The sequence below is a fragment of the Drosophila willistoni genome, assembly GCF_018902025.1.
Source record: "Drosophila willistoni isolate 14030-0811.24 chromosome 2R unlocalized genomic scaffold, UCI_dwil_1.1 Seg200, whole genome shotgun sequence".
Taxonomy (NCBI): Eukaryota; Metazoa; Arthropoda; class Insecta; order Diptera; family Drosophilidae; genus Drosophila; species Drosophila willistoni.
Genome location: NW_025814051.1, coordinates 3,672,536 through 3,744,624, shown reverse-complemented (window position 1 = coordinate 3,744,624; position 72,089 = coordinate 3,672,536). Strand labels below are relative to the sequence as shown.

General features: G+C 34.2%; 3 protein-coding genes, 1 long non-coding RNA gene and 2 other non-coding genes across 8 annotated transcripts; 2 read left to right on the top strand and 4 right to left on the bottom strand.

The window, feature by feature from the left end:
* Window positions 1–17,784: 17,784 nt before the first annotated feature.
* On the bottom strand, window positions 17,785–17,857 carry Trnav-aac. The gene has a single exon. It is a non-coding gene; the product is annotated as a tRNA-Val (tRNA).
* Window positions 17,858–18,274: 417 nt separating this feature from the next.
* Window positions 18,275–20,363, bottom strand: LOC111518517 (signal transducer and transcription activator-like). Of its 2 annotated transcripts, XM_047010960.1 has the most exons (5): window positions 20,310–20,363; window positions 19,426–19,868; window positions 18,928–19,362; window positions 18,584–18,868; window positions 18,275–18,527 (listed from the first exon to the last, which is right to left on the bottom strand). In XM_047010960.1, the coding sequence occupies exons 2-5, from the start codon at window positions 19,838–19,840 to the stop codon at window positions 18,337–18,339; spliced, it is 1,326 nt and encodes a 441-aa protein (XP_046866916.1). In that variant the 5' UTR covers window positions 19,841–19,868; window positions 20,310–20,363; the 3' UTR covers window positions 18,275–18,336. The 2 variants fall into 2 exon arrangements, with proteins under 2 accessions (XP_046866916.1, XP_023031242.1); XM_023175474.2 differs by lacking the exon at window positions 20,310–20,363 and having other exon boundaries at window positions 19,426–19,873.
* Window positions 20,364–21,112: 749 nt separating this feature from the next.
* Window positions 21,113–21,185, top strand: Trnav-aac. Its single transcript has one exon. It is a non-coding gene; the product is annotated as a tRNA-Val (tRNA).
* Window positions 21,186–36,242: 15,057 nt separating this feature from the next.
* LOC111518523 (GTP-binding nuclear protein Ran-like) lies at window positions 36,243–44,294 on the bottom strand. The gene is made up of 2 exons (XM_023175494.2): window positions 44,151–44,294; window positions 36,243–37,106 (listed from the first exon to the last, which is right to left on the bottom strand). The coding sequence occupies exons 1-2, from the start codon at window positions 44,173–44,175 to the stop codon at window positions 36,400–36,402; spliced, it is 732 nt and encodes a 243-aa protein (XP_023031262.1). The 5' UTR covers window positions 44,176–44,294; the 3' UTR covers window positions 36,243–36,399.
* Window positions 44,295–44,476: 182 nt separating this feature from the next.
* Window positions 44,477–52,927, top strand: LOC124460410. The gene is made up of 3 exons (XR_006954324.1): window positions 44,477–44,546; window positions 52,393–52,463; window positions 52,535–52,927. It is a non-coding gene; the product is annotated as an uncharacterized LOC124460410 (long non-coding RNA).
* A 13,035-nt stretch (window positions 52,928–65,962) lies between these two features.
* On the bottom strand, window positions 65,963–67,006 carry LOC6641604 (protein phosphatase inhibitor 2). 2 transcript variants are annotated; one of them, XM_002064445.3, is made up of 2 exons: window positions 66,957–67,006; window positions 65,963–66,890 (listed from the first exon to the last, which is right to left on the bottom strand). In XM_002064445.3, exon 2 carries the CDS (start codon window positions 66,872–66,874, stop codon window positions 66,041–66,043), a length of 834 nt encoding a protein of 277 aa, XP_002064481.1. In that variant the 5' UTR covers window positions 66,875–66,890; window positions 66,957–67,006; the 3' UTR covers window positions 65,963–66,040. The 2 variants fall into 2 exon arrangements, with proteins under 2 accessions (XP_002064481.1, XP_046866915.1); XM_047010959.1 differs by having other exon boundaries at window positions 66,967–66,985.
* Window positions 67,007–72,089: the final 5,083 nt, after the last annotated feature.

Here is a 72,089-nt window from a genome sequence, read left to right as displayed (position 1 = left end):
TGTTCTTCTTTAACTTTTAATATACTTAGATTATATAGGCATTTTGTATTTAGATTTTGTAATCTGATAGTCAAGGTCATAGCAAAAAACAACCTCACAAAGAAAGAGCTAAGGACCTAGATGGTCCTGCCATTGCTATGTCATCTTGATGCCAGAAAGGAAGTAAGGCTAAGTAAGGCATACCCCGTAAACTGTTGTTGTTATAGGCTGTAAAATATTTATTCCTCTTCATCATTTCTATATTTATCAAATCTATAAATATAAAAATGTTGTGTGAGTACCAACAATCGCTATGCATTCAGAAACTACTGAACCGATTGATTTTTGAATTCTAAATATATTCAATAAGAAGCCACTAGACAATTTTAGTTTCAAAAATTCGGCTTCTTTTTTTACACATAATTCAAAATATTATGTATCGTTTACTCAAATGGGCTTATTTTTAGGTGTTTCTTAATCTGAATGATAAGCACTTAATTGTGTATAATTTTCTATACTAGTTTGTTCCGCTTTTGAGATGGCTTTTGACCCACGGTTTAGTTTCCCTACAACGGCATCTAAATATTGCCACCGGCACGCGCTCTCTGTCTTCGTTTTCTGCTGCTGCTTTCTTTTGTATCTTTTGTATTTAATCTAATGATGTATCTCAGGTGTTTGTTTGTGAAATTTATCGTGAAAATTTCTGCGTATTCTTTGGCTTAAGGCATTTTTAGCTGGGATTTATATGAGGCTATTAGTTTGTTTCAAGAAAATAAAATGAGTGAAAAAAAAGAAAATAAAGGAACAAAACAAAATAAAATAAAAATGGCTGATGTAGATTTTTGGTATCCATTGTTTGTATTGGTTATAATTAGCCGACTGTCGCGTAGGGAAACCAATTTACCAATAATCCACTCACACAAATACACACACACACACATACACCACACTCACACCAACAAAATATTCACACCTAATTACTGCAGATATACCGAGCAACACCTAATGCAGAAAATTACAGAATGAATATTCATATTTGAGTTGGTGCAACGGGGGAATAAACGCAATTATTCAGGCCCGGATTAAAAGATATGTATCCTGCAGCAAAATGATAGCAAGGATGACAGAATGATGTAAATTGAGCATGACATTTTAAGTGGGAATAATTGAGCAATATTAAATGCCCGATTGGCATCGTCGAGGTAGTTGAAACATCATGTAAATTAGGTCCACCCTGCTGGACATCAAACGTTTCACGTTAGTTGGTGTGTGTTGATGGTTCTGAAAAGATGAAATTAATACACAAGTCGGTTCTGAATGAAAACATTTTTAAATACTATATGTGAAAGAGATAGCCAGCGTTTTAGCAAAGTCTAATAAAGGAAGACCATAAGTAATAAAGAGAGATGATCAGAAACAAGAGGGAGAGAGGACCATCAAAAAGGGAGAGATAGTCGGAAAGATGAATGTGTGATCTAATTAACTTAAAAATATTAAATCGATTTTCCCAAATTTCTGTTGGAAGTGTACTTTGGAGAAGGTCAAATTTATTTACTATTCTAACTACATCGAAACACTAGGCGAGATCTATATAAAATGCTTTTAGCATGCCATATAAGCCGTCAGTCTTGGACGGCAAATATTTTTAAGTCCGCTCCTGATAATCATCATTATCATTACCATTATGATCGAAATAAAATCCATGTATGTAGTTGTTGCCGCAGCTCATTGCAAATGAAAGCCGGTAGTTTTTCATTATTTTGCATTTGCATTTGAGTTTGGGTTTTAGCTTGGGTTTTGGATTTTTCGTTGTTAGTGTTGGCTCAAATACAAATCTGCATGGAGCATCCTCATTTCTTTTTTTGGCTGTTTTCCTTTTCGTTTTTTTTTTTTGATAGAAGGTTTATGCTCCAGTTTGTTGGTTGGTTGTTTGTTTGTTCGTTTGGTGAAGCTCCACTCAGTCAGCACCTGGCTGGATGCCTTTAGCATAGCTTTTGCGCTTAACAATGAAATTTGCGCATAACCACATGCAAATTGCCAACCCACAACATTGCATACATACACACACATACACATTGGGAAATGTGCAAATAATAATCTACGCGTTTGCCAACAAAAAAGGGACCGAGAGACATGTAGAAAGAGATGTCAAAACGTAAATTGCTGCAACAACCGCACAAAAACAACATAACAAACAGTTGAAAATAAACATGGATCAGTGAAAAAAAAAAAAACAATATTTGTGAAACAAAACGATTATAGCAATACCCTTTAATCCATTATAATTATTGATTTCATTCGACAATTGGGCACATCATTTCTTCGTTGAAAACGCGGCGCTTACAACGAGTCGAGTATTTCTTCTAGTCCTAATTTTGAAAATTTTTTAGTTAGTTACTTCTTTAAATGAAGAAAAGATATAGATACCTTAAAGTTTCTTTCATTTAAAGAAACCCTACGAATTTCAAGGAAATTTATATTATATTATCTATTCAAAGGAGAAGGTACTACAAATTTATAATGATATTTATTGTTTAGCAAAATTAATTAAGCCTTGGAACTATTTATTAAGTCAGCGTGAGTGTAATATTGCTGGAAGGATGTATGAAAAAATTTAAGGGATTTGAAAAAAAAATGGGCGTTGAGAATTTTTCAAAGTTGATTGCTAAATATTGTAATACATGTCTGTACTTTTCAATTGTCGCACAAGAACTGATTTATTGAGTTTTCTTATTGCTATCTTATTCTAGATAATTCTCATAAATGTAGAAACCCGAGATAACTTTAGTACTGCGAGGATCCACTGTGGGACTTATGTTAATATGACTAGGTGATGTCTACAATATTTTGAACAAGGCGCCCGTTTACTACAATAATAAATAATTTTTCCATATACTTCGTAAAGAGGTTTATAATTTAAGATAGCCAGAGCAACTATGTTCAAATAATTTGAAAATGTGATTGAAATTGTTGCATACAAAGTAAATAGGTTATTGCATTCCTGTCGAAGTCAATGTTGTTGTAGGGATAATATAAGACGAGATATTACCAAATAAACTGGTTCTGTTCTAGTCCTATTATAAAAACTTTTGGTGCCTGAAAATTCATTGTGAAAAGATTTGTTCTATAATTGATGTATTTGTATATGTATAGATTAAATTAATTTTTTTTTAACACTTAAAAATTAAATCTTTTAAGTTTAAAAAGTATTTTTGGAGAAGTTTACTGGACTAAACGAAGTTTTTAATTGTAGTTTTTATTATAGCTGAAATTTGCATATATAAATGGACATACAATGATAATCTGGCTTTCAGTTAAAAAAAAAATCAATCAAGAAATGACAGAAAACAAAAATCATTTACAATAAAAGTAGCCTTAGAATAGATCGAAAAGGTAATTAAGATTAAATAAAGAGTCTATTTTAAATTTATGCAAATTTAAGACGACTCAATAGTTAAGTCAAATTATTGATTAATTTCTTTATTAAGTCTATACAAACATTTTTTTTTGGTAGAGTGTATAAGTGGACAAGATAAAAAAATGGTTATAGTTGGTCAAACATAAATTGCCATGACAAACGCTTTGGGATGGGTCAAACAGTTGAGGTTGAGGTTGAGTGGGAGGCAATTTGGATGAGGTGCGAGTGATGGGTGTTTGTTTTGGGTCACTTTTAGGTGGGGGAACATATTGAAACATATTACATTGCAACGAGACAGGGAATGTGTTTTGCTGGGAGTTTTTGTTGGTTCCGGTTGGCTATTAATCGATAAACTTTATTATAATTTGTTATGTGTTTTTCGACCGACATGGTCGGTCATACACATACATATGTATGTATGTACATACATATATATGTATATAAAGCATACGCCATGTTGTCGGCTTTTGGCTAGCCTGTTTTTTCATTGTCTGTGCCTGTTTGCTGTTGGCCAGTTTTGGGTTTTGGGTCAAAAAATGTCAATGCATTTATGCATAATATTTCATAAAAACTTTTGTTTTATCAGTTAATTAGAATTTTCGGAGGGACATCAAAGTCTTGTGTCTTTTTTTCTGTTTGGGGCATTTAAGTTTTGTACGGCAAATAAAGGCAAAATTATTGAAATTTTTTTGTTCCTGTATCCGTTTCGATTTAACTTTCGCTGGAAACTGCAACGACCAAAAAAACGGATAATATTGCAAAACAAACTTTCGAGCTGGACACATGCAAACATGGCTTGTACTTGTTGTTGTTGCTTCCACTTTTTCTTTACCCCGCTCCCTCTCACGTACGCAGAAGATCATAAATTTAAAAAATGTAATATCCCTCTTACGGAAATGACAATTTATTGGTGGTTTTTACTATTCGCAATTTATTTTAACTCCGCAAGGAAATGCATTGCGGATGTAACGCCCAAACCGTAGCGAGAAGTTCCCAGAGAGTGAGCAGGCGACAGACGAGCAGACGAATGAACAAACAAACGAACGAAGCAATGAACAAACAAACAAACCAACAACCAACATGAGCGGTCCAGTGTAAATATAAAAATAAAATAAATATAAATATCGGCTACTGCAAAGTGGCCAACGGTCAGTAACAGTGCCAGCTAAAAGAGTAACAACCAATGTGGCTAAATGGTTCGATTTGTCGATATCCATCAATAAATTGGTTTTCAAAAAACTAACTGTATACAGTACATAAAATGACTACAATTTGCTTAAATGTTGTCAAAGAATACTGAAACTTACACACTTTGGTGGTCAACTTTTTGTTAGTCATATTTTTGTTGATAAATTAAAAGATTTTTTTTTTTGGATCGATTAAGAAAGATTTTTAAGTTCTTAGACAGTTGAGGAAGATCCTAAACAAAAATAGTCCTTATTCCTACACTCCTTTGGAAAGGAAGATAAAAAAACTTTATCTTTAAAATTTTTTGTATCTTTTATCCTTTCTAATTTCTGATATCTAAATTTAGTCGAAATGAAACTAGTCTCCGTTTGATATGTATGTATTCATAAAAGATTATTAAAATATTTTTGGCTTATTATGTAGTATGACTAGTGGAACTCAATGTAGTTTTTTTTTCGATTTTAAGGAACCACAAACTTAACACTGTCCGAAATCATTAATGTGATCTTGGCGTTATAGAGCGATGACTAAAAAATTATGTAAAAAAGTATATAACGGATTAGAGATGACGTCCAAGAAGCCGGATTATTTTTTGGAGGTCCACAGTCGTGTCATCCGTAATTATGACTCTCTAGGTATTTAAAAAATCATTCTTATTTTTTTATTAGCTTAAAGTTTATTTTACATTTAAAAATTATATTGTTTGAAATTGTATTAAAGTAATTACTTCGGTTTATTGAAAGTGTTGCTAAGAGTGTCATAATCGCAGCTAAATTTAGTTAAGCCTTAGATACTGTTGCTATTCAAGAGAATATACCTAGTTTTACCCTTTGGAACAGCTATTTCCTTCTCATATATCTATGTGAGGCCAAGCCCAGCTGAGTTCCCTGTTTGGGGCCAGACTTTGAGATTGAAAATCCGTTAAGTCATCGCCACTGCTAACCGCTGTGGCCATTGCCGTGTATCGTTTTTCCCTCTCCTTTTTTGTTCATCCTTTTTGTTTTTTTTTTTTTGCTTTGGTACGTTTTCTCGTTTTGTTTTACTCTGTGCGCCTGTCAATGTGCTTGTTTGTATTGTTGCTTTGGACGCTCGTTGCCGCTTGGCCGCTGTTGTGTTTGGGTTGCCTCGCCAAATCCTATGACAAATAAACGCTTCTCCTGCAATTTGTACTTGCAGTCGGAGCTTTGCTTTTAATTTAAGCCCGCTGCAAAGCTCTTTGCGATACTTTAGGGAACAGTGACAAGGGACACAGGCCAAAATAGAGATACGAAGAGATTTCCAGTGTTTTTGTCAACTTTTTTTGGTCAGTGTCTGGTGTCTGGAGCGGCCTGCAATTGTGGCCACATAACAGAAGTCGATGACAGGTGAAGATTTTAATGAGTAATTGATTGGAGTTTTTTCTCCCACTATATTTATATACAAATGTTTAGTAGACATAATGATAGATTTAAAAATTTGGAAAAAGAAACCAATTGAAATATGTGACTACTAAAAAAGACTTTCTTTATACTTATAACTTGGTATATCAAAAATCTGATAAGTAATCTAGAAAATAAATATCATAATAGAAATTTATCTAACAATAAGATTTACGATCTCTTTTTTAATAGATAAATCCCAAGTTGAAGTTGAATTATAAAGTTTAATATAGAAATTTCCTGTTATATAATTAATTTATGATCTAATCAACAATGTTACATTTAAAGTTCATAAACCGACTTACTTACATAGTATACAATGTTATTAACCATATTAACAAATATTTTATAATAATATTTTTGTCATAAATTTATTAATTTTAAATTTTCTGCAGTAATTAAATTTTCTAATTATAAATTCCATATATTTAATGATGGTTTCTTTGCTTTTTCAAATGAATTTTAATTCACAATCTTATTTTAAGTTTCCGTTTTTGTTTTATTTTTGCTCAATAATTATTTAAAGTTTTAATAATAATTTAAATTCATAATTTCTGTAATGATAAAATTGAAGCATTACTTGAATTTAACAAATGCGAACGAAAAAGTCTTGCTTAAAAGCATTCCGGGTTCGCTTTACAATAAAAAATACTTTTAGTTAGTTGAAGTTATTATTGGTTACATATCGTTCACCATAATGTTAAAATAAGTCTTTCCCTTTTTTTCCGTATACTATTACACACACACACACATAGAAGTTACATATGCATATAGATAGTTATCCATCATTCGATTCCATATTTACTTAACTAAATTGCATTTTCCAATTGACTTGCAATTTTCCTTGATGGCAAAGAACATTTTATCAAACTGAAGAGGGAACGGAAAAGCGAATGCTGTGCCAATGCGATTAATTAGAAGATGAACTAATTGAATTAGAATAACTTAAATTAGGTAAACACACAGACTTACAGGGAGACAGACACACAGTCAGACAGTTTGACTGTGTGTGTGTGTGTGTTGTAAAGTGGATGAAGAAGGAATGCTAATGTTATTGACAAATGCTAATAAAAGCAAAAGTAAACCCAAAAAACAAATAGATGGAAATATATTTTGAAAAATCCAATTTAGAATGGCAAAATGCTTAGACGCAGTGGGAATTAATTAAGTGCATTAAAACTTATTGAACTGTAGCACCAAAAAAGGGAGGGGGAAAAGCAAGTGGTGAGGCAACCAGAGGAGAAGAAGTAGCTGAAAAGAGAGATGCTCTTGCCAGTTGGATGCAAATTATTTAACTAGCACATGGAGGACTCTGCATCTTCTCTTTTCTGGTCCCCGGTCCCAGGACCCTGAATGCCTGGTGACTGGTCTCGTTCTACGAGTACAGTATTGCGTTCGCTTGGTTAAATGCAGTCAAATGCTAAATGCCGCCACAGAGGCAGCCAGTAAGGACGCAGCATACGGACCAAAGGATGCCATGCCAACTGACACACACACACACACACACAGACACACTCTCTTGTACACTCTCATTCACGTATTTCGCGAACGTGCATGGCCAACAGGGGACCATGGATACAGAGAGTCTTTGGAACGCGTGATGGAAAAGTTGCTGCTGGCGCGCGTGATTCCAATCGAGTTATTACAGAAATTAATCATGTTGAACATGCATGGGAATTGCATATATGTACATACACATATGCATACCACATACACATTCATATGTATGTATATATAGATTCATATACATACATATATGCACATCAGCATTTGCGTAGCATATGTATGCATGTGAGTGTGTCTGTATGCATAAAAAATGACCAACATGAACAACCTGAACCCGAAACCAAACTTGATGCCACAGACCAAAAAACAGCAGGAGCACCGCAATACAGAGTAGCCGCCATCAGGAGGAGGCACCAATACCATTACCATCACGAGAAGGAGGGGCATAACGACCAGAGATTATCATTGTAAGCATTCTTTGAGTGAGTGATTAAAATGCGTACATGCAATATGCACAATAACTTTTTCAACTAGAATTTTGTTGAAAAATTATCATACCTAAGAGCTACTAACAAGCTGCAACTAAACGAGGGTTAATCTGAGCAAATGCCAAAAAAAGGTAACCAGTCATGTATGTATGTACATATATGTATATATGTTTAGTCTACCAAATGGTAACACTTTTGCGTTTTGAGGAATACATAAAGACAATTCTTAGCTTCGACCTTATCGAAAGAGTTTTTTATTAGTAGTTAGTAAGATGTCTTTATGAATTGGGATAAAGTTAAAGTCGAACGTTTTTGAACTAATGATTTTAGATATTACATTAATACTTGGCATCAAAAGATGTTTATCTCTTTCATTATCAACAGCCAAAAAGTTCTATTAATCAAAGAGTTTGCTAAAGACTTCTCTATTATACTTATTTAAAACTAAAACAGTTAAAATACTGATATTGGAATAATGAATTCGATCAAAATCGGGTATAGTAGTAGTATAGTATAGTAGTAGTATAATGCTGTAAGTGCCTTCCTTACTAAGTCTTTCTTTCTTTATTATTATTTATATTAAAAAAATTCGGATTAAGTGTTTGACTTAACAGTATTTATCTATTTATATAGTCTCTTATATTTAAAAGTCAAAAAAAAGGTCAGAGTGAAAATTTGTAGCTTAATATTCAAAGAGAATTAATTTCCGTTCCACTTGCCGACTATTGGCTTTTGTTTTTTGTAAAAACATCAAAAAAATTTCCCCAGTATTTCGTTTAATAAATATGCGAAATACTTGTAAAAAAAACCGAATGCCGTTCGATGATTTGCCAGTCTGTTGATATGGAAATGTACGTTTTTATATTAACAGGAAAATTGGATTGCACTTCAAATTGATGGCCCATGCAAATTCATTAATTCTTCCGTTTTTATTTTTTTTTATATTTGCATTCAGTTTACCTTACCTTGAACTTAATTTTTTTTTCTAATAACAGTAACACATAACATTTAGGGGCAAAAGTATATTTGAAATTTTTTGATTTTAGTTTATTTATTTACTTTGTTTTTATGCTCACCTTGAAAAGTTCAATAATTATATCATATGGCTTAAGTTAATTCAGAGTTAAGATGCTTTTGATGCTATAAAAGCCACAAAAAAGAATTTAAGTGCAATTTCCATTTTAGCAATTTAGATGCCTTAAAAAAAAGAACTTGCAATCATTTAATTTCTATAATAATGAAATTTAAATCATACCTAAATCAATTTCACTTGACAACAACAGGTTATAGTATTTCATCCAACCACTTTTCCTTTTCCACCTTGTACTACTCCCATTTACTCGTTGAACTTTCCACAATTGTGCCTTAAGCCTTAAGCTGAACGAGGGCAAGTGTAATTTGCATTGATTTATGGTTCAAACGGCGGTCTGGGAACAAGGAAGAGGACACCGAAATGCAGTTCACCCACAAAGAACGGCTTTGAATGTCGATGCAACAATGAAACGATGTCAAAGTCTACGGTAAGCAGATGGGTATGAAAGCGACGTGAACTGGCGCACTGTTAATGTGTCTACGGCTTTTGTTCCATCTCTGCCTACCTAGGAGCACGTACATTCAATTAAACGCCCTTGAGTGGCCCCTAGCCACGCCTGGTGCTCAGTCAGTTTATTGGCATGACAGTGGGAGTGGAAACTGCAAGTGGATGTGGATGTCGGGATGAGGGAAGTGGGAAGAGGATGTAGTAGTAGCAGCACCAGTGGCTACCAGTGCCAGTTCCAGTTTCATTTCTAGGCGACAGAGTGCCCGGAGAGGCAATGAGCTAAAGATAAATAACAAGCCATATAACGCATACGCACTGTGTGCCCATGGCATTCAAAAGTGTCTCCCGTAGCGGCAGCATCCAGAAAGGCAAGTCGCATGTGGGTGTGGTACTGCCAAAATGCGTGCGTGTGTGTGTGTAATGCAATCGTTTGGCAAAGCCCGGACAACAGTAAACAAGCACGCAGCACTGCATCTTTCTCAAGGAAGAGAACGGGTAGAGAGGGTAAAAGAGATAGAGACTACCATATGTCCTTTCACTGTGCCCTCCTTTTTCGTTTCCTTCAGTCCCAATGCTGGGGGATAACTTTGGCGCTTGTCACGCTTTCGCCTCTGTGTGTGTGTATGTGTTTTTGTGTGTCTATATGCGTTTGCATGCTTTCGGGCGTTGATTTCCACAAACTGCCAAACGCTTGTCTTTTGATCTCCGGCATGACCCCGCTTCCGCAGTCCCTCTTTGTATTTGCATCAACAAAAGCAACAGCAACAGCACCAACACGAACGCAATTTCAATTAAATTTTAAATATTTATGCAGCCAACCAGCCAGAGAACAAAATTTTCCATATGTTTCTCTTATACCACTACTGCAAGCAAAAAAACAATTGCAACAACAGCAACTCCAATGACAAAACTACAACATCAAAATAGCTTAATCCTTTTCCCTCTATATTAAAGTTTTCTCTCTCTAGGTTTTTTCGCTTCCATTCTAACTGTCCGTTAGTGCATTTTTTTGTGTAGAGATTTTTTATGGCAAATAGACTTTTTTAATGGCAAATTTTCTGCGAAATTTACAATTCTTCTTTCTTATCAGCTTTATTTTTGAGACATTGGAAACTAGTTGCTGTAGCTGTGGGAGGTGCAATAATGAGCTTTATTACTCTTTAATTAATTATTTTATTATTAAAACTTGTTTTTCCGTTGTCGTTCTAGTGGTACATAAGCATAACATTTGAATTAAGGAGAATTCTCAATAGGATTATTTTTGATTCTGAAACGAATTGAAATGGGTTAATGGAAAAATATTTGATAGCATATTAATAATTGTTAACTAAACACAATTTTGATATAACATGATTAAGGCTTCACAAAATGTCTATAGACAACACTAGTTCTGACAGGATTAAGGCTAGAGTTGGTAAGTTTTACAATAGTTTCTCAAACTAGGAAGGGATTCATAACTTTGATAACCTTATCATAGACACCTTTTAAAATTTTACTAGATTCTGAGGGCCGTCTACTGCTACGAATATGTTTGAAAATTGCTGTTCTAGATCGTTAATTGAAACTAAGAAATTTGATCTATTAAGACAAATTCTTCGTTTATATTATTGAAAGGTAACGTTTGGCTTTGCCTATGATTAAATGGGAAACACATTCAAGTCCCTGAAATAAAAGATTAATATTAATATAGTTTCATTAGAGATAACCATTTTAATAATCTGGTTAAATTACTGGTTAGACGGCCCTTTTGAAATTTAAGTCAAACCTTGCAGTTAAGCAAGTTCATCTTTCAAAAGAAGATTATTTCTCTGTAGCTCTTACCGTCTCGGAGGAGCTTGGGCTGATCAAGACGGACGACCATTTGAACTTGTCACGCCGTGATCAAGAATATATATGCTTTATATGGTCGGTACCCTAGGGTATAATGAAACAAATAAAATTTTGATGAATGTTTATGTAACATTTTATTTATATTTCCCAAAATTCTTTTTTTGATTCTTGTTAGCCCATTTCTACTGCAATACCAGGAAATATTTTGGAAAGGAATTCAAAATACCAACAGACCATTCCCAATAGGGTTTCTATATAGGTTTTTGCTTTGTAGTGTTATAAAGAAACATATGTACATTGGGGTTTTTGATATAATTTCGAGTCCATCTTTGTATTTTGTCCAAACGGAATCTCACTCTTTTTCAATTGCCACTTGGCCAAAAATTTTTTTATGTATGTGTGTACGTGTGTATCTGTGTATGGGCGGCACCATGTGACTTTGAGCTGTGCCGGCAAATGTCACCGACAGCCATAATTCACTGTCTCATAAGCGTTGCCGCGATGTTGCCCAAGTGCGAGCTTGTAAATCATTTGCCTGGATCTGAAAATACCATCGTGTGGGAGTTACTTAAAACAAAAACTGTGACTGTGCCACGCCCCAAAACACCCGCCCATATAACCAGAACACACGCACACACAGACACACAAGCTACTTGGCACCCGCAGAATGTTGGAAATAAATCTAATAATACCGCATAATTTGCATAATTTTCGTATTTAATAGAGAGAAGTCGACTCCAGGTAGTCGTTGGGCAATTGAAGCCGACTGTCGAGCCGCTTTGTTGCCTGGATCTGCAACATAAAACACTCAAAGGATATGCTGACAATGAGGCTTAGCTTTTAAACACACACATACACACTCGGAGAGAGAGAGAGAGAGAGAGAGAGAGAGAGAGAGAGAGAGCGAGAGATGGAGAAAGGGGCATCATAAACGGTACCGCGACAGCGGTGGCTTATGCCGTGGCTTCCTTTGGTTATGCGCCTAAAAGCACGCTTAAATAAATTCAATTTAACGTGACTAATACCATTTTATCGCATTGTTTAAAGCTTGGCAGCGTTGCACATGCCTTGCCAGGATACAAACAGGATGCCAGAACCCAGTCATCCTTTGGTTGTCTGTCTTCCTACCTGTACTGCTGCTATTGCTGTTGCTGCTGCTGCTACTTCCCTTTTGTATACCAACAATATTGTCAAATTTCATGTGGGTATGGGGAAATACCGGTGCTTGTGCTTATGTATGTGTGTGTGGTTGTTTGCCTTTGTCTTGCTCCTGTTCCTGCTCCCTGATTTGTTTCACTGCCGCCTAACTGTTGCGATTTACGGACTCGCTTCAAAACATCAACGTCGAAGTCGAGGTGGGCATTGGCATCGTCAGAGTCACTGCAATGAGGAAATAATAAATACAACATTTGAGGAAATTGAATTGTATGTGCTTATATGTTTCTATATCTGTAGATGTGTATGTTTCTGTGCCTGTATTCCGTATATGTATATTCATGTGTATCTCCATTTATAAGCTTGATTCTCTCTATTAGATATATCAATGGTTCTGGTGACAAAAACAAATCTTTGGGTTATGGAATATTGGAATCTACTTTTGGGACAATTCTCTGAACTTTAAAATGTTCTCAAGATTAATTTAGTCAATTTAATTTTCTTGAAAGGTTTGTTTATTTAGCTGATTGTTTTAGACGCCAAAACGTCTTTTAAAGTCGTGGCCGTAAATATTTTTGTGTTTTTTTTTTGTTTTTTCATAACCGATGATGGACCACAATTCTTGCCTTTTTTGAATCTTGTTGAAATTGCAATATTTTAATATTGCATATATACATAAATTTTTTTCTTGATTTGGACCGCTTTATGATTTTTATATTATTAGAAACTGTATACATATTTGGGTTACTTTCTGCAATGTATACACCTCTAGACTGAATTATAACGTAAAAGAGTATGGTAAATCTGGTGTTATTTCTCTATTTAGTCTAACTGCAGCATTAATTTGAGAATTTTTATATGCATAGTTTTTTCATTAAATTTTATTTCTAAACTGGAATTTAAATAGTTTTTTAATTTCTCAAAAATATTTTGGAAGATTTTATATTAAAATATTAATAACAAAATGGATAACATAGAGAACCAAACATTTTCATTGAATTGTTTAGTAAGGTAATATTAGTGAGTGATGTTTAATTTAAATAATGTACCAACTAAATAACAACATATTAAAAATTAAACAATAAAATTTCTGAAATAGAAGGTGAACTTTTTATTTATGAGAGATGAACTTTTTATATATTATTTTAGAAAATTATATCCCGTGTTAAAGATCAATTTTTGAAAATTTTGAATACCTTATAGACACTACTTTAAAGTTAAAACTGCTTTTGGGCTTATCCTCACTTCAAACAGGATTTTATGATATATATTTTATGCCAGAGAATGATTTTATTAGCTAATGACCTCACAATTGACAATTTTGTAAGGTGGAAGCTTCAGTGATTCCCTTTCAATGTTTGTTTGCTGTTTGCTTATGTGCTTATAGGCCACTTTGTTTCTGTTGTGCCATTGTTGTGTGTCTGCATGAATGTATTGTATGTATGTATTTGTGTTTGTATGTGAATGGTGAGTGGGTATGTATTTGTATGGGAGTTAATAAAACTGGCTTTTATGGCACTCGGCACTCGCTGCTCAATACGTTTTCATGGCCATTTGAGTGTCCCGAATGCATGCAGCAATCAAATTAAATGTTATGAACGCTTTAAAACAAAAGACCAGGACAAAGATTGCCTCCGGCCGGTAAATGGCAAAACGAAAATAATGGTGGCATGGTGAGAGTGAACGGAGAGTGGTGAATGGAGCTGGGGCTATGATCATTATCGAATACTTCAGTTTAGTTATACTTACGCCAAATCATGTACGTAATGAAATCAGAGTATATATGTTATCCCCCTCCTTTTTTTTTGTGTATATCTGGCGGGCAAATCTTCAATATAATGTAAAAGAAAAATTGGAAAATGATTATCTGTATTATTATGGACGAAAATGTGATTTGCATATTTTGTGTATTTCATCTAATTGAGTTTTGCATTTTCAGCTCAAGGGCAATATATTTCATATACAAAATACATATATTTGAAATTTTTACTAAATTCGTTTCTTTGGTTTATTTCAGTTTTGCATAACGAACTCAATTTGCACAACGGCAACAAAAGGAAAGAGAATGACGAAAATATAATCGAAACCACATTTGTCAAAAATTATTTATGGTCACGTAGCGTTTTATATTTTGCTTTAGGTTTTTTTTTGCCTAATGGCTGCAATACCAACAATGCAATCCACCAGGTGTGTCAGCAGCATCAGCAGGTGTTAAAGGCCACTTAAGTGGTATAGCAAAAGCAAAACAAAGGAACAAAAAACAAATGGATGGTGCAAAAAATGTCTCTTGCAAGGTGTTGACATAATTGTTGAACGTTGCAAGCGGAGAAACCTAACCTAAACCAAGTTTCCAAGCTATTTCTTGTTTAAGTTAAAGGACGAACATCTAAACAAATTTCAGGACTAAATGTTTACATTTTATTACCAATCTAATATAGAAGAAGACTGTGTTTTCTTTCTTTTAAATGTTTTGATACTTTTAGAGATAGATGGCAAATTCTGATCTGATGGAGACTTTACTCAAAGGAACAATAAGTGTGTGCCATTTTTTCTGTTTTCCTGTTCTCTTTAAGTTTATTCTAGCGAATAAACTCATTAAAAAGTTTTTTTTGAAATCCAGGTAGTCAGATATGGTACACAAATATTGAAAATTAATGCATAAATTCCCAATATATATTATAAAACTTCTATAAGTTCAACATGAAAAATCTTAAACTAGAATACTTTGAGTAAATTCTTAATTAATAATAAAGCCTTTAAAATAAATTTCATAGTAAATGCTTGAAATTGATATTAAACTTTGTGATTTAAAACATTTCTTACCATCTTTTAGTCGACGAAAATATTTTCAACTATTTAAGTTTACGTTTCACATACCTTTTGTGATTTATAATTACATTAATTATAAACCAAACATATAACTTTAATATGTATTCACTAAAATAATTAGTGAACATACATACATTCACTTATATGAGTCGAAATAGCATTCGCATTTAAGTTCAAAAATCAGAATATTTTATTAAGTTTACCACAAATTCCAAACAAAATTCATAACCGAATAACCAATCAATGCCAATAAGCGAGAAAATCTAAATTTAAAGGAATACTAAGAAGATGTAGCACTGACTAATGTGGCTAAGGAATCATGTTGAAGTTCAACCTCGAATCGTTAGTCAGTTTGTGCAACTAATAATGAACAAACATGAACAAATAGAAAAGATGAGGAGTTAGAGCATATAGAAAGACATAGGTGTGCACCTATAATTATGGTAATATTTTGAAATAAATTCCACATTAAGACAGGAAGTTGGTCAAGATAGATGCATTCTCATTGTAAATACGAGTATATGAATGTCCGTGTCTGCCTGTGTATGTACTTGGAAGATTAATGGATTTTAATTAGAAAACATATAGGGCAAGTGAGGCATGGAATTTCGTATTGGATCAACTCAATAGAGATTGATTGATAGCCGCACGATAATAATATAGAATTGGCGGCATATTTAAGACATATGTATGTAGGCGTTTGGGGGCAGGAGAAGCGTGGAAAAGGGCAACTGGCAAACACACCGCCTTGTTTGTTTATAACGGCATTTAATTACAAAATCATAAGCTGTCAGCAAACTCACACACACACGCACACACACTTGCAGCATCAACATCCTCTTAAATGCATTTTCCGTCACTGCCTTAGGCGTTTATCTGTTGTAATATGATGATATAGCTTTTGCCAGGCTCCCAAACACTCGCTCCCGCCTCCATTCCCGATGTCTCCATCCTATCTCTTTGCCTCTATCATTTCATCTCCCTGGTGAGATTGTTGTTGTTCCTGTTGTAGTTGTGGGTGTGCACATAAAATATGCACAGCACTGCATTTTGTGATATATAGCATTATATGTACACATATTTGCTGTACACTAAAAGAAAATTTAAAAAAAAAAATAGTTCAATTGGGTTAGGTGATTAACACAATAGAAAAAAAAGTTGCAATTGTAGTGAAAGTCCATATGTTGTTTAATAAATTTTATTTGTGAATTACTTTTGAATTTCATAAAAGTTTTCTGTACTATAAAAATTTCTCAGATTTGCTATTCGATAAATGCTTCAAATTGCATCTAAGGTTTCATTCCAGTAGCTTTCTTATTGAGTCCGTGCAGGTAATAGGCCCAGATGGAGAAGGCTATATGGAGTAGGCTACTCAATATCTAAATAGCGTTTAGACGAAGATAATAGAGTTGTTAGATATTACATATAAGTATAGCATAATTTTCACTCCTTCAAATATCTGAAAATTTAATATTTCAACGATTTGATGTTTTATAGTGCTTTTCCAATGTGCTTGCGTTATCTCTCAGTGCACATGTGACGCCATGTTGTCGCATTTATTTACTCAGGCGACACTCATGCCCCATTGAGGCGTTTTAGAGCCACCCACATGGAAAAGCGCAGAAAAAGAGTAACTTGAAAAATCGACAGCAGCGTGTACAATATATAGTACATATTTTCAATATGATGTCGTGTCAATAACAGTTATATTGCCGGGAAACGCACAGAGACTGTTGGAATGGTGGAAATACATTTGCGGCTGTTTGCGGCAGGGGAAATACTGTTTCAGGTTACTCAGGTTACTCAAGAGAATTTTCAAAGAAAATCTTTGTCATTTGAGTGCAGAAACATCTTTGTCATTTGAGTACATATGCACAAATACACACACTCATAAGTCCATATACACAGTAAGTTTCAAATTTGATAGTGTAATGGAATATGTGGAGTCTTCTTATCGCTTTCATTATTCTTATTAGCATTGAATTTTGTTTGAAAACTTATTAGTTAGATGGGCTGCAAAGGCAAATGCTGTGGATAGCTTCTGAATTTCCCAAAGTATCTAAGTTTCTGCCTCAAAGACAAGCTGACAAAAGGCAAGCTGCCCACCCGTAGAGCTTTAAATTTGAATCCTGGCTATGTTCCTTGTCAAAAGAAATGAATGCAGTATTGGAATGTGTTTAATATTTTTTATTTAAATATTATTATTGAAAAAAACTTATTCAAAAACTAAAGCGACTAGCCAAATATTAAATTAATGTATTAAAATATTTCAAAACCAATGGAATTTATAATTTATTTGTTAAATTGTTTTTACTTTTATCAGTACATGGCTTTTTTATTTTGTTTGATAAAATTTGGTAATAAACGTTGATTAAATTGCTTGAAAATATTTAAAAATTAATCTATGATGGAAAACTTAAAAAAAAGGATACATGTTTCCGCCAGGGATCGAACCTGGGACCTTCTGCGTGTTAGGCAGATGTGATAACCGCTACACCACGGAAACAGCTGAGCCACGCCGGGCAAAAGTCATGTTTCGGAAACTTTCAGATCTAAAAAATATGCCGAAAAAGATTAATAATTTTTGTTTTTCATCAAATTAAACATTAATGATTAAACATTACATTCTTAACCATATATTAGATCACCAAATTCATTGCATACTTTCAGGCATTTTGCAATGTTGGGAATCTTCAAAAATTCACTTTAAATTATACGAACAAATTAAATGCATATCAATACAAAAAGATGAAACCTTCAAGTTTCAAACAAAGTTTATAATTTTAACCTGCCAATCAGAGCCAAAAATTACAAATGAAAACTGGCTTTTCCCAAACTATAACCAATTTATCATAATAGTTTTAAGTACGACTAAAAGATCGTTCCAGCTCCTGAATATTGTACAAACATTAAAACTACATGTACATTTATTTATGTTATTAAAGCTTTGGAAGGTTTACTACAAATGTTTTGCGAATGTGTGTCTTAGTTACTAATGAATGGACTTAATGCTTCATCCCGATTTCTCACATCCTCTAAAAATGTGGAAAGCAAATACTCTGCACCATCTATATAGTAGATGCAACGGGCTAAGCCTTGATCTCTAAGATCTGAATGCAATACTTCATGGCTATCCACCACTCCATTTGGCGTCATTTTGGTTATTTGTATGGCGCCTGGAATAAAACTTTTTGGTTCAAAACATTTATGGAGTTTTCGAAAGACTACTTACGTAAGTTTGCGTCTGAGAAACGAATTAAAAAAGTACCAGCTTGTTGATCCTTAAGAAGACCCGCAGCCTTTTCATTACTAATGAATCCAGAAATGAGACCAGCTTCCCATATAGCATGTACTGAGGTATCTGTGACATCGTCACCACCATTCTTTGCTCTGGGCCCCAATAACTTCATAAGGTTGTAAAACCATTCCCAAAAAGAATAATTTAGTTTCCAAACTCTTTTCAAAAAAATTTGCGATGTAATGAATTCATTTTCTGCTAAAGCTAGAAGATTTTCATCTGCAAATATGTAATCCGAAAAGTCAGTATATGTCGAAAACTTGCATTCACATACTTACAAATGTATTTAATATTCAAATCACTCATCGGCCTATTAATCACCCTCTTATTAAATTCGTGAACCAAAGCCAGTGTCAATCCCGTGCATTCAACTGTATTCTCTTGTCTTGAAAAGTAATTTACCCAAAAGATTGAACCCTCAGCAACCCGCTCTTGACTGGCGTGTGAAATCTGAACCATCGGATGGGACAGTGTCCAAACGTCTACTTCTTGATTGTTGATCGAAAGTGTGGTGTAAAAGAACAAAGCACATTTTCCTTCAAAACTATTTGCTGAATGTGTATAAAACTGATGTATTCTATCGATTGTCAACTCATTAAATGTGGCACAGCGTTTGCCATCTTCATACTTTAATTTTTCTGTTCCAATTACACACAAATTCCCATTAATTTCCGGTGCATCAGAGTGCCCCTGAAGTATTGATATTTGTTTGTCTGCGGAATTTAAGAATGTTTTTATTTTATTATTTTATTGTTATTTAATGGTGCATTTCTTACCAGATACAACGCAGCAATGGACATTGGGTTCTGAAATATTTACGTCATCCACATAGAGACATCGAAAGGTCGCTTTGATGGGGCTACCTATCTTTAATATCTGCGTCGATACATCCACATGACAAACTAATTTCATCAGGTAAAACTTCTCTTTTCTAATGAACTGTGAACAGATTTGTATTCGAGCAGCCTGGTCACGTAAAGTATTCAAAAGCTGAAGCAGTAACTTGAATGTTCTAGAGTGATAACTTTTAAAATTTGGGCCACTTGAATTCCAACTATCGAGAACTTCTTCGCTAAATAGGTTCAGTTTAGAATAACTGATCAACATCGTACGTGGATTGTCGAAATTGTCAAGTTGGCAATCAGAGAGAAACTTTTGGATTTCATCGTGCCTCAATGATAATTTATCCATGTTAGTTAATGGAGTCCGACTGGATTGCCTAAATATTGAAAACAAGCTGAAGATTAAAAAAGCAAAAGCTTAAATATTTTGTTTAAAATCTAGCACATTTGAATTCTAAACCTACTGTATCAATGGTGCAATCTCTTAATATCTTTTTTTCTTCTTTTTACATATTTTTCTTATTTATTCCAATCGATAAGTTATATTTTTTTTACTTACAAAAAGACACTACCTTTAAATACATCTTTTCGAATAAGTAAGTACTTAAAAAGTGGATTTAATATTAAAATTCAAGTGGCCATAGTATAAAATCTTTGTGTTTTTAAATTTTTCTATTTTAAAGATTCGTTAAAAAATTATTGCGATTAAAGATATCATCAAATCATTATTTAATTGTTATATTTTAATTTGTTATAGAGTTGTGTTAAAATGAAATTTGTGAGACATATATATATATCGTTTCGAATGCAATATATACTAAAATACTATGTCCAGAGCGAAAGTGATTCGCAATTACGCCTTTAGTATAAACACACACGTCTGCTCTCTTTGGATTTCGCAAACGAACTGATTTTTTTTTCACTAATCTTAGAGTTATATATATGAATGACGTGCTGAAATTTGCTGTTCTGCCTGAGAGAGAACCGCACTTACAGATCGGTGAATTTGTGATATTTTCAACAGTGTGCAAATCCACTGCGTATATCTGTGAGACCTTATTATATATACACTTGAAACAAAATCCACAGTAACCTGTAAACAATCGGGCCTACTGTGGAATCGTTTTTGGAATAAGAATGTTGGTATTTGAAAGTAGCTAATTAATTTGTAAAAGGTTTAAATGTTTCACTAAAATAAAAATATTTTTGCATATGCAGAAAACTCTTCACTATAATTGAGATGTCGCAGCATGTTTTTAGACCAGTCAGGAAAGCAATATTATGCCAGCATTGTTGAAGCAGACAAATGTTGATTTCTTTTCAGCTTTAACAATTAGCGCTGTAGTTTTTAATGAAAGCCTGAAAGTATGCAAGGAATTTATTTATAAAATAATAGATTTCAGTTCAACAAGATAAGGCTTTTTGTATAATTAATTAAATAATTTATTCTGAGTTCAACAAGATAAGGTCTTGATATAATTTAAAAATACAAAAAGTCAAATCTATTTTGATACTGTAGCAAATACGAATTTTAATTATCCCCCAAATTAAGCTGACAAAACGTCCAAAAGTGAAAGTCTCCCAACTTTTTCAACTTTTTCTGTCTCGCAGGATCTCAGGTGTTTCCGTGGTGTAGCGGTTATCACATCTGCCTAACACGCAGAAGGTCCCAGGTTCGATCCCTGGCGGAAACATGTGTTCTTTTTTGATAAATCATTTATATATTAATTTGTCGATGTTTTCTTCTTTTTTTATACATACTTCTTGTTCCTTCATATAAAAAGAATTTAACAATTGAGTGATAAGTTTCCAAAAGCATTTTTTCATATGGTGACTTGTTGGTTCATAGTCGGTGGCTTAGTCGAGAATACTTAATTTACAAATCTGTTGTACTCGAATTCGATACGCGACTGTAGGGGGAGATTTCCCCCGATGAAAGGTATTTTGGAAAGGATTTTGGACTAACCACACTTTTCTAAATGGCTAAACTCTGTAAAGAAAATCAATTTACAAATTTAATAAGTTGAGTTTATAAATGTTAGGATATAATTTAATCCTGCGTAAGATCTGGCTCATCACAAGAGGCATTAGAAAAATGTTTATGTATACGGGTTCAGCAAATTTTTGTTGTTGGTATTAAAAATATAGTTTTTACTTTTTTCTAGTTAATTAGAAATTACCGGCTCACTCACCCTTTTTTGAGATATCGTAAATCCCAATTGAGTTATGAATTGAAAGTTGTTGTAACATGTGATGTCACTAGTGCGTCACATAGGAAGTCTACTTAAGTGTGAGACATTTTAACCAAATCAAAGTCACACACCGTGGAAAATAGTTAGGCGTCATATCGCCCACATAGTTTGGTTTCTAGGAGAGTTCCCTCTTGCAATTCCGGTTTTTGGCACTTCACCACAAAGTGAAAAACGCTACAAACGCCAAATATTTCATGGCAGCTGCACTTGGAGTGTGTGTGTGTGTGTGTATGCAACTGTTTATTTGCCTTAACGCCGTCTGTAGAAACGGAGGAGGTGAATCCAAAAGGAATTTTTGGATAGCAGCCAAGAGAAAAGCGCAACACAAAAACGCATATCAAATTTTTGCAAGCAAAACACACAAGGGTAAAGGGCACGAAGGAATAAAAAGAAAACTCTAACAGTATTCAAATGTATAACTGAGAGTTGCTGTTGAGAATGAAAGGAAACGAATGGTGAAGAAGGAGACAGAGGTCATGAGGAAGGGATAGTAACAATCTCAAAGAGACTTTTGACTTTGCGTGCAACTGAGCATATGAGTGTGATTTCTGCATTTCGAGCTTTTTCTGGGGCATAAATGAAAGTGGGCCGACAAAAAAAGAAATGGGTGTGCCTCTCAAGTGTGTCCAGTTTGAGTTGCATTGGCAAGGCATGCCACCATTGCCCACACTTGAACTGCTCCATCGTACACCCTACTCGTTTGCATGAAGCCTGCTGAAATTTCAAGCACTTTTGACACTTTTACACACAAAAATACATACACACGCACACACATGTAGCGACAGAACGAAACAGCGATTGTAAAAGTGAGACAGATAGAGAGAAAATGACACACGGTGAGGAGGGTGTAGTCGGCACACACACACACAGAGTAACCCGCCCCTTGATACCAGGGCCAGAACGTTTGGCATAGTCTTACACAAAGATTTACGTACAAAATGTTGACATAAAGTGCGAAAAAGTGGAATTGCATTTCGTATGAAACTTGAGTATGCTCTTTTGTTAACACGATGATCATAATGATGACGACAATAATGATGATGCAGCTGTTGATACCGATGGCCACGCCCATGTCAATACCCATACACCTTTGCACTGGCAAATGCCAGCATCTGCATTTTTAACCAAGCATACAAAATATGATTGTAATTTCCATTGATAGTGAATGCAAAATTTTTGTCGTTGTCGCTGCATTGTTTTAAAGTGAGAAACATTCATATTTTTGGAATGTCAAATAAAAGTCAAAGAAATTCCATTCACAGTTTTCTTAAGTAAATTGCCAAAATATATGAAACAATGGAAATATTTCAAAATCATGTATTGATATTGCTTTTTATGATAATAAGTGTAGTGAGCATTTGTTGTGTTTTGACTTGGTCAATCCTAACACTTAAAGTTAAAAAGAGTATTCTTTAATAGGCAAAAGCAAATAAATTCAAAATTAGAGCACTGAAAACGTCTAACAATAAGATGAAGCACTGTGAGCTATGCCCTAATAAGTAGGCAACATTTGCCGGCTGATGCTGCAACTGCGACATAAGCATCTGCGGCATTTCAAGAATACAATGGACAATTTATTTTTTTTTGTTATTAAATTATTCATTATTTAAAATGCTTTCCACTGCAATAATTAAACCATTAAAATATATCCCCAAAGCAACAGTTTTCTGGACATCCGTTTTTTAATTTTTTTGTTCCGCCGACCTGCCCCAGGCCATTACAATTCGGTTTTCACTAGGCTACTAACCATAAATCCTTTTGCTGACCCGCAAAAATATTAACCCCTTCTGGGACGTGACTGCATAATTTGCCTTGTTCGCTGAGACCTATCCTCTTGCGTCGCGTCTCGTCCTTTTCTGCAATTTTTCGTTTTAATTTCCATGTCTCTTTTGCACTCATTCTCTTACTACTTTGGGGCAGAAACTGACAGTCAAATAAATTATTACGCTCTGTCGTGTAAAAGCCGCAGAGATTAAGCAATTATGTGGCACTTAATGTTGGATGGAAAGGCAGCTACCAGCAGAACATCACAACTGGTAATTTAAATCCTCTTCCCCAACTCATCTTCTTCTCTCTTTGGCCAGAGTGGATTCTATGTCTGAGAGAAGCATACATTTTTGATTACCAAACTAGCAAAAATTTTTGGTTACGCACGTTTAGCCAAGCTCATTTGATTGGCTGCCCTGCCAACAAAGTTTTCCTTTTCATTTTTAGTTTAGCAAACATTGCAAGTAGTCCGGTAATGCAGCTGTTACAGGTGAAAACCACAAAATGAAAATTTCGCAGTGCTCAACTCTGCATAAACTCCAAAAACTGCTAGGCGCAAGTTGGTGGCCCAGTTGCTGCTGTTGCTGCTGTTGCCTTTGCTGTTGATGTTTTGGCCAAAGTTTTGTGCGTGCGCGAAGCCATAAAAACCAACGATGTGGCAAAAGCCCTTTCTGACGTTACGCCACAAAATCGTTTTTTAATAATTTCAACCAAAATAACAAAGTGAGATGGAATAGGAGAGTTGGAAACTCTCTCACTCTATCTCTCTCTCTGTACTGTCTTCTGCCTCTCTATTTTTTTATACTTGCTCTATCTGTCTGGGTCTATTGAATTTGCTAAAGAAAACATAAAGTAGACAAAAGCAACAAACTGCAGCAATTTAATCAAAGCAAAATGCAACATTCCATTCAAAAAATTTCTATGAACAATGCAATTTCTTGATAAATAACTGCAACAGTAGAAAAAAAACATACACATTTTATGGTCATATATTTTAATTTAAATTTTCTAATTTTAGTTTTTGTTGGCCATCCTAAAAACAACTGTCACATGCAAATCAATCTTGAAAACAGTTCTATATGCTCTGCCTTCTTCTCACATCTGTATGTATGCTCAAGGGTAGACAATTTATGTATGACAATGCAGAGGCAGAGATTCTATATTTTACTGGGGGAATCAATTGATAGGTCAGTAAAGCATAGGAGTAAGTAAATGACATAAAAGCCAATTTATTTTGACGACATAATTTTATGTTCCTACATAAGAAAGTATAGATGATTATCTGTTATAAATACAAAATGGCTAAATTATATAGTACCTAATACAATTTTCTTTCTTGACGTTTATTCAAAAGAAATGATTTTAGAGAAGTTAAAACTATGAAGGTGAATAAAAGAAATACTTTGCTTTTCTCCATCAACCTTGAGCTGGCGTTTATCCAAAAGGTTTTTTAATAATCAAAACGTTTTCGTATTTCTAGATAATACAACTAGATGACTTAAGTGAATAATAATACAGATCTACTATCATTCGAATTTTGATTGTTATTTTCACAAAACAACATATCAAAATAAGTAAAACAACTGCACTATACGCTATATACGAAATTTTATCAAGTAAACTGAAGCTTCTAATTTGATTCTAATTCGTGAGGGCAAAGTGTAGTAAAGTGACAAAGGGATTCAAGTGAAATTGTACCCCTGTTTCGGTTACGCACCTGATATGATGTGTCACATTTTGGGAGACTGCACATTGTTCTCGACACTCGAGATAGACAGACAGTCACATGCAGTCACGCATGCAGATAAATAGAGAAAAAGAGACAGGACAGAGGGTGGGAAAGAGAAATCTTTGAGAACTCTGTGACTGTTGTATCTTAGGTTTCATTACATTTTTTGGAGGCTTGAAGGGGTCATTCATCTATGTATTCATACAACTAAAGCAGAAGAAGATGAAGAATGAACAACAGACGTGCACTAGCCCATGTCATTTGTCATTAAACACTTTGCAGGACTCCAGGGCGAGGGCCAGAAGCAGCAACAACACTATGGCCAGGTCCAGGTCCAGGGCCAGGGCTAGGAACTTAGACTGTAACCAACAAACAGCTGTTGACAACGAGGCAAGCTTATGGTTAACATGGCGTATGCGCAATATGTTTGCTTACACACCCACATCCACACATACATACATACATGGTTCTATTTCTTTATCCTCCTCATCTCTTGACTGTCATACATTGTAAGCTTTGGTCTTTGTTTGTTTATTTTTGTGCTGAGATTCTAGCTTTTTCTCACAATGTGCCAGAACCACCAAACTCTCCCCATCTAGGCGACTACTACTCTCTTGGCCAATTCTCTTTGCCTTGGCCAACCATAAGTAAAGATTTTAAGCGCATTTTGTTGAATCGAGCAGCATCGAGAGAAAGATTTCATCATAAATTTTCATCAGGTTTTTATTTTTCCTCCTCTCTATTTTCCTACAACTCTTTGTATTTTCCAATTTTCATTTGATTTTTACTTGTGACAAATATTATTTACTTATGGTACAAAAATGGTAAGGAAAAGTATTATCATAAAAATTAAAATCATTTAGGTAATTTTATAGACTCATGATTTTTATAATGATTCTCCATAACAGGAAACATTTCCTTCCTATAGATGTTTCTGTTTTAACTTAGGACAACAAACCTATTTTATCATACGAAGTAAAATTGGTTTATATATTTGTATTTTAAAAATTGTCATACTAATAATAATTTTCTACCAGATTCATTTAAAAAATGCTTCATTTTAAATGCGTCTATTAAATCTTATCACAAATGTGATAAGAGCAGAAGATATCTAAAAACATGGACTATAGCTTAAGAGTATTTTGAAATCAGTTTTAACTTCATCAGTTAAAGTGGTAGTTGCAAATACTCGGAACTGATAAATGGTCAGCTTGGAAAATTTCAATTAAATCAAAAACGGTCTTTAGCTAAACTTTTTTTGGGTTTTATTTTCCTGGCTATTTTAAGTGAAGCTATTTTCGTATATGTATGTATGTACGACTGTATGTAAATAAAGTAAAGTCCGAGAAAATTTCAATTTACTTAACCGCAAAAATTATTTACTTTAGAAATCGAGTCAAAAATAAAAAGGCATACAAGAGAAACATAAAAATGTTTTCTAACAATTTTACAAATGAGAAAGCCGTTGGCAAAGCGGCACCGAAAAAAAAACTCTAAAATTTGTGGAGAATTTCTAAGGAGTCGATGATTGGATACGCTGGATTCATTTTCATTCATCATTTAGTAATTTAATTTGATTTTCCAACAGTTTGCTTGTTCATATGTAAAACTTAAAAATTGCTAAAAATAAAATTTTTAAAAAATCTTGTTTAGTTTTTATTGCTTTTTAGAAAAAATTATCTCTTAATATTTTGCTGTCTAATTAAATGTGTCTATGTCAAATTTATACTCCGAAAAGGTTAAAAAGAATTGCTTCAATTAATATTATTAACTTTCGCTCAGTGCAATTAAAAATAAGTTGAAATTTGTTTGGTTTTTTTATTTTATTTTTCTTTTTTATTTTTTATGGGTCGTTTCTCATGGCTTAAGGCTAGCTCTTTGGCTTTTGAACCACTTTTTTTTGTAGGCTCTTCAATTTAAATGCACTTTCATCTTTGCTGTTGACTTGGTCATTGTTTGTTTGCATTTGTATGTATAAATATACGTGTGAATGTATGAGTTTATGTCAATATGCTGGAGTTTGCTTCTTCGTTTTACCTTAAAAAGTCAAACTTATTGTTATATAAAAACTAATACATTTAATTGAAAACTGAATTGTGAAATGTTACATAAAATTGCAAAAAAAAATTTTACTTTCTTCCTGCTTTTGTATTTTTTTTTTTTGGTTTTTATAGTCATTTAAAAATTCAGTAAGCAATTACCCCTCATCTCAATGGGCAACATACGCACACAAAAGAAATTTTCCATTGTTAATAATCATAAACTTGATGTTACATTGTGAACAAGTGTCATTTGCCCTTGCCCTTTTCTGAATAGTCAATATGTATGTAGAACGCAAAAGTTGAAGCTGAACCAAATGCAATTTGTTCCAATACACTTTGCCATATTGAATTTGTGATTAGGCAAATAAACTCAATGGAATTACAAGTGGCATACGAAATAGAAGTTCCAAACTTTATTGAGTCACCCCACACAGACACACACACACACACAACCACACATTGAGACTCCATCACTTTTTCCCTCGCATTACACGCATCGTACAAAAGGTAAGTAAACACAAATCTGCATATAAAGAGCGACATATATGTCGCTTAAAGTAAATATTCATAGGCATTACTTAAGCTTCATCAGCAACATCCAATTTCTTATGCCAATCTCGAGTTACTTGAGAGGCAAGCACACACACACACACGCACAAACAGAAAGAAAAGAAGAAAATTCAACTACAAACGACAATATTATAAATTTCCACTGTTGAAAAGAATTGAAACAGCTAGGAAAATGATTGTGCAAAGGAGAGTCGGAGCACTGTTGGAGGCGGGGCTGCTCTTACCATTGTTGTCGTCCGTTTATGTTTTCATAATAAATTCATAAATTCGATTTATTTTTCAATCAAAATAAATATGCCGTGATGTTTTTTTTTCCTCGCTCGCCTTTTTTTATATGCAGATAAACTTGACTTGTGAACCTTGTGAGAGAAATAGGAAAATACATTTATTTAAATTCAAAGATTGTCTATTCAAATGTGAACTGGAGATTGTTGAATTTCATAATATAGAAAAATAAACATTGTTCTCTTTAAGCAGAAAAAAAACTTTTGAAAAGTATTTGTTTATTTCCTTATTTTTACAATGGTTGAGTGGTAATCACAACTTACGACTAACTTATGAATCTGCTGTATCTAAATGATTTAATATGATAATTAGTTGATTAGGCAATTTTTATTTACCAAAAACGAAAGAAAAAGTATAACGGTATATCCCTCTTGCTATTTTGCCTTTTGTGTTACCAAATTTCCAAATGTACATGGATTGATTTCTTTAATATTCTATCCATATTTGGGTACTTTGACTGATGGTAAAGCAAAACATGTAGCTTATGTCGTAAAATATTATCCATATCTATGAGCTGGTATTTAAATTTTTAATGTATCACACAGAGAATGTACTATTAAACTGTAGATTTAGACTACAAATTTAAACATCGGGATTAAAATTTTAGTTTTTGAAATCATTTCTTAGGTCAATTTGTAAAACAAAAAAGATCAGTTGTAGCGAACTATTAAAAAATCATCGACTTTGATGAATTTCAAAGAAAGATTTAATGAATTTTAAATCTTCGACCTCAGGATCAGTTTCGGTATAATATTAAATAACTATAATCTAAAATAGTTAAGACCATAAGAACTGCAAGACATTTTTTGCCTGCTTGAAAAAATAAAAACATCAATAAAACATAACGAAAATATTTGATACCCAGATTGTTTAAAAAAGTCACTTCTTGAAATTTGAACGTAGAAAATTATGTTGCATACATTTATGGACTAAATCGTTAATACATATATGTACAAGCCAATTTTTTTAATTAGACTAACAATAAGTATAAGTAACTTGCATGTTTATAACTATTTTGGATAATTTGATAGACTGTAGAATCTATAAAAAAGAAAATGATAGCTCCACATCTTGGTTAAATATCTGCTTCATAAATGCATTACATAATATTAAGTATACGTAATGAACTGAAGTACTTAATAGAATGGAAATCAGTAGGAAGTTTTATAAAATGCATGAGACAATTCCATGTGCTCATTGTTATTTATGTAAAATGTAAGCTAACTCTTCTAAATTTCATTAATAATGTAAGGAATTTTATTATTAAAACTAAACTATTCATTGTAAATTGAACAAAGCACCTTGTAACGAAAAGTGCTCGAAAATAATAAAAGATGCAGAGGTAACCTAAGGAAGGAAAAATAATAATATTGTTCTTTATCCTAGAGTAAGTTCATAAATCCGTGCATTCCTTTTGCGGCAATACAGAAAATGCACATAGGGTAAACTGCATAGCAAATATTATGAGAACCAGAAGTTTGTTTAGAAAACAACGTTTGAAAATATATATAAACCGCAAAAATCTAAAAACATTGTTGAACTAATTAAAATAATGAAATTAAACACAGAGCAAAGTGCATTAAAATAAATAAATAGCACCACCATCCCGATGCGTAGAAGAATAGATGAAACCAAGTGAGAATATGTATGCACACCATGGCCATGGGACAGGTGGAAAGGTGGAGGAGGCTGACGAGTCTGAGTCCGCGTCCGGGTCTGGGCTCCCTGTATGCAAAATCTACATAGCAACAGCATAAATTATGCGCAAAAATACCGGAGCACAGTGTTTTATCTTGTCTATCAAGAGTGTTTAGCAAGTTTTTATTATTATTTTTTTTTTTTTTAGAAGTGAACCCATTATGCAAATATGCATACGGTTGGAGACTGAAATAAGGTGAGGGAAGCAAAGACAGCAGGGGGCCTTAACCGACAGAGCATGGTGTGAGATAGAAATAGTGCTGTGGTCTGGGTAGGGTGAGGCTTTATGTATATACTTTCATTTGTTGTCAAGTTTTCGCATAATTTTTAAATGCATTCCCGTCATAGATTAGCCGCAACTGAAATTCTGTATAACAACAAGAGAAGTATATTACGTGAATCATAATTAAAATCACAAATTTTGAGCTAAGAACTTGATCAGACTGTTAATGCTAATTAAGAAAATATTACCTAATTTAATACGATTTGACAATGAGCAATAACAATCAACTGTAAAGTCATATATATTTGATTATTAAAAATTATTAAAACGAGGTCTCTGAGACATAGTTCCTGGTATTTGTTAGACAAATGAAAAAGAGTAGATTAGAATTTAAATCAAACGAAACCAAGTTGAACTCTAACTTGTATTCAGCTATAGGAGTTCTGCATCCAAATAAGATCTCACTTTAAGTAGGAAAAGAAAAGTGATATAATATTTATAAAAAATAAAAAGTAGTTGCATTTTAAATATATATATTTTTTGGCTGATAAAAGAACTGAATATATACTAATCAGCAAAGTCCTTGTTGTCTAAGTGGCTCAGTCATTAAGGCAAATGGACTATCTCTGTTTTTATATTTGTATTTATAGCTGATGGCCAATAAAGCTCTTGTCTTCTCCTATACTCATGGATGGATGTATAATAAATTAATTTAAATAAATTCACTGCATTTTTTAATTGCAATGATTTTGTTTGTATGTAGACAACGTCTGCTAGACTTTAATTTAGTCTTTGTTTTACTTATGTAAAAAAAAAAAAAAAATAGAAAAAACATTATAGTTTTTAGCAGCTTTTGAATTGTTAATCAAAATAAATAAATTTAGTTTTTAAATAAATTATAGTAAGCCTTTTATTTGTTGTTATTTTTGAGATTGTTAGCCCGAACATTAAACTTAGCAGCAGTGAGTTAACAGAAATCTGTTGCAAGTGGAGTAGTCGTTTTACCAGAATGTTTTCTTCCAGAAATGAACTCTGCTGCCCCTGCGAATATTCACTTCCAGTGGGGGAAATACAAGCAAAGGTGGGGCTAACAGTTACGGTGAATGTTAAAGCCAACTCATAACAGTTTGCAGCATGTTCCATGGTAAGAAATTTCGCTGCTTCTGTATCCTCTTTATAATTCAACAAAGGCCAACAAACAAAACAAAAAAAAAAAACCGATGAAAGGAAAAGAAAAATGAGAAAAGATGTGAAGCTTAATGCAGAAATAAAATCAACAATTTTGCTTCACGGTAATTATGGTGAAAATGTCAACAAGCCAAGGCTTGTGTTATTGTAGGTTAAGCGAGCACTGGGCCTTGGCCACTGTTGGTTTTTAATTTCGACTAAAAGTTAAAGGAAATGGGGCGGCACAGGGGTTAGGCGGTTAGGCAGGGGGAGATGAAGCTCAAAGGATATACGAGTATGCTCTCAAAGTTGCATGTTTTGTTGTTGCCCCGCAAGTTGACACCAGTAATTAACATAAGACAAAAGGCACGGGTAAAAAGTCCAGTCCAGTGTGCTAGGACATTTTTAAGTGTTTTGCGCTCTTTGCCGCCGCTTTGCACTTTACAGTGATTAAAGTAAATTTACCTGAAAACACTTGAGCCCACTCTCCCACACTCTCTCTCTCTCGCTCTCTCTGGCTCTCTTACTCTTGGCATGTTTGCCAGGCTCAGGTTAGCCAAACAAAGGTACGCAACATGCAAGATTTGCGGTTGGTGGGAGGTCGCTGGGCTGGGGAGAGGAAAGGGCGGATGAGATCGGAATGTCGCTGTCGGGGTCGGCTTTCACAGTTCACACTAAATTACATTGCGCAGCGAGATGTCCTTGATGTCCTCGAGTTAGAGCTTTGCCCCCTCCCTTTCTCTCTCTCTCTCACCATCTCTCTATGTTCATAGCTGTCTCTGTCGGCTTCCTCCTGTGTTTGTCATTTCCGCGTGCGGTAAATCCCCCCCTACCAAAAAGTATGCAACAGTTTAGTGTGTTAGGAAACATCTTGCACCTTTGCCTTGAATGTGTTTCTGACTGCAACGCATCATCAAATATTGGCACTCAAATGACACTCGATTATGCCACGAAAATGCTTCAAAATGATATGTCTGGGTTTTGACTATAAATAAAGTGGGTGTGTGTGTAATCCAGCGTAAATAATATGGTGCATTTCGGATTTCAATTTGCTGGAAATTTTGAGTTCTTATTAAAGATTCCAATGTTTTTTATAGAAACATCGAAAAAATTATATGCTTCGTTTATAAAACTATTTTAAAATTTAAGCATAGATGATAAATACATATGAGATCTTCATCAGACATGGTGAGGATTTATTTGAATAGATTTAAAATATATTTTATATATTTTATTAGTCATGAAGATTGCAATGTGTTGTGTTTTTAAAAAAGCTAACAAAAAGTTAGTGAAGTAAGTGTAACTACTCTATTTGCTTACAAGTGTTGAGGAGTTTGTCCAATGTACACAATAAAGCAGGATTAGGAAGTAAACCAGGAATGGCCACAATTCGGAAATTCTAAGTATTATCTCTCATTATTTTATTGTTGCATGTAGTTCCCAAAACTATATTTACCTTTTCATTGGTATAATTTTCTTGCATTGGATAAAGGGCAGCTGGTAAAATAGCCAAACTTGTTTTACACACTTGTGGTTAAAGCTTTTGCGGTCTAGCCTCTGTTACTCTGAAGTGTTTTATTGATATTGAAATGCAGAGCTATTTCAGAATTGACATGTCATTACGCCCCCAAATATTGGCTTGCTCAATAGTCTTATAGACAAAGAAAAGGCAGTGTGTCGATTGGAGCAGTCATTTGGTTGGTAAGACACGAGCCTAAAACAAAGATTTTAGTTGTAAAGACAATGAATAAGATGTTTTTCATGCCATTTTGATTTAAATATGCTTATATATTGTTAAAAATTCGGTGTTAAGCAATGGTAACTTAACTTATTGCAAGTAGTTTGGGGTAATTGTTTACTCCAACTCATATAAAGTAAATATTAAATATTCAGAAGTGGCAAGTTAATCTTTATAGCTTCATTTTATAAATTGAGCTTTTTCTCGGAACTAATCAGAAAATCGAAAGTCGTAAAGTAAATATAAAAACTGCCAATATTAAACAACTGTAAAACGTTTAATATTTCATAAAATACAACAGAAACAACAACAAGTGATTGTTCATTTCGTGACAAAAGTTGAAACAAGTCCTTGACCATATCTTTGCTAAATTGAAAACTTTTACCAGATTGAGTGCGTGTGTGTGTGTGTCCTTTTTGTGTGTGAGTTTATTTTTTGTTTTCCAATAAATTTTTGCAGTTTACGATTTCCTTGTTTATACTTATTTATCAAGCGGAGAATTCGCTCCTTCTCACACTCTCGTGGCAATTTCATATTTCAAAAGGACGAAAGCAAATGCATTTGACGTTTTTAGGTCTTTAAACTTTTATTGGTTTTATGTGTTATTTCCATTGATTTGTTTGTTTCACCCGCACATGCACACCCCTCCTACCCTCCAATGTCATGAATCCCAGCCGCTAGCTCTTGAGATTCTATTTGACTGTAACAGGAAAAGGTTCAACACATTTTTGTGAAAAGTGGGCAATAGGAGAGCAACAGCAACACTGAAAAGGACACTTTCAGTGTGTTCAAACGGCATCAAAGTGCTGTCAACTTTGTTTTTGATCCTTGAACCTGTAAACGTATATGCAAAAGGGTCTGAGGAATCTACAAGAGAGTTGCCCATGCTCCTGTCTATATCTCCCTGTGTGTTTGTGTGGGTGTGCCTAGCTATTTGAACGTGTAGGTGTTTGGTGTGTGTGTGTGTGTGTGTGTAATTTAATGCCGCTTCAAGCAGAGTCTAAAATATCCAAATTGTGCGTAAAATTCGTCCTCTTGCATTGTTTTATATTTTATGAATATAACATTGAGATAGAGAGGGACGGTGAGCACACGGTAACAGGAGAGATATCGAGTAAGAGTGGGAGAGATAAATTTGTATTTTGTTTCAGGCAGTTGGTAATAAATTATTTCATTTTGTTAGCTTTTTATGTAAATTTTAACATCTTTTTAACTCACTGTCCCACATAATATTATATATATTGTGAATACTTGATATTAATCTTTCAAAAAGGTAAATTCAATTCAACATTTTGCAGTATTTGTTGCAATAATATATATACGATATTTAGGATACGACTTTTAAAAGCAACGAATTGTATTTAATAAAATTTGAGTTATCTTATGCCTGATGTATACGCCTGATGTATAATCTGTTTCCGTGTCTAAATATCTGAAAGTGGAGACTGTTGTTGGTTAAGAAATATCTTTAATTGCCAAATAATAACCAACTTTTCGTTTAATTACAAATAATTTAGTTAAAGTTTAGAGAAACTAGAGTTTCAGACCTTCTGCCTTTCCTTTACTTATATTTTTTTAAGCAACCTAGAACCTATATATGTTCAAGGCTATATGTACATACATATGTATAGCCATTAAAGTGACCTTCAATTAACATTAAAACGTGAAGCCAAATGCAAAGTAAGATCACCGTAACAGTTATTCGCTTCAGTTGCATTCTCAAAGCATTGTTTGAACCTAATTTTATCAGTTCTTTGCACAAAATTTAACCCAGTCAAGTGGAAGCACACAAATCGTGAGAACCTAATAAGAAAAATTTTTTATGTTTCTGCCTCTGAAAGATACTTTTCTTGAAGTTAAACAAAGAACAATGTTGGACTTTTTTAATGGATTTTCATTAACTTTAAAGTGAGACAGCGAGATGAAGATAGCAGATGGGTAAAAAAGAGGAAGACAGCAAGAGATGAGAATATAGAAAGAATGAAAAGCTCTTAAGAAGTTCATTACAGCGATAGCATTTGCCAATGGAAATGGAAATGGAATAGCAATGGCAATGTAAGGAAGATTGGCAGAAGGAGAAGCACACACAATCACACTCACACTCACATACACAAAACTGACCAAAAAGTTTATTTGGCCATTTAGTGTAGCCAAACCAAAGATGTTTTACTTAAAGGCAGAATGGACGACTGTGGCTGGATGTGTGTGTGTGTATTTGTGTTGAAGTCGAGCATTTATCTATCATGTTTGTAATCACTTTTCATTAGGTTTCTGTAGCTATAGCTATATCTGGTTTTGGAGCTGTGTGCGATGGTGGTCTGACTCTAGACTCTGGACACACTGATTCTCTCAGCTTAAGTCTATTTCGCCACTCTGAATGCAATTCGCATAAAAGATTTTCGCACATGCTCGAAAAATGTTCAAGTGTAGAAAACTTTTTTAATTGGAAAACACATTTAAGTGGATTTTCTCTGTGTGCGAGAGAGGAAAAACTTTTAATGCTGTTTACCACTTTCTTTTTTTTTAAATTTTATTTGTTTTGTCTTTTTTTTTTTTTGTTGTTGCCGCTTTTTTATTTTGCTAATATATACATATATATTTATGTGTCTGTGTGTGTATCGCATTTAAAGGGAAAATTTCCGCTGCATTGCCATTTTCCTTTGGCAATTGCAAAATTTTCGAGTTATGAGTCGGAAATGCATATTTCCCCAAGCATCACTAACTCATAGTTTATGCATCTCAACGCCTTTTCATTAGCTTCCCCTATTCCGCCTCCCCGACTCATTTGTTGTTTTGTTTTCCCAAAAGTACTAAACAACATTTTAATGTTTTAAATATTTCACAACTGTTTGTTACTGTTGCCTTTGTTGAGACAATGTTAGCGGTACCCACTACAAGACCCGGTTTCCCCCTTCAGTCCGGTAGCTCATTAAAACTTCGACTCCAACTGAGCCTGGAGACTTTCATTTCAGAAACTGTGCATATTTTTTTGTGTTAATGTAGAAGGAGAAGCCACCTGACTAGTTACCCAACAGCCGGAAGTTCATTTTTTGCTAGTGTAACTATAAAGTAAACTATAACAATATATATATACATATGTACACAACAATTCAGATTACTTATATATGAAAATATGTAGCAGATTATGATTTGAGCTAGAATGCAAAAGCATAAACTTAGTTAGCTTAGTTATATGGGAAGTATTCAACTGTATAACAACACAACTGATGTTTACCCCAATCGAGTGGCCAAAGCTTCTAACAATAAATTCAATGGGCGATTATATGCAACAATTTGTAAACAATTCTTTTATTGAAAATACCATAATAAAAAGTAATATTGGATAGGCTGCTTAATATTCCTTCTCGAGTCTGCCAAAGTAAGTTGAATTATTCAACCTATTTGAATGATAATAGAAAGGTTGAATAAAGTGGTTTCTACCAAATACCATCATCTTCCGGCAACGGACTGTTAAATGCCACATCAAGGAATATGGACTCTAGGTAGTTTCTGTCTATCGACGGCTCCGGTTGAGTGTTGCCTTCTAATGCATCTTGTTTCGGTTCACAATATTTTCCCAAAGATTGACAATTGTCTATCAACGGTTCTGGTGGCCATGGAGCGTATTCCTCAACAAACTTAATGTGGTCATTAGTCAGTACCTTACGTATTAACCATTGTAATGGCTGCACAATATTTAAATTGTGCTTCACAGACATCTCAAAATACGATACCAAATAAGAATTCTCGATTTCTAAACCATTATCCACCGCATCTCGCTTGTTGCCAATGAGCACTGTTGGTATGCAGTCAAAGCATTTGATTATCACAGATGGGAATCGACGTATCATCCTGGGATCGTCTTTGCTTAAGTCGCACATAACGACAACGCAATCAAAGTCGTTCAATTGCAAAATATCCGTTAAGTCTTTGAAATCGGCCTCCAAAATATATAAGCAAATATTTCCGCGATCTGTATGAAACATCAGTGGAATCTCATCTCTTACAGCATCGCCTGTAGGTGGATACTCCCCGGTCAGTAGACGCTTTAAATAGCTGGTCTTTCCAACTCCAGAATCTCCAATTAATACACACTTGTAAGCAAGTAAACTGCCAAATTTCCCCTTCATTTTCTTTTTGTTTGCTTTAAAGAAAAGATTGTAAAAATATGAATAAGTTTTAAAAGAAGCAACACTGAAGCGTTGTTGTTTCAGTTTGAATAAAATATTTATAAATGAATGAAATATCAAAAGAGCTATGACCTGGGTTTTTATAAATGAAAAATTGTCCAGTTGAAGTAAAAGGCAATGACAACTGCCAAGGGACTAACTAACTAATCTTATTATAGAACAAAGATGGAACTTTTAAATGGTAATTATGTTGGTTATGCTGGTAAGTAAGTCATTGGAATTAATAGAAGGACACATACATATTTGTGGCAAAACATCTATTACCCTATACAGAGGCATTTGCAAATATGTAACCTACTTACTAACATGCACCAAGGATTCGTCTGTACTGATGCATATCCTGCAAGTACACACATTTACATTGTGAAATTGTGTGTTTTTGTGTGTGTGTAGGGTACAGGATACATGAGATTTTTAACTACAAATTCAACCTGTTTTCTCTTTTCTGAAGCTATGCCATGTCCAAAGCTGCTGTGTAAAATATTTTTGTAAACTTTATTCACATTTCTCCTTTACCTATATATGTATATGTATATATATATGGACAGACTTAACTATTTGTATATGCTTGGCATGTATGTATGCAACATTTTGTGGCACAAAACTAGCAGTGCGATGAGGTGTGGTATGTCCAGACTGTAGATGGCTGGCCAACTGACGTCACGTCATTTTATACGAGTTGGTTTTGTGTAGCCATTGGAGATGCAAATGTTAGCCATGGCCAGCACACCTTAATGGTTGGCATAAAAAGTTAAATTGTGTTATTAGAGACTGTTCGTGTACATACTTGGATTAAATTAGCTTTCCCTTTTGCCTTTTTGATATCAATTTATAATGGAAAATTGACTAAAATATTTTCCAGACTGTATCAACTCCTAATAAACTGAAGAAGCAACAACTTATGACTTGTTGGGGGATAAGGAAAACCAACATGGTATGAGAGTGAAAAGTATAAAAAATGTTTGCGCAGCGTGACTGAGAAGCAGACAAGACCAAAAAATAAAAAAAAAGAATCCACACTGAAAAGAAGGAGAGGGAAGAAAATGTTTGCAGACAATAGAAAACTTTGCCAGGTGGATAACTAAGCATACATACACACACACATGGTATTCGGTTCCTTGCACCTCCTCTGGCACATTAGTGGTAGATAAAGGCAGCCAGGACATGTTCAGACAACGGACGAGATGAGATGAAGCTTCAGTCAAGTCATTTGTCTGCTTGACTGTGGAAGCATCCCTACCAAACAGGGTTAAGGAGACAAAAATACGAAGAAAAAAAAGGGTAACGAACATATAGTTATTTATCATGATATAAGTTATGATGTCAGCATCGCAGCATTATGTGACTGATAAACCTCGAGAACTTCGTCCCCGCCTAAATGAAATGAAAAATCGAGGTGAGAATATTTTGACATGACTGTCATTTATTTGTGTGAGTGTGTGTGTGTGTTCGTAGGCTGACAAAAGGGTTGCTGAAGCAGCTACTGCTTCTGCTTTGTTCTCTACCTTATAATAAGTTGCCAGAATAAGAAAAGAAAAGTTTTTCTCCATAATAAATTAAACCAACAAACAGAAAAAGAGAAAAAATGGCAGATAGCCTGCAACTTGACGCAGTTGTAAATTAAAAGTTCATGCCAAGGACACCCCTGCACTTCATTCCGACAGCGATGCAATGCAATGCATGTGTGTGTGTGTGCGTATGTCTGAATAAGCCGAAAGGGTTCTTTTTTCTCTCTCTACTTTTGTTGTTGTTGTTCGTTGTTAAGGACATGCCTCTGACACTGATGATGATGATGACGACGACAAGGACAACGAGCACAACGATGCTGACTTTGCCGATGATGACGACTTCAACTTGGCCGCTAAGTGTATGCACTTTCAGCTTTCGAGCTCCCCAAAGCCACAACCGCACTGAACTCAGGTCCAAGACACTGTCACCACTGACACCACCTTAAAGACTTCAAACCGTCTTGTTCACAAGGCCAAGACATTTTCCTTAAGCAATTCTGAATTAAATTATTATGATATGACATAATTGCTGATTTGGAAGTGTAACAAATATGTTAAATCATAAAATTTACATAAATTATGTTTCAATATCTGACTGTTTAAACAGCATTAAACTAGTGGCAGACATCAAAATGCAAAATAAGATGAATTTGGCATAGAAAAGAATTTGGTATATCAGTTTTCTTTATTCTCTGATAATTATATTAATTATTACTTTAGCATTGAAAATTTTGTTACCAATAGTATTTATAGTTTCAATTATAAATTGAACAATCTACTTCCAAATCAAAAGCGTAAGAATAAATAAAATAAATAATATATAAAACCAGAGGGCCGGGGCTAACTTCGACCGCGTCAAAGTTTGTATACCCTTGCAACTTTTTTGGTAACTCTTTTATTACCTATAGCCATCAAAGTAGAAAAACGTTTTATCCAAATAGGCTAATATTTGCGAAAGAACGGCTTACAATTTTAGCATTGGAAATAACGAAGCTATTGATCAAAGTCACTGATTTCCACCGATCGTTCCTATGGGTGCTATATGATATAGTAACCCGTTCTTGATCAAATTTGGCAGATTTGTTTATATGTGTAATAAATTCACCAATATTAAGTTTCACGACAATAGCTCGGTCTAGGAGGAGTTTACGCTGATCCAGACGGACGGACGGACAGACGGACGGACATGGCTATATGAACTCGTCTCGTCATTCTGATCAAGAATATATATACTTTATATGGTCGGAAATGCTTCCTTCTATGCGTTGCACACTCCTGACCAAAATTAATATACCCTTTTTGCAAAGGTATAAAAATAAAAAATAAAATGAATAAATAAAGTCTGCCAATAGAAAACTATGCCTTCGTTTAATATATTTACCATGTATGTATATTCCTGGAATACCTTTTTATTTTCTTAAGAAATAGTTGGAAAATATATAAATTTTTTTGTTATTGAAAAATTTTTAATTCACTAGACGTTAAGATAAGATAAGATGTAGGCTTTTAAGAAAAGTAATCCACATGGTAGACACATAAGTTTATATTGAAAATTAAGTCACAGCATACTCTGATATTAGATTCGATTTTTAATTGACTTTTATAGCAATAACTAATTTGTATAGGGATTGCAAATTGTTATCGATAAACCAAATTCTAATATTGAAATTTTTGTTGTAAAATAAAATGTTTACCATGAATTTATTCAGCCCAAAATAACAGCTGCCACCTGCCTTAAAGGCAACTCTGACCAATTTCTGTACTATGCAATTAAGCAAACTCTTTTCTTTTTACTGGCTCTTTCTATAGAGAAAGAGAGAGAGAGAGAGAGAGAAGGTATGTATGTATATAGGACATGCATTATTCATGGCCTGGCTACAAATTAAAAGCGCCCTCAACAAAGGCCAAAGGCAAATAAATATTTGAAGAACATTTTACAGCCTTGTAATCTGCCGCATTTTGGCCACTAATTTCGCCCAGAGACGTAGAAAGGAAACGCCCACAAAGAGCTGTTTTGCCCCTTGACTGCATAGTATTAAGGCCAAGTCAATTGAAGTTATGCGTATTGACTGGGTTTTTGGGAGGAGTCGGAGATGCCTCGTAAATTATGCAGTGAAGTGTTGGGGAAACTTTCAAAAATTCACTTTCATTTAACATTTATCAGTTGAAAGCTTTTTTGAAGCATTTGTGCTTAGACAAATAACTAAGCAAAAAATAAAAGGAACTTTGATTGTGGTAATTAGCAAATTAGAGCTAATCAATTTGTATGAAACGTTAGGCCACACCCTCAAATATTCCTTCTTCTATACAGGCATGAAAATATACATATTTACTTGCCATTATTTACCTGAGTGGCAAGCAAATGTTCCACAATATTGTCAGCAGAAACAATGTGGCTACTGGCCGTAAAGTGTTCTAAAAAGGGTAACCAATTTGCTTTTGCCAAATGAAATTGCCTATGTGGCAATATAGTTTTACTTCTTCTACACTAAATTTGTTCCGACATTTATTATGGTTTACCTTTACCTTTTCCATTTTTATTTTTTCTGGTTTGTTTCTTTTCGACTTTTTGTTAGGTGAAAGCCTCAGATAGGCACACTCACACACACACACACGCACACACAAAAAAGTGTTAGTATGCTCAACGCGCCTTTCCCACATCAAAATGTCCTTTTACCATACCAACCCATACACAAAGACATGCGTGTGTAGATGTAAAAGTGCAGACGTGATGTAAATTTCTATTGAATGCTGAATGGACAGAAAAAAAAATGTTTAATGTTCATGGTCGATTTTGGAAAGTAACACCCAGAATCCAGTACCAGAATATTAGTAATTTTTTCCTTGCAAAAATCATAACAATGCATCTAAGAATATATGTATGCATATGTACAACCAAAAGAAACTTTTTAAACTATGTAAAATTTTTCAAACATTTTCATGATCTGAGTAAATAAATCTTATTTTCATTTAAAAATTGAATCAGAAGTTGGGTTCGCTCAAGATTTAGTTTAACAATTTATAGAAAAATGAGTTTTATTTTCTTCTTCATAGAAAAATTTGTTGTAAGACTAAAAATTTTTCAGAATAAATGTTGAAGCTGTCAAACATTGAGAAATTTGTTTGCTTTTATTGTTATTCCAGGACATTTCGAATATGTGTTTTCTGTACCAGAATATAGCTTTTGAAGAAGGGAGTTTGTTAAAAATTAATAAACATATAAAAGTATTTAGCTCACCAAATTCTTAGGACATTAGCTATATAACCACCAATTTTTTCAAACTCCTACAAAAGCATTAACAAGTAAACAGTGCCCAAACTAAAGCACCTAAGCAGAAGAGAAACTTAAAATACCTGCATAACAAAAAATAAACCCTTTACAAAATATTTTCAGATCTAACAACCAAATCTAAGCAAACATAAATTGCCATGCAGTTAGACAAAAAGCTTATGTTGTATAAAATAAATAATCTCACTTGAAATAAGGAAAACATTACAGAAAAAAAAACAAACAAATTCTTAGCTTCTAAGGAAAGACGCCAAAAAACTTTGCGGCATTTTGTATTGTTTGGAACTTGGTTTTGTTTTCCTCAGTTCGATAAATAAATATGACAAGCAACTAAGAACAAAAAATGTCCTTACCCCAAGAAGACAAACTGCTCTCTAAACTTGCAATATTTGCATAAAAAAATATGCTCGGCTCTGACACCGAAACATAAACGAGCAAAAAAAAAACTAAAAAAAAGAATCAGATACAGGTAAAGGAACCTGATTCTGACTTTTGTCTTGGTGGTAAGGTAAATGCAAACTAGTTAGGGCAATATTTACAAGGACACAGGAGCGAATAAAGGCATATATGCGGGGTGACTTAAATTAAATTGTATATCTTGTCTATGATAGTTATTATTGAGAGTTCTTCAATACATATTTGAGAGTACTATAAGAATGAATTGGGTTATATGTTGTTTAAAGATAAGTTAGTTTTTCTTAGAGCTAACATAATAAACATATTTAAAAATGGACATGTTTGAAAAATGTGAGAATTCTATGGTCAATATTACGAAATGCACGTATTGCATATAATAAATATACATATATTTAAGACTGTTGCTATAAAGATTTGACCTCTTGAACTCTTCTCTTGTCTGTGATTTTGTTGGCTTAAACACTATTTTAATCTTTTATGCAAAGGTTAAAGCAGTTAAGGATTAGTTAAGGGGTCATAGTTTCCATTTATGAGACTGTTGATAGTACAAACACATGACAACAACTGACTTATTTTGGTAACCCACATTATAAAGCAAAATTTTCCTTTATACACATGATATGGCTAAAAATGCTAAATGTTTTTATATAATTGAAAATTCCTAATATCAAATGGCAAAGTCCACTGTCCACTGTCTAATCCACTCCTGCTGCATGCATTCCAATGAAAAATACATTTTTGATTCAACATATTTTACATGCATATAATTACAATGGAATATCCCCAGTAAAAACAACATCATCGTCATCATCATTATCATCATCATCAGGATGTCAGGATGCGCCCTAAGCACGTGCAAAGCTTTCACGTATTTTGACAGCAACAATAGTGAAAATATTCAAAATTTCATAGTTGTTGTGCTCGACATGGGATATTACCCAGTAGAAAATAAAGATGGAAAATGCAACCATATGGTATATATACCCATTTGATGCTGACAACAAATTGAGCTGCAATCAGTGCGTCCTTCTCCCTTAGTCGCTCCATTTTTGTGCGAGTGTGTGTGTTTTACATTCCAAATTATGCAAAAATAAAATACACAACAAAATATTCAAATACATATTCAAATATTTGTTGGAATATTCAATGGTATCTGATCTAAGCGGCATCATGCAAATTGCTTCTCATTCCCACCAGGCGCCAACTCTTCCGTCCTATCACCCGTCCACTGCAATCGATTTTGAATTTTGTATTTTGAATTTGGCCTGTCAAACACACAATAATGACATGTCGCGTTTGTGTTTTCCCCATGTTTTTAACCGATTTGTTTATGTTTTGTTGTTTTTCTCCTGTTTCTGTTTTTTTTTTGAGAATTTTTCACACAAGGTCAATGAAGTTGTTTTTGTGCTGTTATTGCATTTTGATGGAGGTTTTTATATAGTTATTAAGTTGGTTTGATAAAGGTCATTTAGATTGTTTTTTGGGTCGATTGCGAATTGATTGTAATTATATTGAACTCATGTATGCAAATGTTTCAAACTGTTTTTGATGGCCGAATATTGAATGCTCGGTAAATTGAAATTTCGTGCAAAAGAGTCATGGGGGTGAAAAGAATAAAAAGTCACTTTTAATTGTCGCATGTCTCCTATGTCGGTTTAGTTTTATATCAATGAAATATTATTAATAATTATTGCATTGGTTGTATATCTATAGATTTTTGTTGGTTTTGTTTTAAATTGGTGTTAAAGAAATAGATTTAAGTTAGAGAAATTTCATTGATTTACCTTTATCGCATGGCAAAAACGACATACAAAATTCTTAGGGAAAATCTGTAGTGTAATAATACTAATGTGGTGTTTTATTTGTATTTCGGTTTCTTTATTGGCAATAAGATGAAACTGACAGGTCTGTCCCGAAACGTGTGTTCGATGTCGTTGCAAACTTAGAAGTCCAGTGTGACCGTCTTTTATTATTGTGCTATTCTGGCTTAGCACTACGAACTGGCTTCAAAAACGATGACCGCATCTGGTTCTTTTATTGTCTATCGGTACCTCATCACCGGTTCCTACACTAATATTATTGGACCTAATGCCTATTGATAGCTTTTAACTCTTAAAATTAATATATATTGGAATTCATCGCAGAATAGGACTCCTTAGAGTTCAATCTATAGATTTTATGTAAGTTTCATTTTCATGCAAATTTTGTATTTTGATTCATTGGGACACAAAATACTAAATGATCTCTTACTCAAGCTTTTATTATCTAAACGTGTACCACGTTTTTCTGCTAGAAAAATATGCAAAGAGTATAATCTTGAGATAATATTTATGCTTACCTTAGATATGAGCAGATGTTTCATGGTGTCTTTTCGTTATTTTCAACAACTAATCCACCTCAGATGCCTTCGAGTTTTTCTTGGCTTTTGTGTATTTCAATAAAAACACAATTTATAAACATAAGTCTACCTGCCAGCCTCACAATGTGCCTCACATTTGATAATTTTACGCCACAGTGTTATGGAAATGTCTACGTACACCCGGGTGTATTTCTTTGGTGTGCCACTAAGCTCGCTCATATATGGTCTTTTCGGTCATAAAAGCACATTTTATTGCTCATTTGACAATATGGAGAGGTTTTGGCTGACTACCTCTTGTCGTCGGTAAATCTAAATAATTTGGCAATTTTTCGCTGATTTTATGACACATGGGAACAAAAGGCAAATATCATTAAAAAGTGGGTCTGCAAGTTGTGGTACATGTCGATAAGGTCTGATTATATTTACCCTGTCATGTGACTGGCGGGCATAAAATTTCAAGTGCATCAGGAAATACAAATTTGCTTAATTAAGCCGCAGCCTTGGCAGCAAGGAAAATAAATTCTCAGATACTTGAAAACTTTTTCTTCTTCTCCAAGCAAACTTGTGCAGGAAACTGCAAAAAAAAAAAAAACATAATAAATATAAGGCAAATTAAAGAGTTGAGCAAACATTGAGAAAATTGGTTAAGAAAATTGTGGTTAACTTAAAATTTGCATACAATAACTAGAAAAAAAAAAATAAAATTATTAACATTTATAAATTTAACATAGAATAATGAGATTAATTTTATTTTCGACGATTTCAAGGCACTCCCAAAATCGAAATCAAATATACTTATATATATATAACTGTTCCCTCTCTTTTAACGAAATCATAAATTCTGCAGCAAACTGTTAGCATTAAGAACAAAACTTAAAAAATAATTGAAAAATCCCATTTATTATTAGGTTTAAGGCATTTTTCTTTAATTTAGCATTTTGTTAAATGGAAATTTAGATGAACTTTTGGTTATTGTTCAATTGCCCCGTAGAAGTTCACAATCATGTAATACCAAACTGTTAACCTAAATCAAAGACACTTGTTAATGCAAAGCCCAAAAAATAGGAGGCGGGGGCGAGAAATGAAAGCAAGGACAAAGGACAACTGAATACGGACAAAATAAATCGGGGATAGAAGAACTTTTATTACTGGGCTTTTGCCATAAGGCACAAAAAACATGGTAACTATAAACACAGCATAAAGTCTCCATGAAGGAGCAACAAGAACAACAATGACTCTGACAATGACACAATGACAACACGACAGACAAGAGAAGACAGGCAGGCATAGCTAGGCGGTGTGGGCGAAATGGCAGGCAGGCAGGCAGGCAGGGATTGTGAGGTAGGGATACAGGACAACTTTTGCACCAGAGTCCTTAAAATGGCTTAGAGTATTTGCATGGGCAGCAAATGAGAAAAAAGGAGCAAAAAGATTCTGTTTCTGGTGGTGTGTCAGCAATTGGAAAATTTACTTTTTGCGAGTCAACAATGAATTGAATTGCTTCTCGGAAGCACTAAATGAGCAAGGAAAGCTCAGAGAGAAAGGGAGTGGGAGTGACGAGAAATGGCACAATGTTGATACAAGTGCACCATGGCAAATGTAATTTAAAAAGAAAATTAATTAAGTGCCCAGGCAAGTGCAGGAACTTTGCATATTTCTACTGACTCTGCCTCAATTCTTTAACTTGTAATAGCCTGCAGCAATTTTTTTTTCTTTTTTTTTTTGGGTACATTTTTAATTGCATTGACTTCGTGCATGAACTTTTCCCATCTTTTTCTGTTCTCTACATAATTATAGTGGTCACACAGACTATTTCAGTGGTTTTCATCTCCATTTGTCTCAATAAGGACTTAGATACATACATACATACATACATAGCATGTGCGTCAACTTTCATTTGTCATTGTGTGATGGTGGCTGATGCAAGTGTCAAGTCAAGCAAACAAAATGCATTACCACACCACATATAGAGAGAAAGAATAAGAGACAGAGAGAGAGAGCGAGAAATTGAGGAGACCTACGCAGCTTTCTTCGACCTGATGCAAGGCAGAAAAAAAAAAAACAAACTAGTCTAGGTGGCACATGGACCCATGTTTTTGGCTATGTGAAGTCTGCTGACTGCTCCATTTTCGTATACGAAATCCATTAGCAACTAAAGTGAAATTCATTGTTTCAAAAGTACATGTTGAAATAAATTGAGTTGTGGCAGGAGCAGCAAACAGAAACAAGAGTAGCAACAACAAAATATGTATCCTTCTACCAGCTGCACCTGTTACACAAGCCAAAAGGAGCAAAAGGCACACACACACACAAACACACAGAGGCATTCTCTTTCTTCGTCTCTCACTCTTTCACTCTCTCCCTCTCTGTGTGTGTGCATGCCAACAACTGCTTGAAATGCATTGAAATTGTTTTCCAGTGTATGTGTGTGTGTATGTGTTCTCGTGCTTGCTGTACTGGCAAACGTGGCGTATGCGTAACATTTCTATGCAATTTATTAGCAATTTTCACAAAAAATTTCTATCAGAATTGTTGAAAGATTTTTGGCTTAAAGCAATCATAGCCTATAAAGAGAATTCACCTTCTTCATTTTTCTTGCAATTTTGAATAGAGAAACCAACTGAAAGTCGTAGCATTTTTACGAGTTTTTTTCAATTACAACTTTGGTTTAACATAACGGTAAATGATTGATGAAGTTTTTGAAAACAACAAAATAGATATTTTATGGCAAGCAATTGCAAAAAAACTATTTAAAAGTGATTCCTGTTTGAAGTTGTTCATAATGAAAATTGTTTGGCTACTTAATAATTGCACAACTCTGGTTGATAGTCGGCAAATAATGAGCCTTGCAATAAGATCGTCAAATTCGCTTATCAATTATGTTGAAAACGATGTAAATATAGCTAACAAATCATGCTTCAAACGCCAAATTTCATAACCCAATCAATTTTTGACACCATTTGTCCAATATTTCGGCTTAAGGTTTTTTAATATTTTTAGCCCTCTATATATGTATATAGAGAGAGAAAGAGATCGTAATGCTGTTGCATATGCTTGCCATAATGTAATTTTGTTGCCAGAGTTGCTATTTGTGAAAATTTCCAATAGTTTTTCCATGTGAGCTAGAGATAAGCATAATTTATTTTTCATTTGTGGGCAACGGAAATGGGAGAAGGTGAAAACCTGTACGAGCATTGCCTACTTAATTGCGCAAATACACTTAAAAACACACTCACACGCACACACACACACACAAAGTGAGTCTGTACTGTGAAAGATGAGGTGTGGGTTGGGTGTGGGTAGAATGGGGATAGGATTAGTTTGTGGTAGTTGGAGAGAGTGAAAATACATCCTATGCATTTCAGTAGACCAAAATTGTGTCATCTTTGGTTTTGCATGTGCGCACAATTTGGGTTTTATCCAGACAGTCAGACAGAGAGTGAGTGTATGGGTGTGTGTATGTGTATGTGTGTGTGAGTGCGTGTGCATGTTTGCAGATGTGCGACTAGGCCTAAACAATTTGTGGCTAATTACACGGCATGGCCATCAATTGTGACCAGGATACTAGTGCCCTCAACATTACTATGCTATGTTCCTGCTTCTGTTTTTGCTGTTGTTTTTGTTGTTGTTGTTTTTGTATTTGGTATTGCCTGCAGCAAACGCACAAACATACATGCACACACAGAGTTACAGACAGATAGAATCCTTTTTGAATACATAAAAATAACGAAAGTTATTTTATAATTAAAAACCTCCAAACCAGACACAGAGACTAAAGTGAGTTGCCAAACTAACGGAAATCGGTTGATTTAAATTGAAATTGTCAGCAATTTTAAATCGAAATCAAATGAATGTTTAACTCTAGATAACATTTTCAATCGATCAAATAATTACTGTACAACGAGTGTAAATAAGCTTAAAAAGGCAATCAACACATTTAGCAACCTTGATAAATCTTTTGTATGCTGTATAGGCATTAAATTCCAATTAATTGTACGAGGTACCTGTGCCATTTTTTTATTAAAACACTTGATATTGGAAATTGTATGAGATTAAAGCGGTGTAAGGAGTTGCAGGATTGATGTTATTCTGTTGTCCAGCAGGTTGAGGGCCAATCGTCTTAAATGACTGCCAGGCAGTCCAGATGAACCTTCGTCAGTCTAGTGATCTTATTAGCTAGTGCTGTGGTCCGATTTTGGGGTAGTCTAGCCTCGCTCTGGGTTATTGTAATAAAATTCTTATCGACAGGATACAATATGAGAGAGAGAGATTTCACCAACTAAGTGGAGACAACCAGTTTTTGGGTTTTTTATATTTGCATTTGGTTGCAAGTTGGTGAAATCACGTGCCAATGAAGCTGCAATCCGAAAGAAGACCTCTTCTGCCCTTTCATTCTGTTGTGTACTGGTTATAGCTGACACATGTGTCAGCTGCAATCAAATACGCTTTCAAAGCTTAAATGATTTTGGCGTTTATATATGTAAGAATTCCAAACAGGTTGCCACAGCAACTTCTTCTCGAGCCAACACAACCTAACTCATCCTTGTCACGTGGCATACATTTAGGCAGAGTTTGAATTGGCGGCGGCTGTGGCGGCTTCGGTGTTGGCGGTGGCGGTGGCGGTTGGTTATGCTTTTACTTTTGTGGCATTGCTTACTAATTGAATTTATGTACATACAATTTTCAAACAAAAGTTTCCCATTTCGTGGCAGAATGAAAGGCAGGCAGGCCGGTCGGAGGCAACTCGAAGAAAACGTAAGGCAACCACGACACATGTGCGCGATTGAAATCAGTTTTGGCAGCCGCCAAGCGAATTGAATTTGTTGCTGTTGCCCCGCACACTTTTTCCTTTGTCTTTTGGCAAAGTCATTTTAAAACAATTTGCTCGTTTAATACCAAAACATGTAAAGTTTTTTAATTGTCTACAAATTGGCAACATTTGCTGGGTGACAAAGAAATAAAGAGAGAGCAAAATAAAAAAAAAGAAACAAATCTTCAAAAAAAGACATTGAAAAGTCGTCGACAAAGTTGAGTGTGTCACATGTTGCAATTGTTGCCTATTCCCAGAGACGTTTTTTTGTTTTCCTTGTTGTTGCTTTAATTACACTTAATTGAAATACGAAACCACTAAAGACAAGTCGAACGATTGCCACTGAGTCGGGCTAGATTTAATTGATTGTCAATGGTCTTGACAACTTCTTTTTATATTGGTACCTTTTTGAGTATTAAATCCAAACAAATTGCCCAATTTCCAAGTTTTATAAATACCTTAAATGGTTTTTTTTATTAACAATAGATTAATTATTAAGTAGATCATTGTTATTGTATTAATTAAATGGAATTTTGATTTCCGATTTCTCATGGATTAATTATCAAATCTATGAACCTAATGAGAGATCGTTCTTCCTATAACAATATTTTGTTTTAAAAAGATTTCGAAATTAAATTTCATAAGCTTTTTATTTTTACTTCCAGTTCTAAGCCACTAAAACTAAATAAGCTTTTGAGTTTACCCAGTGTTTTCTTAGTTATCCCAGTTTTAGGATAGTAAGATTTGTATCTTATTCAATATTTTTTTGCAAGTGTTTAGACTGGCAATAGTTTGAATGTCACAAATAAAGTTTTTTTGAAATTTGTTTGGAGCACCAATACAAAAAACTTAGAATAAAAGGCATAAAAGTTTTTTATACCCTTGCAAAAAGGGTATATTAATTTTGGTCAGAAGTGTGCAACGCATAGAAGGAAGCATTTCCGACCATATAAAGTATATATATTCTTGATCAGCATGACGAGAAGAGTTCATATAGCCATGTCCGTCCGTCCGTCCGTCCGCCCGTCTGTCCGTCTGTCTGGATCAACGCAAACTCCTCCTAGACCGTTAGAGCTACAGAGTTCAAATTTTGCATGTAGGCTTGTATATACTGCAGGGGTTGTATATCTCGGATTCAGCCGGATCAGACCACTATATCATATAGCTCCCATACAAACGCCGAAGTCACGAACAGTGACTTTTCTCAATAACTTCGTTATTTTCTGAGCTATTGTCGTGAAATTTAATATTGATGAGTTTATTATACATATAAACGACTATGCCAAATTTGATCAAGATCGGGTGACTATATCATATAGCTCCCATAGGAACAATCGGTCGAAAACAGTGACTTTTGTCAATAACTTCGTTATTTTTAACGTGATTGCTTTCAAATTAAATATTTGTTAGTTTAGTATATCTGTTAATGACTGTGCCGAATTCGATAAAGATCGGGTAACTATATCATATAGCTCCCAAAGGAACGATCGGTGGAAAACAGTGACTTTGATCAATATCGTCGTTATTTGCTATGCTAAGATTGTAGGCCGTTTTTTCGGAAACAGCTTTTTTAGATAAAACGTTTTTCCACCTTGATGGCTATAGGTAAGGAAAGAGTTACCAGAAAAGTTGCAAGGGTATACAAACTTTGACGCGGTCGAAGTTAGCCCCGGCCCTCTGGTTTTTGTTTAATTTTAAATTCTGTTAGGTAATTAATATTACCTAAGCAACTAAAGCTTGGTCGCTCTTTTTTAGGTATGAAATTAGATAACTTAAGATAAAATAAATGATATCCCTATGGATTCCAGTAGTAATATAAGTACATTTTGACCAAAGAGTAGCTAGCGAAAACTAAGTAATTTGCACTTGAAACCACAAACAAGTAAAAGTCAAAACCGCATTAGTTCTTTCGGCATGCCAGAATCCTTGTTGTCCTTGCCAGCATATGAAGTGTAAATGAGATTTTTATGCAACACCAAGCTGAGAGACCACAAGATGCAACCAAGAAATGTTTTTTAGTTAAATTGTGTGTGCTTATGTGTGAGTGTGTGTGTGTGTGTGTGTATGTGTGTGCGTATTACATTTTGTCTCGAGTTTCGTGTGATTTTATTGCTTAAGTTGGGGGTCATAAAGCTCATTATGGCCAGGAAATTGCATCTAACAAACATAACACTGTCCAACAAGAACGACAACAACAACAGCAACAGTAATAACAATTGAAACAGTAAGAGCAACAGGAAGAGCAAAACGCTTAATTAATGTGCAAGTCAGTCGACACTTTTGGAGCTGCTGGGCGTCAACGCAATATAAAACGCAAATGAAAATTAAAATGAAATGAAAATGTGAAAACATGTTGGGCTTCCAGAAAACAGTAAAAATAAAAATCACATAATTGTGTTAAATTTACAAATTGTGTTGCTTTTGTTGTTGTAGTTATTTTTATTGCCTATATTTGGTTTGCCCTTTTGTTTGTTTACCTTTGTTGCTCACTTGTAAAAATTTGTATACAAAAACATGTAACTTTTGTGGATTGACGTATACATATAAGTAATGCATTGTTCTGTCTCTGCATATGTTTGTGTGGCCGCTTGAGATTAAGTATACGCACAGTGAACTACAAGCATTTAACAAATGTAAATTTACGGTCTCAAAAATATAATTGAGATATATTTTTCTTAGGGGTCTTGGGTAAGATTATCTAGTGCTTAATATAAATACAAAAATACTGTAGAATATAACCTTATGCAAATAGCTTTTATTTTTTGCTGAGAAAGTCAAAAAAAAAACAACCAATTTCTTTTGCCTAAACTTATTAGTAATTTCAGATAAGGATTGCATTTCTCTCTCTCTCTTTTAGTCGTTTGACGTAATCTTTACGTTTCACACTCTACGATCACTTCTGAGAGAGTTACTTTATCTAGCCTATGAGTAAGTAAAGTATAAGTAAACAAAACATTGCACTCACTGTACTCTCATTCATTTGCGTTTATCAAATTTAGTTCTCAACATGTTCTCAATAGCAGCAGTGGCTAGCGAAATTAAAAATTGTTGAGTTACAAAGAAATTGGACGGATGGAAAATGGATTCATCGCCAATTTTACAATTGAATTGCGACTGCTATTTTGAAATATTCAATCAAATTAAAATCAAATGCGAGACTCAAAATCATAATTCACATGATATTAAAATTATATATGCGGAATTACTACACTTTGTGACGTCATGTGAATTGACTAGCAATCTATTTTATCAATGGGATCCAAACTTATTTCAACGGCTGGGAATCAAACAAAACTTTTTGGATTCCCTGATTAATGACATGGAGAATGTAGAAATTTAAATAATCTTGAAAAACTGATGAGTTTTAAGTACAATTTCGTTCGTACTTAAAATTAAATATAAGCTCATTTGTTATTATAATGTTTATACAATAAAAAAAAACATTCTATCAAATTAAATTTATTTAACAATTTATTTAACAATTATAACATTTATTACTTAAATATCACAATTTCGAACTTTTCTGTTTTTAAAATCAAATCAATTACCTTCAAGCATTATTATTATCAAATTATTAAATTAAAAAAAGTGATTTTCTACATTTTTTTGAATATTAACTTTATAATATTAAAAAAGTGATGGTAATAAAAAAAGTAGTTGTTTTTATTTTGAAGCCCACGGAAACTTTTGTATTAAGTTTAAATTTTTCTAAGTGGCTAGACATTAGCAATTACTTCATTGCATTTTTATGTAAATATTTTTTTCTAAATATATGAACTACAATTTATACAAACAGTTAAATTAGTGATTTTTCATAACTTACGATGTTGCCTATAGTCGAGAGACAAAAGCAAAAGCTAGAAAGAAGGACGACGACTGCCCATTGATTAAAATAAGAGCTAACTGATGTCAAAATATTTAATGAAACTAAAAAAAGTAGATCTAATAACAATATTTTATCACATTTTTTGTTTGTCGAAAATGTTCGTAACTTTAATACGCATAAATATTTCTTTTGATTATTTTTTACCAAATGATTTTGCCGATTCTCTTATGCGAGTAAATATTCGAACTCGTCTAAAAACATATCATAGGCCGACCCAATAATAGGGGCCTATCAAATATATTCCCAGAATATTCTTAATCTATATAGATTAAGTACTAGACTCAGAATAACTATAACTAACTATTTGTTAGGATCTAATACAACGAAATATTCCATAAATTTAAGGTTGCACAAACGAAAGGTTACTTACAAAAGAATCAGGGAGAGAAATGAGACTTAACATCGACTTGCAAAGTTGATTATTGATTTTGACCTGTCGAGTAACAAACAGCCTTCGTTTCGACTAATTAAACGTGTCAACATGTGAATATTGTCAAATTATTATACATAAGGATGTACATACATAGTATATCGTTATGTATGTAAATAAGTTTGTGCCATAGGACGCGCTGTTCCTGATGACGGCACACAGCGAAATTGCAATTGCGATAGGACAATAATGCAATCAAATAATCAATCAATTAATGTCTGCTTGAATTAATGTTGAATATTATGTATTATCATCAATGCCATCATTAGCACTAAATTCAATTATATTGTAGGCGCAGGCAGCAAGCAGCACGCAATTGGGCCAGCCGTTGAATCCGATGATTCATCATCATTCCTGAAATATGAGGTTTGGCTGTGAAACATCCGTATCCCATGAGGCTCTCTTCCATCTGTCAATTATCATTCTGTGTATTATTATTTTAAATTTACAAATAATGAAAATGTAAACTTTCATACGAGATACTGATACACTGTTATTGCAAGCCAACCTGAAGAACATTTGCAATGGCTAAGTCATGGAGAGTGGGTAAAGCATTCAATATGGAAATAACTGAAGTATATACGGATATCTTTAGTAGTGTAGGTTTTCCCTTATGTTTCACACTATTAGCCTTTATCGTATTTGCCCTATTTGTGGCCTACCAGCGTAGCTTAAATTCATAACCAAAGTTGAAGTCGGGTTGGCTGGGTTGGGGATTAATAACATGAATAAATGAATACATATCAAATTATTGTTTTGTGCAATATTTCATTTTGTGGCGATTCGTAATTGCATTGAGAGTGTGCGTGTCGCAATGACCGCAATTTGTGGTGTGTTCTCTGATTTATAATTGCGCATCGAATGGCAAAAGTATTTGTAAATTTTTTGGACAAATTAGTTATGGATTTCATGGTTATAACTGTATGTATATAGTAAATATACATATATAGGTACATATCTAGCTTAAAAATCATAAGTGAATTTAAAACAGCCATTTCAATGATTTAAAGTTAATATCGAAAATCCAATTCAATAAAAATAATTAGACTGAAAATATGAACTGTTTTAATTATAATATAATAAAGAGGTAAAGTCAAAAACATTATAACTTCTTGAGAATTGTTTTTTTTAATTTAGATTTATATTTGTTATAGTATTGCAACTTTTTTCAATACTTCTGGCAATATGTCGAATATTTGATTGAAAACAAAAGGAAACGAATCAAATCGCAGTCCAAAAATAATTGACTAATTAACATTAAATTTTAACAATACCATTTTTTAACAGACAATGAAGCTTATCCTTAACTTTGTGCTATCATTTTCGTTTTAAAATTGTCTTAATTTGTGTGTGCATTAAATTTCCAAATTGGTCATTTCAATAAATATGCAAACTTATTGTGTTTATCAATCAATTGTGTGGCATTGAGTTAAGGCAACATTGTTTGTCAACGTGGCTTCTGTCATTATGCATCATTGAAATAAAAAGAACAAAAGAGAGGGAGAGAGAGAGAGAGGGAAAAAAGTTAAAAACAAAATGATGACTCTGACATCGCTCATACGACCTGATATCCCGCTGGCTCCCTTTGCTTTGTGCGTGTGACATATGCAAATATTTATGCACTCTACTTCCGAACTTCCCATGCCAGGATCTCAGTTGTGCATAAAATTATGCAAATGTATATATGTATGAACATGTAATGGTATGTGTGTGGGTGTGTGTTTCTGTGTGTGTATACACTTGCAATTGGGACTGAGTGAGGCAAGCGCCATAAAAGTTAAGTAAATATATAAACACGCATCGGCTTACGCTTGCCTGAATGTCAGACTCTTTATTATTGTTGTTTTTAGTGTTTGTGTCAGCTTGTTGATATTGTTATTGATACACCCATACACACGCACATGCACACTCGCATTGCCCTTTCACTTGCTATATACATTGGCATATACTCGCACTTGCATTTGTTTCAAATCGCTTTTAAGTAGGTAAAATACTATAAATAATACTGACAAACAGAATAGTATATACTAACTTTTATTGTGTGCAACCAATAATGGAAATTGCCCGTTAATATTGCATAAATCAAATTTAATTAAAGTTTTATAGCTGCAAATGCTAACATAATCTATTAGCTGTTATTTACAAAATGCAATTTTCTAATCGTTATGCTATAAATAAGCTAATATGAAAAATTGTTTACATAAACTTTAGGAAAAACTCCTGAGGGAATAATAACTTAAATCAGCATACGGCAATTACTTCAATAATTTAAACATATATGTATTATAAATTTACACAATAAAAGAAAAAGTTTATGTTTATGTTGCAATTAGCACACGCATGAAAAGAGAGTCATTCAAAACTAAATATATATAAAATAAAAAACTATAAAAACATATACAATATATATAAATTTCTATGTTGACAACAAACAAAAGAAGTTAAATCTAAAAATAAACCTATCGAGCTCGATCGGATTTGTTATCTTAATAGACTTATATTGAAAGAACCTAAAAGTATGCTATACAAATTGTTTCTTTTATATAAAATCATATACTCAAACTTGCAACTTGCAATCAACACATGAGACGTCGTTTTTCTGTGCTATTAGTAAATTAGTATTACAATTATTTAGTTTTAATGTTGCAATATTAATTATCTACATGTTTTAAGGATAAATGTTGTTTAAATGATGTTTAGATTTGCTTACATGTGTGGGATTAAGTGTAGAATAAACACAGTCCGGTTATGGCTTTAAGGTTAATTTATTGAATTATAAGATTTCAGTGAATATATATATTATTTTTATTACTCAATAACATTGTCGTATGATGCCTTTGGAATTTCTTTTTAAATCTAATAAACTGACGAAATTAAGCTCAAAAAAGTTTTTTTTTTTATATTTTAGTTGAAACAAACAAAGCAAAGGATTATTATAACTTATGATTAGTATAGCTAAAAGTTTATATATTTTCAAGAAGAGTGAATAGCTAAAAGCTTTGTACTTAGAATTTAATCTTATTAAATTTCCATTTCCAAATAATTCCCTTTTAAGGCTGAACTGAAAAGTGGGTTCCCGGCTCTTTCCTCTCATCGCACCCAAAATAAAAGTTTTGATTTACTGCAAGGTAAATGTTATTGCTGCTGCCCCAGCTGCATGCAACTGCTGCTGCTGTTGATGCTGTTGATGCTGTTGCTATGAAGTCAAAGTCGAGTATTGTTGCTGTTGTTATTTAGTAAAAAGTTTTCACAGCAAGTTAAGTTAATTTGTATCCACAACTCAATTGCAAAAGTTTAACCGAGCAAAAGATTTATGAAGTTTATATGCAATAACAAGGCAAAACGTAGCAGCAGCGACAGCAAAAGTGAAAAACAATAAACAAAGATGGCAACAGCCAACAGCATGGAGGCAAGTGCAATAAGTTTACTTTTGCCACAGAATTCTGCAATTGTATTCCAGCCATGTGAATTGTGAGAGATGTCTGTGGGAAAAGTAGACGTCGATGGCAAGGCGGAGCCGGAGACGGAAATGGCAAAACAAAAGTCTGCTTGGGGCATAGCAATCAGCTTTTGATAAGCAGCAAATGGCCAGTCAAATGATAACGATGCCATCGATGGTACAATCATAATAACCGAAGCCTCTCCACCCCGTCCGCCCGCCATTATAGAACTCAACTCCGCCCAGTCACCCGCAACAACAGCCAACTGCAAGTTGGAACCGACATTGCCGATTGACTTTTATGCCAGGAATGAAGGAATGCAAAAAACAAAAAAAAAACCCAAAAGAAAGGAAAGCAAAACGGGCAACAGCAAGACACAAAGACAGAACATCCATACAGAAGGCAGAGAGAAACGAAAAAGATGCGGAGTACAAAATTAGTTTAGCCGTCGGCTAAAAAGTCAATTTTCATAACAAATTTTCTGACTACCATAATGAAGCTTCATTTTTGTTGCTGTCTTTTACTGACTGATGCAGAAATGGGTAGCAAAAGATGGATTCATTTTTTATATACATATGCATTTAATATATTGAACCTGTATATATACGGTTATATTTGTATACAGGATAATGAAGTACCCAAATCATTTGGCATAACTCTTATTAGAGGTGCCAGAGCCAGGACAAATAAATTAGCAGACAACCTTGAGAATCATTTTCAATTATTATTTCCAGCAGACGCCCGAAAGTTTTATTTTTTACATCAATAGACGAAGCAGAATCTGTTTTATATATGAACTCTGTTAATTTTTTATTATCATATTAAGAGAAAATTTAGATTGATATTAAATAATATTTTGGCATTATGAGCCATTTTTCTATTGTTAAAACAAATGTATTTCTTTGTACACTTTTCCAACTTCGATACTTTCAAAACTATCGAATAAATAATTGCCATGTGTATAATATTCGATTGCGTTGTCTTTTATAGAATTTCAATATATGTGAAGTTGGTGAAACCATTGTGAAAGCAAACGGATGACTAAGTATAATGTTTTTCAATTGTTGTGGTAATAAGTTGTCATGGACATTGAAAAGCATTTCAATTTTAGTTTTTGGGGGATAAAAAAGTTTCGTTTATGTTATGAAAATGTTGGTAAAATGTTGATTTACCGTACAGCTGCTGCGATTGGAACAAAAGGGCTTTGGTTTTTGCCATCATAAAATATGAATCTCTAGCATTATTAAAAATGGAGCGCATTGTTAGTGCTATAAATTGAGATAGAGAGAGAGAATGTGGCATTGAATTTTCCGAATGGAGCGGAACATAACTGAGCTGAATAAACGCACATAACACACAGGGCACGAACAAAACCAACACGTACACTCACACACACACATCCACATGCAGGCACAACGCGGCGTATGCGTAATGTCAACTTTGCATATGCATATAAGATTTGTGCTGTTGTTGTTAACTTTGTTGCTGTTGCTACTGCATAATTTCGCATAAATTCCGTTGACATTTTTTAATCTATGTTGAAAGTTTTGTGCGAAAAAGCAAACCGAAAGAGAACTATATACATAGATAGAAGATGACAAGACCAAGAGAGAGAGAGAGAGAGAGAGAGAGAGAGAGAGAGAGAGTGGGTAAATATATATCACCATTTGCATAAATCCCAATTGCGTTGCACTTTTCGCATGGCTCGTGTGTCTCAATGGCCAAATAAAATATCTGAAGAAGCTCAGCTGGATTGCACTTTACTTACGCCGCCCACCGACCAGTTCCCCCCTTCGGTTCATCTGCTTCATCGTTCCAGCGACCTATCCATGACCCGTTTACGTAGCGCCATCTTCAAGATTCATAAAATGTGTATAAGCGTGCAAAAATGTTTTTAAATTTATTACAATAAAACGTAGCTGGGTTACGCAAATGCGACATAAAACGCTAAAAGATAAGGCAAATGCGAGAGAGTGGAGAATTGGGGATTGAGTTCGGGCCAGGGCCATTTTTTATGCGCCTTAAAGTGTGCCACATAAAAGTGAAGGCACATGAAGGAATGCCAACGAAAAATGATGAAACAGGTGAATGCTGATGCTGTTTTGCATTGCATTGAGAAATGACACCGGCCAAAAGCGGTAAGATAAAAGTAGGCATTTAACATACTCTTTTTACTTGTATCACTCAAAGAAGAAAAACAAAAAAACCTTCCTCACCCTCTTTGCCATCTTTATACTTTATACCTCTGTTGACTCCACTCTCATGCTCTTTCAGTGTCTTTTATGGGCCAAAGGCAAAGTTTTGAGTTTCGGTTTCGTTTTCGGAGTTGTGTGTGTTTCCGTGTGTGTGTGTGTATGAATTTCTGTTTCTATCGCTTGTCGTTGTCGTCGGTTTTCATTTGCCAATTTTCTCTGCGGCTGTTCATCAGAGAAAGAAATGGTCCATCCATCCCACACCACAAGCATCGTCGCCGCCCCCTACCATAACAAAAAGCAGACGCATTTATTACATTGCTTTTTTGCGCAATTTTTTTCCGGCCTTTTAACTGAAAAATTGGCACAGCGTTTCGCCTGGCATGCAAAGCAGCCATTTTCAGTTTTCCCTCCTTTTGTTGATGCTTTTCTTTTTTCTTTCTTTTTTCTGTCCCCTCACTTTCTGTCAGACTCTTTTTTCTCTGCTGCCATTGTCAGTTGGCCACGCGCCTGTTATGCTTCACTGGCCTGGGACTCTAACAAGGAGGTGCGGGGCTAGGGAATTTGAGTTCCAATGCGATTTACTTATGAGCCTACCACGTAGGACCGCAAATCAGCTTCATTATTGCAAAATATCCTTTATGAAATGTATGTGTATGTGTGGGCGTATATAAATACTGACTTCATAATCGAGTTTATTATATAAATTTCAATATTCGTGTGCCATTCAACAGGCCACAATTTCTGTTTACCGCATTATGAATTGCTTGAACAAGTTCTTTGGCTTAAGAGTTGCAAACAAACTTAAAAATTTATCGCATCTTTTTTAAAGGGTTAGCTAAGATGTCAAGCTAATTGATTTTAAAATAGATTTCCGGACTATAAGTCTAGGTTACGGAATTGAATGCTCGGTCAAGTGTTTCGTATATCAATTAAGAGGTACACTGAGAATTCCTACCTAGTATAAAACTAGGCCTTTGGGAAGCGAATGACAATAGACTACATTAAAGCAAATTGTTTAATTTCCATTAAATTTCAGATACATGTTATATAAATTGGGTTTAACATAAAAACAAATTGATGAAAAATTGTTAAGTCAATATACAAAATTTATAATTACCATTTCATTTTCAAAGAGCGGTCTGCAGTATTCTTTATCCACAGAAATGACCACTCATTTCATACTCATATCTTTATAATCGATTAAGCACATACGTTTTTAACTAAAAGATAATAGATTCTGTTTAGAAAAGTGTGTCAATTAAAGTAGTTTCTATTCAAAGGATAAAGCATTCCATATCCTTATGGAGTATCTTACTTTGTTCGCATTTTCTTCTCAGTGTATACCGTGCGATGTGGGAGGAAATATATATATTTTTTTTGTATTGTATGTTAAAGTTCTTGTTTGAAAAGATTTCCGCATGACTTCAGCATGTGTCAAGTGCAACTCAAATAATGAAAAAAGGGCAAGTTAAAGGAAAATCAATTTCGAATCTATGTCTTGAAAGGGATACTCACATCCCTTATGCCTTGTTGTGGTAATTTCTTTTCTATTCCTATACATCTTATTTACTTTTTTTTTATACTTTTAATGAGATCAAAAACACAATACGCCCCAGTCAAAATTAGGTTAAGTAAATATTTGGCTCGTTGGGTATTTCGCTTTTATTGCGTTCTCTCTGACCAACTGACCACAAAATTTGTTTAACTTCATCGCAAATTTTCTGCCGCATTGCCTTCTGCCTTATGCGAGGTCTCAACGGGCTGGGTTGACTTTTGAAATGTGGGCAAGTTTCTCTTTCCCCCCATCCCAAGGAGATCTGACCCAACCTACCGCCTTGTCGCCCCCAAAAGGGAGTGTAAGCAAATACAAAAGGCGACGAAATGCATAGCGGCAACCATTGTGCTCTCTTGCCTGGAAACTTAAAAGCCACAGAATTTCATTAAGTCTACTTGCCAAAAATATGACACACAATGCGATTCTTAAGAAGAAAAGATGAGCTAAAACTATTCTATGCAATTTATAGTTATTTCAGTAATTTTTCTAGATAATTTTCACATCTTGTCAGAGTTTTAACTGTGGCTTTTTATTGGTTAATATAAGAGTTTTAATTAATAAAAATTCCTACTTTTTATTCTTTTCGAAACAGCGTTAATACATGAAGGAGTTAATAATAAATATTCTATCTGTACAGAGAGTAATGCGATTCAATTCAATGATTTGCTTTAAGAAATCCCATCTAACATACTGCTTTTTACAAGATTTTCTATTTGCCACCACTTTACTTAAAGGTTTGTTGTCGTAAGACAAGAAAGATAAACTTCTATTAATAAGTAAGGTGAAATAGAAAATTTAAACCGTTTCTTTAGAAAGTTTATGAGAATCCTGACATATTCATTCGATAGCACACACAAACCAAAGGACATACAGACTATAACTAGTTTAACATTATAACAAACAAGTCGGTTAATGAATAGAATATTCCATTAATTAATTAATAAATGATTTTGTGTTGACTTTAAAACGACATTTAAGCTAATGCAATGCAGTGCTTGCATTATTAAGCATTTCATTGGTTGCAATTCATTGCAGCAATGACCTTACCTAACTGTTGCTGCTGTGAGTTATCGAATCTGAATATAAGGATCAAGTCTAACATGGAATGCAAGCGCTTGGTTGTGCGCGACAAAAGCGCCAGGCCAATTATACGGTTTGCTAACACACAAAACAGAAAATGTAATTACATTTTCAGCTGGCAAGGACGACGTCGACTACGACTTTGCCGACAACGACGACGACGCCGACGACGACGGCGACGATGTTGGCGCTTTTCCTTTTGAAATCGGATTTAATATTGTTAACTGTGTGCAAAACTTTGTCATTTAATTTCGCAAATTACACTTGGAATGGTGAGATACCCGAAACAAGATACGAGTATGCAAATTGTAGAAGATGCTGCAAATGCAAATGCGAATGCGAATACTAGCCGAATATGCAGCTTGGCCCCAATGGCAAATTGGGCTCATAATGTTGCTTTAATGCCTCACTCTCTCTCTCTCTCTCTCGCTCTCTGTCTGCCTTCATGCTGTTTCTCTTGAATTCCTTCTGCTGTTCAACTAATGAGCCTACATTAACGGAAATTCGAGGATGGAGCAAATACCAGGGACACCTGCTGCTGCTGTTGCATCTCCACCTTAGATCCTTGCAGTTTGTCACGTAATTTATTAAAATGCTATACACATGAAGGTTACAAATGGGCGTGGTTACTTGCCAGCTTAGGACCAACACAAATTCACACATACACTTGCACAATTGGCGTAATCATCGTTATGCCATCGTCATAATCAGTGGGGCTATTGTATTGCAAGCTCATTGATTTGCAATTATGGCGCGTGCCAGATTTACTATATAGAAGAGAAGACACAATTCGCCATTGGGATAGCAAGCGAAAGGGATATCCATTATATTGATCCGATTTTAAAGTTAGCGCTCATTTAAATTAAATTATTCGGTAACGCTTTTCTAGATAAGTTGGCTTAAGGATTTGAATTTTTTAGCTTAGCCATTGATAACCATTTTTTTTTTTTTCTCACAGTTTGGTTAGAGAAATTTAATGACATTTCTTGGCCATGTTGAAAACGATAACAGGTTGGTCTTCTTAATGTTAAGAATGTTAATCAAGAACTATGATAAGTATTTATTTTTTGTGAATTTATTCTATTAATTAATTATTCAATAACTTTTGAAAGATTCACATTTCTATATTATATTTAAACTCTATTCATTAAACTACACTTCTAAAGTATTAAATTTATGTTTTGTTTTGATTTATTGATTGGTTTATGTTTTTTAATTTGCCAATTAATCTTTTAATTTTATAGAGTGTTGAAAATTCGGATTTTACTTATGTTTTAAATTTTACATTCATTTCTTATTCTTGTTTCGGTGTTTTGTCACCATATTACAATGCTTAATTTTATTTTTGTTTTTATTGTTGTAATTCAGTAAAAAAGTTTTGCAATTGTGTTTCGCTGTTGCTATCTCTTCAGCCACAGTTTTTGTATGTCTATGTGTGTGTGTGTATGCGTTTGTATGTAAAATTTAGCCCCATTTTGTATGTGGCTTTTGTTGTGCTTACTGGCTGACTGCCTTGGGGGGTGGGCACAGGCATTGAAGTTGTCTTGAAACGCACACAAAGACATAATCAAGTGCACACACAGAAGAAGTCAGACAAAGAGGGAGCAACAACGTAGGAAAGAAAGATAGATAGATGGAAAGAGAGCGAGAAAGAGGGCGAGGAGCGGGCGTAGTAAATCAAAAGTTGAAAATTATAATAAAGTCACTTTTGCTGTTGCTATATCATGCCATACCACGCCATGCACTCACCCCACTTCAGTCTGCCACTCCCTCAAACCTCATCCAAACCTCCTCGTTCGTAGAACTTTTATCAAGTTCACTTGCAGTGCCAGCCACAAAAACTTCTTCTAATAAAAACCAACATTTAGATTAACTGTAAATTGTGTTATTTTGTTTTCTTTTTTGCCTCATCCACTGACAGTTCTCTTTCTCGTTGTTGTTCCTGTTGTTGCTCATCTTGTTGCTTTTGCTCTTTTTGGTTGCTAATTTGCCGTGGCGCGTGCTGCTGCTGCTGTTGCTACTGCCCTGTAAAGTAGGCAACACTTTTGTGTGCAAATTAAGTTTAATGTGCCAAGAAAAGGAAGTCAATACAAAAGGCAGCAGATGCCGGTCAAGAAATTACGCTTGAATTATTTCAAAAATAAAAACCCATTCAGAATATTATTTAAATATCCCAAAAAGCGTAAAAGTGGCAAAACCATATGAAAACAAGCTCATAAAAATCGACAAAGAAAAACATTTCATAAAATAAAATCTAGGCAATATTTTACAGCTGAATGATTTAACAGTTATTTAAGTTTATTTAGATGTAGTTTGGTTTGCTTTAATGTTCAGACAGTAGGTCTATATAAGACGTCAAATAAAGGATCATTCATCCAATCTAACATAAGTTTTATTTCAACTTTGATACCTTAAATCTTCCATAGAAAAACTAAAATAAACTTTGATGGTTCTTTGTTTAGGAACACATTTTAAGTTAAGATCTAAAAATGGTGTACATTTAATCTTATATTGTAAAGTAAGTTTGAGGTAAGTAAAGTTAGAAAATAAATATTTACTAGTTGAGAACAAATTTTAAATCTAAAAATGTCTTTAGTTTTATTTTGCTTAACCTATGTATTTAAGTTTTAAGGCTAAACCTTTAAAAAAAGGAGCTAATTATTGCTTTAAACATATATGATATAAAACAAAAACCTTTTTTATTAATAGATATATTACCATTTTATTTCGTTTTTACTTGTTTTTACTAAAGTAAGTTAAATTTTTAAAGTAGTAATTAAAATGCTCTTTAAATGCCTTAAATTATAATTCATTATTTAAAAGTGTATTCAATTCTAAAAATATTTCATTAAATTCAACAATTCAATCTTTGTTAGAAAATTAGTTGTAATTTCTTTGATGTTTTTTTTTTGAATTAAATGAAAGGACGTATTTTTCTCTTTCAGTTTTTACAGTTTTCGATTGGCTTTCGTCCCATTGTGCGTTAAATATGTATTTGCATTTGTAAAAGGGGGCCAACTTCCGTTTATATTGTTGTTGCTGCTGCTGCTTCTTGTTGGTGTAACTGCTGTGACATTTTGGTCCAGTTGTCGTAGTCCTTTTGTATTCGTTCGCTTTCAATGCGCTCTGTTAATTTTTGCTCTAGAAAAGCCCATTCCAGTTTTAGGCAAACTAAAGCAAGGCATGGCAAGGCAAGGCTTAGGCCAAAGCTATCAGCATACTTACAATACACACTAAATGCGCTTGAATTATTTATATTCAAAAGGCATATTCATGAGAATTGGGAGCAGGTAAAGTGAATGGGCGGAAATGTTAACTAGTTTTTGAAGCTCAAGCAGCTTGACAATGGCATTAGAAGAGAAATGCTAAAAAGTTTTAGTCGACCAACGAGAGTGGAGACTGCTTAGTCACTCAATTAGTACGGTCAGTTCGTTTGGTTTTTATGCAAATCTGTAGACAACAAGAACGAAAGCTATGCCATTAGACTGTACATCAACTGTACATTAACTTGTCCTGTTTTTGTTTCATTAGCCAATGACTTGGGAGAAACCAGTGTGGGTTGAAATCATTCATGGCTATGCCACATTGTGTGGCTAGAATGTTTTAAAATGAAAGCGTCGCAGCGACTAAACAATTCTTGACAATTTGACACTGGCTGACAGCGTACTAACAAAACTTATAAAAACTAACAAATTTGCCACAGTTAAGCTGCACCTTGACCTTTTTAAATAACGAGAGAAATTCATTATAGTACTACAATACCTAATGCGGTGAATATTTACAAATACAAAAGTTATTTTGATGATAAAATGAGATACTAAATAAATTAACTTGAAACTGGTTTGTATATATACGGGAAACAATTTACTATTTTAGAAGCCAAAAACAAACAAAAGTCATAAGTATCATAGTCATAGTATCACTTCTTCGGATCATTAGTGGATTGTTTTGGATTGTTGAGGTTTCCCTTTTGGCCAGAGTCTGATGGCTGGATAATAGATGAATGCGGTTCACGTGGATGATTGGCAGAGTCCTCATTCCGAAATGATGGCGTAGTTCTTAGACGGGTTAGGGATGTTATAGCCTGCGTTTCCAAATCAGCCATAATTTTCTGATAACAATGATGTGATGGACTGAAACCAGGTTCTGGTTCACGGGAAACATGACCACCGTCTTCACTGCTATGACTGGCCGATCGCTCTGAGGCCATAGACAACGATGCTATGGCCGATAACTCCTCACAGCTGGGGCATATATCTATTGTGCTGAATTCGGAATCTTTTGTTGTATTGCATTCTGAATCCACATTTGAGCTAGTTGCGAAATGAGAAAACTCTTGCTCTATCAGACGACGAGCCAATGGCACTGATAGAAATTCTTTGTAATGCAATTTGCGACGTCTTTCAAATTCCAAACGACGCACTTTCTCCTCGACAGATTCGGGGAAATCTTCGTCATCGGACGATTCATCGGAATCATTTTCCATACCAAATGATGGTGCCTCTTGATTAGAAGCAAGACGCAATTTCTCTATAAGTGTTGTCGTATCCAAATCTGTTGGTATATCCTCTTCAAATACAAACGGAGTCTTTGGTTCATCAATGATCATATGTCCATAATCCTTATCAGCGGGATGAAATGTCTGCAAAACGTTTAGCTCATCAAATTTGGCAGTTTTCGTTGTTTGTGGGGGATTTTGGCCGTAAGCGCTTCCGGCCTTGAGTATGCCACGAACAGCATCGTCATTTTCCATAGTGGCTTCTTGGAATCTATAAGAAAATATAAATATGCTAATCTATTTAATAAAGTTATTCTTCATATGTTCGGATGTGTACATTTGATTACTGAAAGAATTCTGAACGCCTTAATGCTAAGATGTTTGAAAAATCGAAAGTAACTTGATTACATATTCAACTTCATTAAAATTTCACCATAAAGTAAATGAAAACCATTCAAAAAGAAAAAGTCAGCAGTTCTTTCTGCAATCATCCTCGAGTATAATCCTTGTTGTATAGATGTCAAGCATTCAATTATACTCATACAACAGGAACTAAAAACTGCAACTGAAACAGCGACATCAACTTCAACTTCCTCTCCATAAGCCACAATCGCAATCGTCAGACCACAAAGTAAACTCATTTTGACGTGTTCATCATGGGTATTCGGGATGAGGTAGGAGCAGAAGAGCTTTAGGTATCTCAAATGGATCCAGAGCAGCGCTTCATTATTGACGCTCTGACCCAAGTTTTTGTTATTGATGTAAACATATTCATCACGATGCCGCTGCTACTGTTGATGCTGATGTTGCCGTTGCAGTGCACTACTGGCAGCAGCTGCCACTTCAACTACACTTCACTGCACATGTGGGCATGTGTGTGAGTATTTGTGTGTGTGTCTGTGTCGTCATTTTTTGCCATTTTACTCAAAGCGGAAGCAGAGAGCACAGGATCTCATATTGGTATGGCTGGAGTTAAGGCAAGTGCATGTATTGCGAATTGATTGCAGCACATTATTTCACAATTTTGCCAGAAAGTAAACAAGGCTTGTTGCATTGCCGCATCAAAGTAAACGATACACTGCAACAAAAATATGCAGCTATTAGGAAAATTCTCAAATAGAACCTCTTATTTATCTTCTGGTAATATCCAAGCTAAACTTATACAAACATAAGGTGTACCAATTCCAAATTTTCATATTCATATGATTACCTTATTTAAAACTTCAAAATGGTAACTTAATTTACATTTACATTTTAATATAATATTGCATTTTATTCATTTATATCAGCTTGCTATTTAATTTCTTAAAGACTAATGTAAATAGACAAATAGCTAAAGAAATTATGGAATGAGTTCTACACGTTAAAAATATGAATTAAATATAAAATTATTTTAACCAAACGTACTGCCAATTGTCTCAATTTTAGCTACCAAATAAGGAATTAAGGGATCAGATTTTTAAGAACATTTTTTTAGGTAGAAGAAATGTGTCCCCTAACAAATGTAATTCTGGAATATTTTTAATAATATATTTATATGCTACAAAGTATTCTTGACAATAAATGTGCTAAAGGTTTATAATTTAGAAAACGGTTGCAAATTTTGTTTTATTTAAATGAAGCAAACTAGGTACTTTTGCGTGAAAAACACGTCATAATATTTGCATTGACTAATCATGTATGTAATTAGTCTGTAAGTTTCTACGTTTTTGTACTCATGTTGAACATATTACAACTACATTATTGTTATTTGGCTCAGTGTAAACGAGATTTAGGCCATATTCATAGGGACTGTGAAGGTTTCTGCTTATCAGCTGTGGCAATGCGTCAAACAAGGCGATAAAAGTGACTATGAGGTTGATGATGATGGTTGATGTTTCTAAAACTGCTACTGACGATGGGTCTTGATATTGATGATGGGATGGATGTTAGCCAAAAAGTGCAACTAGTCAATGACAATTTCAATTTCAGTTGCCATATTCCGTTTGCCGTTTTCAATTCGTGTTCTTTGACTGCCTAAGCTAGCCACATGGAAGGGGGAGCTATGCAACAATTTTTCTTGAATGCAACGGAACTGCAGTTTGGTGCGATTGCCTTGCATTTGTATGCATTCGGTTTATGCGCACAGACATGCCCACAAACGCACATGGACACATATACACAACCAAAACAAACATATGCACATACATAAGTAAGGAAGCGAGGTGAAGGAATTGTTAGAGTTAGAGAACAGGAAGCTGCATCATCCTGTTGGTTACATCCCTACTCACATCTCAACGCAATTTTATGGCAATCATAAATTTCACTTGATTTTTTGGCTTTTTTCCCAACTCTTCCTTAAACCCTCACAACTTTTACGTAACATACAATGGCCGGGCATGTGCATCCGGAGCGATGGTTTCGTAAGAACTTATTGGTTCTGTATGCCCACCTTGGATTAGCAGTTGGTCATTTCAATTGGCAATTGGTTGGTCAATGGATTTCAACTGTCCACTGTCCCATTTTCACCCGTTTAATACCACGGTACGGTTATGCATATTTATTAAAAACTGTCTGCTGCGATTAAAAGCCAATCAGACCAATTGCAAATTCCTTTTATTGGCCTCCGAACTTTATAAATATTTAAAATTTAATTTTGCCATTCCACCACACATCCATATAGTAGTGGGTGACTGTGTGTGTGTGTGTGTGTCTGCTGTTGATTTCAGTTGGTTTGGGCTTTTATTTCATAGTATTTTTCTGCAGTAAGATTAAAATGAGTGGTTCTTGCAACTCGCCTCCACTTGGCTTCTCCTGCTGCATTGCCATCGAAGCGTGAAACGTTGCAAAAAGCAACATACACCCAAATACACCCAAATACACACAAACTAACACACATTTATACACACGTGGGGAGAACACGTTGAGCGCAAATGTAGCGTATTTCCTTTTTGGCTTTAGCCATCGACCAACAAAAATACAAGTGCATAGAACACTAGGATCCTACATCACATCCTGTATAGTGAGGCAAGTGAGAGCAAAACTAGCGGAGTGTTTGTGGAGAGCGTGTCGCAGTTAGCTAGCGCTTGACAGCTTGGCAAACAGTTAAATAAAGTTGGCAGTTCGCCTGCTCCCTCCATCCCTCCCAAACCTTCATCGCCGTTGTGTTCTGTGGTTGCTTGTTACTTTATTCCGTTGCCATGCATCCCGATTATTATACTCTACTTAATCAAAGGGTGAACTAGTGAACTCTCTAATAATATGCACTAAAACAGGAAAATGTTTTCTTCTTGCTCAAGGATACAATTTGACTACAATTTGACAAATTAAACCAGAATTATTTAGAAAATGAAAATCTTAGAGAACCAAGAGATTTAGATGTAAAGTGTCTAACGTTAAGGTTTATGTTTAATATATTAAAACTATGTATTATTGATTTTAATACTTGAACTTAGTACAGAATTAGGTAACCTCTTTGCAAGATAATTTTGATTTTTCGTAATTTTTCGACTTACGACTTAATTAAAGAAAGCTTAAAAAAATTGTGTTTACAGAGAGATTTTTATTGTAGTATTTAATAGAATAATATGCAAATATAAGTTCAGACATTTAACACTCAGAAATTATTTGAAATTAGTTGTAAGGACACTAGGATAAACTGAATGATTTCAGTCGTTCTATTTACTCCAAGTTTAACAAATTTCAATTCCAACGTTCATTTCTTGTCCTTGAACTATATCACAGTATTAGTTTCTATACTGTTTTTTAATCTTTTTCTATTTATTTAATTCCCTTCGCTCAGAAAAGAAGTTATCTTAAATTGCATTTACATGACGATAGAGTATATTTGGGAATACTTTTCTGCAACTAATTTTAGCATCATTGCCAGTGCCAGTGCCATTTGCAATTGAGTAAACTTGTGGGATATTTTCTAGTTAATATGCAACTATAATTAAACCAATTTAATTAGATTTTTGCCAATTTGACGAGCGGACGAGTTGCTGGTGCTGCTTGTGCTTTTCCTCCTGTTGCTACTGTTGTTGTTGACATGTTTTGCTGCTTGAAACTAAAAATGAAATTTAATTAAAATTGTGTAAACAACAAACAGCAGCCCTAGAAAAACCTTTAATGTGTTTATGTTTGTGTTAAAAATATTATTCGAAAATATTCTATTCTATTCTTCCAGGTTAAATGCATCAATAACTGCACAGCATTAGTAAATAAAAGGGAAAGGAAATTTACACTTGTTAATGTAATTATTAATATTAATGATACTGATTATATAAAGGATGTTAAAGGACTTTTAGTTTCTTAATCTTTTATTCTTTACATTTAAATGTCCGAACATTTTTTATCCCAAATAGATGTGATTTCTTTTTCTAAGCCAAAGAATTTATAATAAGCATGTATTCTAGTTTAAATAAACCAAGTTTTTTTTGTTGCTCATCATAAATATTTGTATCGTTTTTGTTCAGAAGGAGAAAGTTGCAGTCCTTTTAACAATTTCATGGCACACAATTGTCTGCTAATGAATATGAATTACGAGAGTCACTTCTTATAAAACCAACAGCAGCATTCATATCCATATAGCGCACACGTGTCAGCAGCACTTGACAACAAACAGAGGGACAATGAGACAGTGAGAAAAAACAACAGACAGACAGACCGACAGACAGATAGACAAGACCAGGCCAAGCCAAACAAACAGTGAAACAAACCAAACAAACAACAAACATGCAGACAGACCAACTACTTACTTACTTACTTACCCACTTATGTGAGGCAAAGAAACTTATGCGGCAAGTTGTCTTTTCCCATAAACTTGTTGGTAGTTACAGTAGTTCTTTTCTTTTATACTTATATCGCTGTAGCCGTCGCCGTCGCCGTTGCCGTTCACTGGAAACAAAAACGAAACTTCCACGAGTGCAAAACTCACATAAATTAAGCGCCCAGGCAAAAGTCACAAAATGTCAAATGCAGCAAACACAAAAACTAAAACCCAAATTGCAACGAATGAAGGCTGCAAAAGGAAGCATAGGAGAGTGGGGACAACAAACAGAACAGCAAAAGGAACGGCAATTTTTTGCCCTGCTCCTTTTTTTTTTTTGTTTGTTTCAAGGAAAAATTACGCTCAGCCCTTGGGGGCACTGAGTCATCAGATGTTGGAATGGTTAGGTGGAGTGAAGGAAATGCGGCCAATTTGTAGTCATAGCTGCGAATGAAAGAATGTGTGTCTCCTCCTGCCACTGTTGGTCGTATCCTCTGTGGTCGATATGCGCTTGTTGGCCTTCAAAAACTGACATCCAAACGACAGAGGCCGTGGGCGCAATAAAAGGAACAAAAGGATCTAACGCAAAAACGAACAAAACGAGAAAAAGGTTACAAAAAAAAAATAACCAACGAAAGGGAAACGCGACGCGAAAAAAAAGTTAACTATGATTTATGGCTCTTTGGCCGCACGCAATGGAAACTCGTTTCGAAAGTTTGCATC

Excerpts from the sequence above, each read along its gene's own strand:
- LOC111518523 (XM_023175494.2), bottom strand. The coding sequence starts at position 44,175 with ATGTCGTTTTTGCCATGCGATAAAG. Across the intron at positions 37,107-44,150 it reads GTTTTTGCCATGCGATAAAG|CAAACAAAAAGAAAATGAAG; the intron begins GTAAATCAATGA and ends TTTTCTTTAAAG.
- LOC6641604 (XM_002064445.3), bottom strand. The coding sequence starts at position 66,874 with ATGGAAAATGACGATGCTGTTCGTGGCATACTCAAGGCCGGAAGCGCT.
- LOC111518517 (XM_047010960.1), bottom strand. The coding sequence starts at position 19,840 with ATGGATAAATTATCATTGAGGCACGATGAAATCCAAAAGTTTCTCTCT. Across the intron at positions 18,869-18,927 it reads TTTGAATATTAAATACATTT|ATGAAAATCTTCTAGCTTTA; the intron begins GTAAGTATGTGA and ends ACATATTTGCAG. Across the intron at positions 18,528-18,583 it reads TTTCTCAGACGCAAACTTAC|GCGCCATACAAATAACCAAA; the intron begins GTAAGTAGTCTT and ends GTTTTATTCCAG.